The sequence below is a fragment of the Macrotis lagotis genome, chromosome 2, assembly GCF_037893015.1.
Source record: "Macrotis lagotis isolate mMagLag1 chromosome 2, bilby.v1.9.chrom.fasta, whole genome shotgun sequence".
NCBI lineage: Eukaryota > Metazoa > Chordata > Mammalia > Peramelemorphia > Peramelidae > Macrotis > Macrotis lagotis.
Genome location: NC_133659.1, coordinates 103525589 through 103597677, shown reverse-complemented (window position 1 = coordinate 103597677; position 72089 = coordinate 103525589). Strand labels below are relative to the sequence as shown.

The window sequence follows — 72089 nt, the reverse complement described above, 5'->3', positions numbered from 1 at the left end:
CATGGTGATTTCATGAGTTGTGTCTACAGCAAAATTGTTTTAATCTTCTAGGCAGGAAGGGTATTAAGGCTAGATTCATTTTTATTCCTCCATCCTGCCACAGACTAGTATCATACTGGAGTAACAAAACTAAGAGCATCTAGTGTTAGGTTTTAATTTGGACATGAACAGCAGTTGAGAATGGAAACAAAAGTCTCTAAGAGTTGAGATCTTGCAGAGATACTGGATTCTGGCTCATTTCTACCTACCTAATGTGCAGTTGGAAGTTTCCAACTCTTGCCTTCCACATAAAACACCCCCACACTTTGGGCTCCCATTTCCTTTCCCCTATTCACCCCAATGGCTAACAAACCTGGTGCTAAAATTGTATTAAGATTAATGACAACATAATAAAACTATTTCTGAAAATTTTATATAGACACCTATAGGTAAAGTCTAATGCAGCCTCCATCTCTTCTGCAGTTTTCAGGCTCTTACAAGGGATGACATCACTGTGTGAAAAGTTCTTTCATGGACAGAAACTCAATGTGGAATTTTTTAATAGAAACAAACCCCAGAACAGTTCATTTATTGTTAAACCATAAAAGACCAAAATAACACGAAAAAACATGTAGTACTATTGCTTCCCAGTGAGTGTAACTAAGAAAAAAAAAACTGCCTTCCAAATGTCTTCTAACTCCACTGACCATATACTTCTAGTTAGAGACACTTTGTAGTAGAGTAATGTTGTCTCCTTTTAGCATGATCCGGCCTGCAACAAATAAAAAAAACCCCATCAGAAGTCATGAACCTTTACCACAAACTTTCTAATCCTTAAATCAGAATTTAAAATCTATAGCATGAGGGCCTGAACATTTTTTTTTCAATAAAAATCTATTTTCTCTTCCTCTCACAAGACAAAACCTTTGTACAGAAACATGTAAAGTCAAGGAAAACAAATTCCCAAAACAATAATGTGAAAATGTGCTTCATTCTGCAGCCTGAGACCATCACCTCTCTTTTTTTAATTGATATTTTATTTTACTTTTCCAATCATGTTATGGAAAATTTTCAACATAGCCATTTGTATATTGTTTTTCTACCCCCCCCTTTCCTCAGCAGTGGGGAGTCTGTGAAAAGTCTGGTAAATCCATGGGATAGGAAGGAAAAACATGGCAAGTTTTTAAAAAAGTGAACATCATTATCTATTCAGATTCTAGACCATCACCTCTCTTACTGAGGTTTATTTCTTTCTCATAGTAAATACTCATTTGTGAGTTTTCAAGTATTTATAAACATGATAGCAATCACATGAGCAAACACATTTTTAAGAGATAATCTCGAGTAAATATTCCTTTGGAAAAACAAATGCTCAAGTTACTAACTAAATTGGATGGGTCCACCCCTATTTACTTGAAATTTTTACATTTCTAATATAAAAAATTATAGTTTTAAGTGAAATAAAATCCAAGTTCAAGGAAAACAAATATACGTAGTAAGAAACGTGGTTAAATCATTCTATTGTTTCTCAAAAACAAATCTCATATAGATTATGTTAAGAAAAATTTTAAGGAGAAGAAAATTTAAAAGCATGAATTTCAAAGTCTCCTTTTTTAGCAAAGAACCATTTGATATCTGAAATTCAGTAAGACGTGCACGATCTTACCAAGTTGTTTTCTTGACTTTGTTTTAGAATGAATCTCCTCTGCATCATCCAATACAAGATTCATATACTCATCGAAACCCTAGATAACAAAAATTGTCATTTTAAAATTTAACAGCCTATTCAAACTTGTTTTTTTTTGCAAGGCAATGGGGTTAAGTGGCTTGCCCAAGGCCACACAGCTAGGTAATTAAGTATCTGAGGCCACATTTGAACTCAGGCACTCCTGACTCCAGGGCTGGTGCTCTATCCATTGCTCGACCTAGCCCCACTCCCCAACGGTTTGATAGAATTATACTCAAATCAACCTGGGCATATTAAAATATGTTTAAGACACCCTGCTACAACTGACCAATACATTCTATGACTTACTATAAACAACCCATACTATCACTGGTTTTTAAAATGGAATGGTGAAGACCAAGAAATTTCAAAGGCTGCTCTTCAGAAGGAATCCATTTGAACCACTACTCTATCATTTAAATTAACTTACCTTCTTTTCTAATTTTTTTTGTGTGTAATAAACCTTTTTAGTCTATTACACAGATGAAGTCTATGGATGCTTCTTAGAATTAACTGAAAAATTTCACAGTAGTTTTTAAATATTTAAAATATATAGGCATGCAAAGGAAAACCAGTATATTAAAGAATTTTTTTTTTAAAGCTCATGAATCTCAAGTTAAGAACCCTTGTTCTAAGCATTATTTCCCAGTCTTTTTTTTAGACCTGTGAAAGTCTTCAGGATCACCAGGAACACAGTTTATCACCTAATTTATCTATAATCTTCCCACCTTTAAAGGAATCTATTGTGTCTACATATACTTTACAGTCTTTCTCTACTCTCAATAAAAATTGGCAAATTTGAGGTTATTAAGGACATCAGAAAACCCTGTATTTGTGGCACATCAAAGAGTGATTGTGCACTTGTAGGAAAACACTATTCAAAACTATTATCACTTAAAAAGTTTTTTTGATTTATGGCAATGGGGCTAAATGACTTGCCCAAGGTCACACAGCTAGGCAATTATTAAGTGTCTGAGGCAGCATTTGAATTCAGGCCCCCCTGACTTCAGGGTTAGCTCTGTATCCACTGAGCCACCTAGCTGCCCCTATTATCACTTTTTAAAGTACAATTCATGGTTGATATTCTCAAAGAGGCTTTCTGTTAAGTTCTGATCACATATCTAATCATTCTATATGCTGCACTTAAATATTTGTTTTCTCCCTGGACAAGCAAATATTTATTCCTCCCTATTAATACCATATTTACATGCTCAAGGAAATCAAGAATAATGATATTTTCTTTCTTGTCACTCTATTCCCCATCACCCCACCAAAAAAAGCTAATAGTGCTATATATTTGATTCAACAAACCCTAGCTCTTTTCTTGGCTTGTGAAGCTAACAAGGGTCTCAAAGACACTTTTCTATAACTTGATACCTGAATTTTCTCTCAAGTTTTCCCCCCATTATATACTACTAAAAAAAGAGCATCAATCTTAGATACTTACAATTATGCAGCCTTCTATTCGCATATTTACTTGCTCATATAGCCACACCTGAATTCGGGACCGCTGAAATAAATTGGCAAATTTTTTAAAAAACAAAGGAAAAAAAGACACCAAAATCCATTACAACCACCTACACATGTCTAGACTTGTGTGTAAATGTTTTCAGTGAAATCCAATTTCCCAAGAGTGATTTTGTAAAGTATCAGAAAATATTTCAAAAATTTAATCAACAAGATACAAGGTTAAATTATTTCCAAAGAAATTTTTCACGTGACAAATATAATATGCTGATTCCCTAGAATCTTGGGTTTTTTGAGTCATAGTAATTTTCATGCCTTTAATGTTTTAGGTAAGGCAGAACCCATTATTGTTTTTGCCTTGTAACATAACATTTTGGGAGTTCTCCAATATCTTGGGAAAAACTCAGGCACTATAGGCCTATTGAGGAGAGACCAACAGTTTGAAGCAAACAAGTTTTCCCAAACACTTATTAAATCATGCTAATTTGCTGAAACAATTGGGAATGAAATGATTTCAATTATTTTTTCTTAAAAATGCAGTAAAGGGCCCACAATGTCAGACCAAAGATATTTAGTTTAAAGAGTTATCAAAACTTCTTGAATTGATAAAAGCTTTATTATTTATTATATGCTTAATGAGTAAACAAGTCTAATAAAGTCACTACACCAGGAGTTGTTTGAATATCTTGACAAAAATATTTAATGTCTGGTTTCCTCTGCAATCCTATTTTTGCTTCCAACATTAGAAGGATCAGATATATCACCTAACAATTCTTGCTTATTGTTGTTGAGTCATTTTAACTGTGTACCATTTTGTGTGAGGCCTTTTAGCTTTTCTTAGCAAAGATACTGCAGTGGTTAGCAATTTCCTTCTCCAACTCAATTTTAATGAGGCAAACTGGGTTAAGTGACTTAGTGTCTGAATCCAGATTGAAATTCATGATGAGTCTTCCTGATTCCAAGCCTACTACTCTATCTACTGCACCACCTATTTTGAAATAAAATTTTCCATCCTTTTTTTAAGGTTTTTTGCCAGGCAAATGGGGTTAAGTGGCTTGCCCAAACCCACAAAGTTAGGTAATTAAGTGTCTGAGGCTGGATTTGAACTCTGGTACTCCTGGCTCCAGGGTTGGTGCTTATCCAGTACGACACCTAGCTGCCCCCATCCTGTTTTTTACTTTGCTTAGTGACAGACAAAAGCATTTTTTTCAACTGACACAGCTAGATCTTCCAAAGTTTTCTTAAATTCTACTCCTTTTAATGTTAGAATTTATGGACTAAATACTGATGAAGTTTTTCTCTCATTCTCAAAGAAGACCATGACATCAGGTGCCAAGTAAAATTGGGATTTGAGTGAAGGGGTGCTGTGCTAAATTACCAGCCGCAGTCTTCCCGAGTCTCCTGGGCCCAGTGACCAGATATGAATCAGGAAGACTGGAGATGGCAATCAAGTTTAAATGACTTACCAAAGGTTCACTCAGCTAATTAAGTGTCTGAGGACTGATTTGAACTTAGGCCCTCCTGAGTCACGGTGAAGTGGGTAGAGCTGAGTTCAAATCTGACCTCAGACATTTAACACTTACTAGCTGTGTGACCTTGGGCAAATCACTTAACCCTGTGATAGTTTTGCATTCAGGGCCATGTCCAGTCTTCTTGATTCATATCTGTTTACTGGACCTAGATGGATCTTGAAGACAAAGTGAGGCTGGCAATTTAACACCCTTCCCCCCATCCACCTTCTTGTCATGGCATCACCTCCCAGATGATGTTATGGTCTTCAAGAAAGAAAGACATGGGGGCAGCTAGGTGGCGCAGTGGATAGAGTACCAGTCCTGGAGTCAGGAGTACCTAAGTTCAAATCCGGCCTCAGACACTTAATAATTATCTAGCTGTGTGGCCTTGGGCAAGCCACTTAACCCCATTGCCTTGCAAAAATTAAAAAAAAAAAGAAAGACAAACATCAGCTCAGCAAGCATTAAATACAAAAATGTTGGGGGTGGCTAGGTGGCTCACTGGACAGAGCACCCGCCCTGGAGTTAGGAGGACCTGAGTTCAAATCTGTCCTCACACACTTCATCATTACCTAGTTGTGTGGCCTTGGGCAAGCCACTTAACCCCATTGCCTTGCAAAAAATGTAAAAAAAAATAGAAAAACATTGGGAAGAGACAGAATGAAGGAGCAATAGATTATTATAAATATTTCCTGCTTATTAACTGAAAAGGTGTTGTTCTAAGTATAAACTAATCTTGCTAATGCTTAAAAAGTTCCTTAATAACATCCTTTGAGGGTATATGTGTGAATTGAAGGGCGAATTTTCTGTTCCAAAATATTTACGTCTCGCACTAGGCCGCGCAAGAGTGAGCCGCGGGGACGCCACTGGGTCAGCATGCCAGCCCATGCCCCGTGCCACCCCACGCCGTTCTCGCACCGGGGCCCGAGGCTTCGGTCCGGTTCGCTACAACAACGCACTAGTGGCCTGCGTCGGCCTCCACGGCTGCTAAGCTCAAGCATCCCGAGCCCCGGGGTTTCACTTACATTTTGGAGGTATCTGAAGATGAGGTTCTGGGCGCGAGTCGTTAAGGGGAAACCTGGGCGCGTGAGGCTGCACCGGCGGGTGAGGGCCCCTGCGCCGCCCCGCTCCCGGGCTCTCCCCAGGCCCGCCTCCTCCGAGCCGCCCCCCGTCCCCCCTCGCCCGCCTCCCTCCCGGCTCCGGCCCATGCGGCTGCTCCTCAGCCCGGCTCCCCCCGCGCTCCCCGCCCTCCGGTCCGACCCCAGCCCCGGCGGAGGATACGATGGGCTGCACCATCACCTTCTGCACCTTCTGGCCCTGGCCGCGGTACGCCATGGCGGGAGCGCACAATGAGAGCGCGAGCGGAAGCGGAAACGTCGCCGCGCTGCACGCCGGGAGCTTCCCGCACTCGCGACTTCCGCCTCCGCCGCCTACGGGCCGACCTTCTGCATTTCAGGAAGCGGAAAGGGGAGGGGCGGGGAAAGGGGGAGGAGCCAAAGCGCCGAAGCGTCCTTAGATGCTAACAGCGCCCCCTATAGAGTTGGAGGAGGAGAACACAAGGTCCCCCTCCCGTCCCACCGGAAAGGCCGCCCGGCCCCTTTCTTCAGCTTCACCAATCAGAGCTCTAGCCCGCTAGCCTGGCGTATCACGTGGCGACCCTACTTCCGCCGGGTGACCTTTGCTTGCGGTTTATCACTATTGATTAGAAACATGCAAATGAAGCATCTCCGAGGTTCTACCTCGCGCCTTGCAGACGGGCCAAAACGACGGAGAAGGAAAATGGCAAGTGCTGGAGAAACGCTAAAAGGAAGTGGCGGCCCCGAGGCGCCGTGGGTGGGTCCGTGACCCGCGGCAGCCACTCTGAGCATGCGCGGGACGCGCGCCCAGGGCTGAGGCGGGGCGTCCCCGCGGGGTGGGACCCCCGGGAGAACCGGCGCCCTCGGAGCCCAGCCGGACCATTGCCCCCCTTATTTTTGTCGCCTTTTTGGGCAATATGGGGAATCTCCATTCGCGGGGGAGGGGCTGAAGAGAGGGCGAGAATGTGGAATTTAAAAAAGAATAAATGAGGAAGAGTTTTACACTCCCGGAGTATTCGGGGTGCAGCGGGCACGGGGGCACCGAAGGGAGTTGATGCCGCCAGACCCAGCGGCCCTTGCCAGAATGACCGGATGGGCCTCTCGAGAGCCGAAGCCTGCTCATGTCACCTTTATGAATCTATGAATGCACCGGCCCCGGAGTCAGGATGACCTGGGTTCAAATGCAGACACTTAATAATGACCTAGCTGTGTGGCCTTGGGCAAGCCACTTAACCCTATTGCCTTGCAAAAACCTAAAAAAAAAAATCCATGAATGATGTGCGAACAGACTTTCAAGAGAATGAACCTAACGTGAGGAAAATGATCGATGATAGATTACACGTAGATCTGTGTATATTTACATTTACATGCCTATACATGCATGTATGTGTGTACAGTTACAAATAAACACTTTGTGCATGTAATCGTATATGTGTGACTACATATACACATATAATTTCTCCCTTTCAATCAAGCAACAGAAATCATTTGCATTACCCATACATTAGTATGGCCCTTTAAGCAGAAAACATTTTTGGTCATAAGGGTCACAGAAGCCACACACCATAGGCTATGAAATAATTGTTGTGCTTATAGTTTTAAGGGGCTCTACAATAGTCCACGAGGGTGTGCCTAAGTAAACACATTACTTGATGGTATTTTGCTTTGCTTAATAAAAGGATTCCAGAACTGTGTAAAGCTGCATTTTTAGTTTAGTTTTAATTATTTTTCCTAAAATTAAGAACTTAAAAAGAACACATTCCTATACATAGAAGGGGATTATTTATGAAACTCAATCTCTGTTCCATACCTCTTGTTTTAAGAAAACACAAATATAATCAATATGTTGTAGCTAGATTTTTTTTTATCTGAAGGTGTGCCTGGGTCTTTGATAACACAAGGCAGCCTTGAGGAATTTATGATATGTAAATAGGATAGCCTGCTGAGATAACTTGGAGAAACTAGTTTAGGAAGGATGACATAGACTAGTACAGAGTCAATATAGGGAAGGTTTAGCAGTTGCAAAAGATTATTTTTTAGGTTTTTGCAAGGCAAATGGGGTTAAGTGACTTGCCCAAGGCCACACAGCTAGGTACTTATTGTCTGAGGCTGGATTTGAACTCAGGTACTCAACTCCAGGGCCTGTGTTCTATCCACTGCACTGCCTAGCCACCCCTCAAAAGATTATTTTAAGAGAATGTCTGTTTGCTAGGTACATTCCTTGCTTAGTATTTGCTGATATTAAAATATTTGCTTCAATATAGTAAAATTTTCTTTTTTTGTCTAGATTTCCCCTGCTTCAATGTTACTATTAAAACTTATTTGTGCTCCCTTCCAAACTTTCTTCAGGTACTTCTGTCAATTTTAGAAACTATTTCAATGACTATTTCTTTGACTTGTATCACTACTGCTACCCCTTTGCCCTCCCTCTTCTTCCCCTTTCTTCTACTTAAAATTGGAAAAGCAAATCCTTTTAACAAATAAAGATGATCAAGTAAAAATAAATCCATACAATGACCTGTTCTAAAAATGTAGTCTTTCTGGACTTGGGATCCATCATCTCTTTTTTAATTTTTTTTTAGTTTTTGCAAGGCAATGGGTTAAGTGGCTTGCTCAAGGCCACATGGCTAGGTAATTATTGTCTGAGGTTGGATTTGAACTCAGGTCCTCCTGACTCCAGGGCCAGTGCTCTATCCTATCCACTGTGCCACCTGGAAGCCCTCCCCACCACCACCTCTCTTTAAGGAAGTAACATTGTTTCATCTTAGGAGCTTTATAGAGGGTCGGAGATGGTTGTTTAACTTTAATTTTTTCAAAGTTGTTTTACATTATAGTGTTGTCTTTGCATCAATTGTTTTGGTTTTTCTCACTTTATACTACCTGAGTTTCATACTTTCAGATTTCTTTGAAATTCTTCCCTTATTTCTTGTGGAATATAAATTTTCTGTTATATTTACATGCCATAATTAGACAACAATTCCCTTTTTTTCTCTTCTTTAATTTCTGCCCCTTCAGAATCAAGGTATTTGTTTTTGCTTGCAACTATTCTTTCACCAGGGGCAGCTGGTCATTCAATGGAGAACACTGGATCTGAAGTAAGGATAGAATTGAAATCAGGTTCAGCCTCACATAGCCTTTCTATCTGTGTGACCCTGAGCAAATCAATTTGCCTCTGGTTGTTTGACAAAATGGATCCACTGGAGAAGGAAATAGGAAACTGCTCCAAGATCTTTGCCAAGAAATGATACACAATCAAACATGACTGAACAACAAAAATTCTTTCACTATAATTATCTTTCCTCTTAACCTATCCACTTTTCCCCACTTGCTTCTCTGTTGTGTTGATGTATTTCTACATCATTCTAAATGTGTTCAACTGTTCTATTTAGAGGAGTCTCATCTGATACTTGCTCTCCTCTCTCAAGTACCTGAAATTATGTGAAAATGAATTGTATCTCCTTTTTCACCCTGGTTTATTCCTTTTACCATTTTGCCTTTTTGAAAATCACACAGATTCCATTCCATCATCATCATCCTTTCCAATTTTGCTCAAATAAAATTTTAAGTTTCTTTTGATTGAGTTTGCATTTTGAAATTCCTACTCAGCTTTGGTTTTTTCCATTTGTAATGTTGGTGAAGTCTACTATTCCATTAAATTACAATTTCCCCTACTCCCATTATATTCACTTTTATGGAGCTATTATAGGTTGTAAGACTATTACCTTTTGGTTTATTGCATTACAAGATCTCATGTTTAAGTGTAGAAATTGGTTCCTTTCTGATTGTTTGAAATATTTTTTTTCTTTAATGTGGAAGCACTGGATTTTGGCTATAACATTGCTTGGTCTTTTTTCTTTTAGAATTTCAGGAAGTGAAAAGTAGATTCTATTTTCACTTTGTCCTTTGGTTCTAAAAGGTCTGGAAAGGTTTCATTTATGATTTTAGAAAATGTCAATTTTTTTTTTTTTGCAAGGCAATGGGGTTAAGTGGCTCACCCAAGGCCACACAGCTAGGTAATTATTGTCTGAGGTCATTGAACTCAGGTACTCCTGACTTCAGGGCTGGTGCTCTATCCACTGCACCACCTAGCTGCCCCCAAAAACATGATTTTAAGGAAGATTAGTGGTTCTAAAATGATCTCTATTTTCTAGGTCAGTTTTTTTTGAAAGCAGGTACCTTAGTCTTCTATTTTTTAAAAAATTTTGTTCTATTTCTTGCTGTCTTGTTTTTTGTTTATTCTATTTAAAATTTAACATCTATTATAAGCTATTTTCTTTCAAATTCTTTCCTTTAAAACTTGATTTTTTGAAAAAAATCTCTGGCTTCATTTCTTCTAGGTATTCAAAGTCTTTAACGTTGAATTTTGGGTTATCTTTGATCTGCAAAAAATTCTTTATAGTGACTTATCTTTTGTTTACCCAGTCTTCAGTTTTAATTCTCGAACTGCATATCCTAGGACCAAGCTGCCCATTGTTCTGCTTTTCATTAGGCTAGTCAGCCCTGATTGGTTTTGATGTGGGTGTTGATGTTGACCTCGACTCTCCCAGAATGGGAGTACTGGTTGATTTTAAGCACTGCTGGATTTTGGATAGATTCAGAGCCCTGGATCTCCTGGGCTTTCTATAGCATCTCAGTATAGAGTGCTAAGGCCCTCAAAGCCCTGGGTTTCAGGTAACCTAGTTTGAGCACTTCTCCACTGACTGGTCAATGCCTTGGCTTTATAATAGCTATCTTAAGCAAACTGCATCTTTGTGAAGTTTTAATCTATAATGGGAGCTAGTTACTTAAAAGTATCATATATACTCTTTAAAGCAAATGATTGCACCCTCCAAAATGTTTTGTAAATCCTGATTTTGTTACAATATCCTTAAAGCAAGGGCCTACATATCACATATACATCTGTATATATTACACATACAAATATATCTGTAAACACATATATTACATCTAGTATTTGTATAATGTAGGTATATAGTCAAGTTAAAGCACAAAAGGGCCTTAATGTTTGGAGCAAGAATGTTTGGAATGCTGGGAAATGTTTGGAATGTTTGGGGAAAAAACCAACAAATTTATATCAAAAGTTCTGCCTAAATTCTCTTGCAAAGAGAATAAACTTTCCTTTGCCTTGAAGTTAAATTAAGTGAACTCACTAAGCATATATTACACAATATTCTAACACAGGACTAGGGTATTATAGATTACTTTAGTATTTAACACAGAACATCCTCTTCAAAGACTTATGTTGTAATGGAGTTAAGACATGTATGTGTAAAATAGTTAAATAAAATTAATGTGATTACAAGATCCAATAATGCTAATGGAGTTCAAAACCAAGCATTTGAGAACTATCAGGTGAATTAAAGTGCTACATATGCTACCTTTTCTATTGTCTGCTACATTCTATGGCTCTTATCATTAGCTTATGCTTTTTAGGGGTCCAAATCTGTGATTTCATTGGTGTAGGGAAACGCCCATAAACTCCCCCTCTACAAATGAACATGAGCAATTGTACTAAAACTTAGAGCTTCCTATCTAAATTGAGAGGTTGATTTGGCCAGAATCACATAACCACTGTCAGGAGGGACTAGTTTTGTACCCTTGCAGAATTTCACAACTCAGTTGGATTTTAAAGATCTTAAAGTCACTCATTCAAAAAATATTGACAAAACACTTAATATATAGAAAGTCATTGTGTTAGTGCTATAGTGAATAAAAAGATGAGACCATCTTTCATTTCCAGGAGCTTATAGTAATTTTAAAATGAAGGGGTTATATTAAATGAACTCAGTTGTCAGATATCTGACAACTCTCTATATAGAGACAATTCTCTATATTAGAGAAGTTATGTATACATAACTATACTATAAATCCATATGTAAGAAACTGAAAAGTAATGAAACAGTTGGGAGGTTACTTAAAATTAAAGGTATTGGGAATACTTGAAGTAGCATTTTTAAATTGGTTAGGATTTAGATATGTGGGGATAGGGTAGATTTTCTGAGAAGTTACAAGTGTCACTGAAAATATGCTCATTCTTACCAGACATATGATCTTGGGGAAGTTATTCACCCTGTTTCAGTTTCCTCATCAGTAAAATAGAGGTAATAGCCACTTTTAACTTCCAGGATTATTGGGAAGCTAAAATGAGATATTTATGAAGTGTTTTGCAAATCTTAAATGCTTGCTACTAACTATTAAGGAATAATATTCAGTTAATACTTTTGTAAAACAAATCATCTCTTCCTTATTTAGCTGCTTTTAAAGTTGTGCTTTTTAAAAAGTGCAACATACCTACATTCATCCTAATGACCATTTCTAACATTATTATAGAAAAGCAGATGATATGGCTACTATAATGCTCAAATCCCTTTAAATAATACAGCTAAATTATTAGTTATACTTTGGATATTTAGTTATTTGCTTACATGTAATCATTAAAAGATTGTGGAGAACAAATCAGGAATTGAAAAATCAAGGTATTTATAGTTATAGAATGAGAACAATAATTTGACTGGTGGCATCTGCCATATCAGAGACACTGATAATATGTTAACAGGCTATATACAAGTCACACTGCCAAGAATTTCCTACACCAGTTTTATTTAAAACACAAATGTCTTTCTCCATAATGACTAATGGTTCAAATGATGCTGAACATGAATGATTCAGACACAGATTAATAATACAAGTGCTTTAAATAGAATACAAACAAAATCATAAAAAATGAAAATAAAATGGTTATTTACAAAAGGGATTAGAGACCTCTGTGCAGATCTCAAGAATGAAATGGGGAAGGGGGAGGAAGCAACCGGTAATGGAGTCAGAACATTCCATGCTTGGCCTTAGGAAGGGGTCCTCATACAACAAATACTTTCAATTGCAGAGGGCTGGGTGGGGATTGTTTATTTTCCTTAAATATATAAATTTCAGGAGTTAATTTTTTTGTGCATTACCATTCAGACTTAAACAAGGCCAAATGGGTAGTCCTGTGGCATTCTCCACCCTCCCATGAGATTACATGAAGTTCTCCTTTTGATGAGCCGCCTACAACAGCAGTTCCTTAGGAGCCAATATGACAGGTGGGTCAATTTTCCCTATGGGAACCAAGATACCACCTACAATGAATTATAAAAATGGACAAGTTTTCTTTCCCTTTCTTCAAAATACTATATGAACACAAATATTTACAATGCAATATATCTCCTTCTGAGAACACAAGCCTGAATAGGCTTATACTAGCACAAATCTAAAACCCTGGGGATGTGGAGAGGACGTCAAGAACAAAAAAAAAGTCAATTCAGAAGTAGGAAAAAATCATCTACAAAAATGGAAGGTACACAATACACCTCCAAAGCATCTAAACATCCCTGTTACAGTGGGGTTCAGTGTATTGCTATAGTTCACAAGAAAATCAGCAGCTGATTAGGCTTCTTTTCTAGGTGGCTAAGGGTAGTGAAATCCTGGGCAAGAGAATTTGCTGGAACTGCAGCAATACAAATTTATAAAACAAAAATATTATAACCTTTCACACAACTCCTGGTGATTCAATGCCAGTGGTAGTGGAAAAGTTTGGGGGAAGACTAGCTGGGGGGTGGGTGGGAAAAGAAACTTTCATGCTGAGAAAAGGGTTCTTCAGATCATGTCACTTCTTTTGAAGAAACCAGGGTATCCCAGCAACACAGCAGTTCTTGGGACCACCGAGGCACTTTCAAGCAAAAAAAAATTTTTTTTTTAATTACAGTAGTAATAAATAAGCTGTTGCTAGTTAGAAGCCTTCAGAGTAGCAGAAGCACCAAAACTAAAGGAATTGTCCATGTTATTCTGGTTTGCTTCCTGTAGCTGCTTAGCCCTCTCTAAAGCTATGTTTATAGTTTAAATATACATTGCAAAATGACAGACAATGTAACAAAGGCTGAGTGTATTTTGCTCAGTGGCAGCATAAAATTTGGTCCTTAAGAGTAGTAGCAGCTGTCTTCATCTTTTTCAAACTCCAATAACCATTCATGTATCCGTTCATTCACAACAAAGAAGACCCAAAGAAAAAAGCCAGAATTAACATAGACCTTAAAGCTTTAAGCTCCTTTATACCTCCCCAACCCAATCTCTATTTTCTCTTTTTTTTTTTAAATGGGAGAAGGAGGGAACAGGATGGGATGAGACAAGGAACTTTATCTCAAAGCTAAACAATAATAGACAGGATAGCTGCCCAAAGGCCTTCTCTTTAATTTGACCCACAGGAGGCCCAAACAAGTATATATATATATACTTCTGAGGTATGCTTCTGATTGGGGCAAATCCTGGCCTAGAGAAATAGTCACCTCAGGCAAATGTTAGAATAGATGAAACAAAATCCAGGTTTTTTGTGAGCTTTTTAAAGTGATCTTGTCACCACTTTCAACTATCAATCATTTCTGATAGTTCAAGCAGAAGATCATCTTCATCCTTTCCAGGATCCAGGTCAATTTCTGCTTCCAATTTGCCTCCTGAGATCTCCCAGATCAGCTTTTCAAAGTCATCCTCCACAGAAAGGGGAGGCTTCCCTGAAGAGGTAGAGCTGAGTCGGCGACTTTTTGTTGCCACTTGGGATGAAGAAGGACTAGAAACTTCTGGAGGTGGGGAATCAGAAGAAGCTTGGCTTGGAGGCAAATCAAGACTATGAGAAGGAAAAAGAATTCTTCATTACAAAACTTATCTTGCCCCACTGGTTGGCTAAAATCAGTCCCTAGGATATCACATTATCATGAGAATGTTTCTGATCTGGTAACAGTTCTTTATCATGAATTCAAACATCTTATTTGGGACACTCAATCATAGTCAGGTGCTGACTATCTTATGAATATCGTGAAAGGTAGAAAAATCAATGTATAAATACATACTGTGACATTGAACATCAATCCTGTCTTTTACATTTTCCTTGCAATATTTTAGGGACTTGCTTAGCAGTCTCATTCATAAATTTAGTTGACTTTGGAGTATCTATAAGAACTGGTTCATGGTAAGGTTCTCCAGAGATAAGAAGTAATGGGAACGCAGGTATTTACAGTGACAAAAGTTGAACTAAAAGGAATAAAGAAGAGGTTTTACCTATTTGGAGTTTTTTCTGTCTCAGACACAGTAACTGGTTTGTCCTCAGAGAGAAGTGGAACAGCAGCCTGTGAAAATACATTGTATATCAATGTCTACTTGTCTTTTCCAAGAAGAGAAGCAATTCTCTGATGCTCAACCCCTTACTCAATGCATAATTCTTAAGGAGAAGGAGATAAAACTCGCCAACTTCAGGAAGATAACTACTATTTGTGAGTGCAACCTTGTTCCTTCCATGGAACAAATGTTTGTTCTCTTCATGAAGGCAAAGAATTCATAATATAAACACCCAAAGTATTAAGAAATGGCAGGATATAGTATGAAAGTTACAGAACGGTGGAAGTAGATTTTCATCTTTTCTGACAAAAACTTCTATTTATATATTATACATATAATTTTCTTACCACAGCTGCTTTTTTGCTTGGGTTTTCCTGAAGAATGCTGCTGGAACTGAGTGGCTTTACAGCTGCAATAACAGCAGGGTGGACCTCAGCTGCCTTTCGTTTGGTGGTCAATTTAGGGGTTGAAATGACTTTAACCACAGATGGCTTGACATTAACCTTGGGCTTAGCTACAAGGTGAAGATGATAGTTGGTTACTATTGAGACTGTACAGACAGGAATTTAGTAGAATACAACTGGGATAATGGTATTGAAAAACTGAAAAAAAACCCCATGTCTAATCACATTAACTGACAAAACACATATATTCTTATTCATCCCCTTAAATGACCTGTCACATAAAATTGCTGTTCTTGTTGTTTTGGATAGGATTTTGAAATTGCTACAAACTCTATAAAAAAATATCACTTAACTTTGTAGACAACTATCACTTGCTACTCTCCAACTCCTAGTATCTCCATTATCAAGCCTATCCACTTCTAATGATTTAAGTGATAAAGAATGAAAGTGGAAAGAACACTGGAGTCAATAGAACAGGATTCAAGGACCAGCTCTACCACTATATACTATCTATGAAACTTTGGACAAGTTATTCAATTTGTATGAATCATAGTTTCCTGGACTATAAAAAGGGGACAAGCAACAATTTAAACTATTTTACTTTGATGGCTTGTGAAGATCAAAAGTGAATACTATATGTAAAATACTGTATACTAGATAAAGTGCTAGACTTGGAATTAGAAAGACCTGAATTTGAATCCTTCCTCACTTATTATTAATAATACAGAGATGACTCTGTATTATAAATGTCACTTAACCAGTGACTCTAGATGTCACTGTCCTCAAGTGAGAATCAGTATCCTCAGTTTTAAAATTATGATATCCATGTATAGATAGATATATAAAAATAAATATCTGTGTTTACAACCCTTAAAATGATTTATCAACCATAACTTATTAAATTGAAGTCCTATGTAGAACAGTAAAAATTTGATGGCAAAGAAGGGATGTTCATTTTTTTTCTTATAAGGTCAGGATTTTTGAAGGTTAAAAAAAGGGCATTAGAAGGGAATGACCACTTGGACAGATGAAGTTAAAGACTACAACTTAGTTTTTGGCTGAATATACTGAAATGTTTGACTACTGGCTAGGAATGAAATATCTTACACTAGGATGTGGAAGATCCTGGTCACCTGAGCATTAAGGACTTGGAGGGCTTAATGACTAAACAACTGATGAGGGATGGAGAAAAACATCTTAACTCTGAAACCCCCATCATATGAAGCCTCACAACAAAGAACAGCAGTAGAGGTGACACTAAGTGAGAGAAAGAACCCTGGTTCTGGATCTGAACTAGAGGACCTGGCTTCAAATCTCTGCTCTGATACTTCTTTTCCTTTGTGACTTCAGATAAATCACATAACTGGGCTTGTTTTCTCATGTATTTAAGAGTAAGATCATATGGCCTCTAATGTTCCTTCCTCTTATTCAGTCTATAATACTATGAATTTGAGATTTTTAGAGTAAGGAGGTAAATATTTCCACAGCTATCACTAGAACTTGATATAAAAGAAAAAATCCTGAACTTGGTCCCAGAGGACCCGAGTATTCTCCTCTGCTAAGAACTATCTGATTTCCTGGGTAAAGCTTTTTTCCACCATTTTCTCATCTATAAATTCAGGGGTCTGTATTAATATACTCTCTAAGGTACTTTTCCACTTTAAAACCTATGATCTCTATAGGTCACCGGTGGACTTACAGTGGATCTAGGAACACCAAGCTGTAATTCTGAAGAAAAAATTTTCTTTTCATTTTTCTCTTGAATTTTCAAAATATTTTTTCCTTTGTTTCAGCAAGGTCAGAAAACAACAAAAATGCAACCTTTCAGCTATTATTCCAAGTGAGTCAGTGATTCACTGTATAAAGAAACCCATTCTTCAGGACATTTTAAATAAAACTCTCACCTTTACCCCTTTTTTCCAAGGGCTGTGCTGCACACTTCACATTTAGTATTGAATCCCCAATTCCTGAAGTTTCCATCTCTACTGGCTGGGCTTTTATTGGCATGCGCTTTGTCAGCTGGCGGGTGATTCCTGGCATAGTATTCAGTTCTGATTTCTCTGTCACTTGGATGTTACTAGGTGCTGCTTCTTCTTGAAGGGGTATCAAAACTGCTTTCTCCTTCTGTAGTGTTTCAACCTCTTGCTGTTTCTGCATGCGCTTCTCTCTCATGATATCCTCAAATTTCTTGACTTGAACTTTGGAAATACCATCTCCTATGGTCTCATCTGAAGGCTGTGAAGAAACCTAGAAAAGACCAACTGAATTTAATTCTAGCATCTTAAAATAAAAGATCAGGTCCAAAAGAAATAGCAAAGTAAGAAAATTCTCACAGTACTGCTTCCAAAAAGTATGGAAAGCAAAGAGAACTCTGTAATAATGAGCATGGAATGCATAATGTTTATCTTTCTTCCACAGTCTAATTGATCTTTATTGCTTAAAAGCTAGTGTTATCTTCTAAAAAAGAATAAATCCCAGGTTACCCAGATGAAAAAAGCGTCCCTTTAAAAAATGGAAGAGTAAGAGAGAAAATTGTTTACTTCTAATCATCAACAAGGGACAGAACCTTAGGGAATTAGTTACAATATAAGAAGAAAAAGGCATACTTGGAAAGTATTTGAAAACCATTTTGATAATGTTCTCACCTCAACAGCCTCTGTTCGGGTAACACCAATACGAGATGTAGTTTCAACCGCTTCACCAAGCTTCTTCTCTTCTTTTAAACCTATATTTAAATCAAACTCCCTTTAAATTCAAGTCAGTGTGTGTGTGTGTGTGTGTGTGTGTGTGTGTGTGTGTGTGTGTGTGTGGTGTGTGTGTGTAGGTTTTTGCAAGGAAATGGGGTTAAGTGGCTTGCCCAAGGCCACACAGCTACGTAATTATTAAGTGTCTGAGATCAGATTTGAACCCAGGTACTCCTGACTCCAGGGCTGGTGCTTTATCCACTGCGCCACCTAGCCGCCCCTTAAGTCAGTTTATATTGAATTAAATCTTAGACTGAAAGATGATTTGATGTTATAAATCAAAGATTAATTTGTAAACAAAATAATTTTGCTACCTGTTCTTTTGGTGATGCGGAGCAGTCTCCTTATGATTGGAGTAGTCTCAGTCTGTGGCTGGGAGCTGGTGCTATTCTCAGCACTCTGTTGTACCCTCAATGCCTTCTCCTGCTTGATCTCCTCCAAGGTTTTTATGTATACTTCCTGCATAGGCTTTGCTTTACTTGTGGGCTCCTCAAGTTGCCCTTTGTTGACAGTGGTGGTGGGAGGCAAGATTACTGGTTTCTTAGATTCATTCTCTATTCTGAGCTTAACAGAAGGGTTTTCCTTCTCAGCTTTCTGTCTCTCTTCTTCCTGCTGCCGGTGTTTCTTTTCAGCCAGGACCTCAGAAAACGTTTTGATTCGGATGGCAGAAGAGCTTCTCATCCCTAAATTGGAATCTTCAGTCTTATGGGGTCCTTCATTCTTGATTTTGGTTGGCAAGTCTCCTCGTTTTTGGCTTGCTCTCTCAAGACGTATTTCTTCAAGTGTCTTCACGTGGATCTCTCCACCTTTAGCAGATCGTTCTGCTAACACAAGAAAAATAGCTTTTGATATACTTTTGTGCCACTTGAAAGCTGTTTTCTAAATGGTACACTAGCATAGCTATCTACCTCAGAATCTATAGATTAGCGACGTTTTTTGAAATAAATTTCTGCTCAGACTAAAGAACAACCATTTTGGGTAAAAATACACAGAAAAGAGAGAAGTGAAAAGTGTCTAACAAAATGAAAATGACTGGAAATGGGAGAGTGGGGAAACAGAGAAAACTGAAGGGAAAGGACAAGTAAGTTATTTATGAGGGAATAAGGATGACTATTGTTGAAAAGTTTAATCTTTAATCTGATTTGAATGACCAAATTAGAGAAAACATTTGTTATGGGAGGTAGGAAATATGGGAATCAGTTTTAGGAGTTATTACCAATTGTCTCCATACTGTTTAGATCAGCTGGCATTCCTAATCTCTCCTTCAGAGACTTAGAAACTTGAACTGAAAAATGAAAAGAATAAAACAATAAAGACACGATAAAGACAAATCTGCTTGCACGAGTACACAGAATCATTAAACTAAGAATTCTCTTTGGAATTTAATTAAATTTCATGTGTTTCTTTTCAATTTCCATAATGAAGCTGACACTTTTCTCTTACTGACAGTATTCTTTAATGTCCCTTGTGCTCTGCCTTTTCCATTTATACATCTACATCTTTTTTCTCAAAATCTTTCCTTTTGGTCTTTGACCCCAACAACTTGATTCTGACAAAATGATTTCCATATCAATCACATACCTCTAGAGTATTTTGGAAAATAAATTTGAAAAATTATTTCTGTACAACTGGCAAAGCAAATAAAATGATAGATTGGGAACCAGAGAGCCTTAACTGCCAACAAAGCAAGTGGCAAATGTAAAAGATGTGTAGTAATTTTAAAAATTTATGAAACAAGTACCTTTCTTTGGTGTTTTGTCAGTATTCATTTCTGGAGACTCAATTTTCTTCCCAAGCCTCTGAGCAAGGCTTCGTTTTAGTGGAGGGTCATTGTCAACACCTTTTAGATCAAAGGAAAAATATGAATTTAGTTGAAACAACTTTTTTTCAAAAGAAAAAACACGAAGAGGAAAAAGCAAACAAATCTTGACATTAGTGGTTTTTTTTGATTTATATGATAAATAATAAAAGTTTCTTTGAAACTTGACAACACTCCACCTCAGAAAAGGTAAGGAAATTTTCAGAGTAAGATGACAGGACAGGGAATGAAAAAGAAATGAATAACCTTCAATATGGGACTCATTATAAACTAAAGTCAAAACTAAGAATGTGCAAAAAATTCTAACTGACTAACAGATGAATTCCAGTAACCAAAGTAACATAACAAACAAACCAAGAAGCTTATAGAATTTCAAAACTGAAAGGAACTTTAGAGATCACTGAATATAAATCATCTCCTTTTATAACTAAGGAAGATGAGGCTCAGAGAAATAATGTTTAAATAATTGAGAGGAGAAAGTCAGAAACAAAGTGTAGGCCTTCTGATTCCTACGCAGGAGCTCTTTTCAGTTTACTATTTTGTCTGGTATAAGCTAGTTAAATATAATGATTTCTAATAGTTAAATTGTTTTCCAGGTTTTCAAAGACCAATTTTCCTAAATATATGCTTGTAAGACTTTAAAATTAGTAAAAGACATTGTAGGTACTCTGAATCCCCAAGAGCTTATTATACAGTTTCCTTTCTCTAGCTCTAGGAAGTATTTAGGTTGCAAAAACAATTTTATAAACAGTTTTATATTTCTAATAGCAAAACCTTCACTAAAATGACAATTATCTTTTCTTATCCTTTGGAATCCTAGCAGCTAAATATATAATTTAAAATGGTAAAGGAGTTTTAAAGATTTGTCCATAAAAATACTACTACTATTGTCCACATAGGCACTATTAAATTGCTTTGTCAACAGTATTTAAAATGGTGTGAATGGAAATTCTGAAACCAGGAGGTTTTTCCAACCTAGGGAATAAGTACATCACGGAAAGGTAGTTATAGAAAATATATTAATGTTCTTTTTTAAAAAGACAGGAAAAATCAGAGAAATGCTTTAATTCTATTCTTTAAATAGGAAACACATGGCTAAGAAAGTGAGTATACTTATTAATAAATAGGAAGCTTCAGCTAACTGAAATCTCCACATAAAAAATTTATTAAGTCTAAATTTTGTCTTTGTTCTAAAAAAACTTGCTTAAAATTTTCTTTTTACAACAAAAAAGAAGAGAGGAGAACTATTCATGGTTTTGGTGGCTCAAAGTCTGCTAAAGAACAATTAAGAATAAAACCTGAATTTTAATGCATATAACTGTTGAAAAGATGAAGTATATATATACAGAACAAAAAAAGAATTGGGAGAAATAAATTTGGTGATAATGTCCATAAGACCTGTCTATAGGACTGGTGGTGCAACATCAAAAGCTTATTTTTGAGGGAAGTTCTGAGGAAGCTTTACTACTTGAGCTATTTCTAATATACCACAGCTTGTTACAAACACAAACAAAAGAATGTTTGCACAATATATCCTTACCTGAGAGCTTCCGTTTTCCTAGTCTTTCGGTAAGACTCAGTCGTACCAAGGGCTCTTCTCCTAAAATGTCAAACAATAAATAGCTTAAAGTTTACTATCCTTAACAACCATTAGTGCTTGGTGAATGCAGGACACTTGGCAATAACCCAAAAAATACTAAGAACAGTGGCCTCAAAATGATAACAAAAACTGACATTTGTGTGGAACTTGAAGGTTTTATGAAGTGCCAACATACAGTCTCTCATTTGATCTGCTCAAATCTGAGTTAGGTATTTCAATTTTTATTAGATGAGAAAAATAGAAGCTCAAGTTACATAAATAATTATGGTCACTCAGCTAATAAGTGTGAAAAGGATTCACACTCAAATCTTTCCTCATTCTAAGTCTAGTTTTGCAAAACAGTTTGTCTTTTTTTATGTCACCTAGATTTTCCCCTAGATCTCTTCACACACCATTTCCTATAGTTTATCTTTTGTAACAAAAGAATTTTAAAAAGAAAGGAAAAAAACAGAAACTCCATAAACATATAGAAGAAAAAAAATCTAACATTACATGCAATGTTATTCCTCCTTTTGTGTCTCCCATTTCTGTAAAGGGATGGGGATAGGACTGTTTTTCTGGCCATCTCAAATAAATAAAAACAATTCAGCATATTAAATAATGTGGCAATTCTTAGCAGTCATCGAAGTGAAAAACATGAATAAATATTGAAGAATATTTAACAAAATACAACATGAGTCAATTAATCCAGCATGTAATCATTCATGTTCTTTCCTCCATAGCAATCAGCTTATATCTTGAATTTAACAAATATTTGTGGACAGAATTCCTTATTAGGCACTGGAAGAGACAGAAAATTTAGAAAAGGCCTCAAGCTTGGTCCTAATGAAAAGATGAGAATACATATCTCCTTAACTTCTTTGTAGAGGTGAAGGACTATGTGCTCATATATTGCAACATTGTACATACTACTATATTTAGCTAATATGTTGCCTTGTGAACAGATTCAACTAGAATTACTGTAAGATTATAACCTGTATCAAATATCAAATTACTTGCTTTCTCAATGGGGAGGGGGGGTGTGGGATAGGAGGGTCTCCTTTGAAACTTAAAAGTTTTAAAAACAAATGCTAAGAATTGTTTTTATATGTAATGGGGGGGACACAAAATACTAAATTAAAAAAATTGGAGGAATAGGTGGGGTAAGAATTATTGGAAGAGAAGAAGCAGGAATTGAATAAAAAGGAAAAATATGCTTATAATCCTGTCTAGAGTAGTGTCAATGGGAACAGAAACAGTTAAGAGATGCCACAGATATCGAATCAAAAGTTCCACATGAGTACCAATGTACCTACTCATTATCACCACCCCCCCCAAAAAAAAGCTAGAGGAAGGCTATCCAGTAAGCAACTCCCCTTAAGATGATTTATGGACGAACATGTATACAAATCACACAGGATGAGGTACTCTGTACATCAATGAAGGGAAAAGTCATAATGAATTCACCAAAGTATCAAAACACCAGTCAGACTTAATAGTGAACTGAAGAGGAAAGGTGAGGGGGAAAAAAAGATTTGAGAAAGCACTACATTTTCAACTATAGTACACCATATAAATTCATAAGCTTTAAGAAACTACTGAGGTCAAGGAAACAAAGAAAAAAGAAGTCCTGATAAAGATAGGAAAACCAGGATAATATGATGTACAGTATCAACTTATCTTCCAGTGTTGTGTCTCAAGGATTTCTGCTTGACCCTGTGATATCTACCAATTTTATGAATGACTTGAATCAAGATTTAAATGACAATCAAATTTGCAAATGACAAAACTGGAAGAAATAACTAGAAATCTAAAAGCCAGTCACAGTCCAAAAAGATTTCAAGAAATTAGAACTTTATACTGAATGAAGATTCGATTTCAAAAGATGAATTTGAAGGAAAATAAAGTTTTTAATGTTAGTTTCCAAAGAAGAAAAACCAAACCAGGGGTGGCTAGGTGGCGTAGTGGATAAGGGGCAGCTAGGTGGCATAGTGGATAAAGCACTGGCCCTGGAGTCAGGAGTACCTGGGTTCAAATCCGGTCTCAGACACTTAATAATTACCTAGCTGTGTGGCCTTGGGCAAGCCACTTACCCCATTTGCCTTGCAAAAACCTAAAAAAAACAAAACAAAACAAAACAAAAAAACAGTTTCACAAGTACAAAATGCAAAATGGACAGAATTTTGAAGAGATGGGGGTTTTATTAGGCTACAAACTTAATATGAATCAATAGTGTGGTATGGAAGCTAAAAAAACTAATGTGATCTCAGGGTACATTGAGTCAGAATTTGGAACTGGGTGGAAAAGCTGGGGAAGTGGGGGAAAGAATAGAGAGGAAGAGAGAGAGTGGACTGAGTTATTGTACTATTTTTGTCAAGACACCCTAGAATGCTGTGTTCCATTCTGGGTGCCACATTTTAGAAAGGACATTGATAAAATGGAAGAGTTCAGATAATAGTAAATCAGGATAATGTAAATGGCCTTGAGTGTATGCCAAATGAGAACTGGCTAAAAGAAATGAGTATTTTAAGCATGGAAAAGAGAAGATTTAGTGGAATGGGGGAGGGGAGAAGGGAAAGTAGTTTCCAAGTATTTGAAGGGTTGTCACATGAAGACATACTATATTACAATAGTTTTCACAGGGGATTGAGCTAGAAGCACTGGGATAGAAGCTACAAAGAGGTAGATTTCAATAAGGAAAAACTTTCCAACACTTAGTTATCCAAGAGTAGAATATGCTACATAATATCCCTCAGTTACAAAGGTATCTCATTAATGTAATTGTTTTATATTTATTTGTTTATATTTGGCATTTACTTATGTGGGCATATTTGTTTCCTTGGAAACTCCTTGAAGGCATTAATGGTTTCATTTCTATTTTTGGTATTTTTCAGTGTCTAAAAGAGAGCCCAGCACATAGAAGACCCTTAACAATGACTCTTGATTGATTCATGTTTCTCATATTCATCCCTTCAACTTAAATACCACCATCCCAGATTCTTATTGCCTCCTGCCTGGACTACTGGTCCATACTGGTCTCCCTTTCATTAGACTGTCTTCTCTCTTATTCATCTTTCATACCACTGCCAAACTGTATAGGTACAATCGTGTCATTCCTCCCTACAACCAGCTGCTAATCTACCTTTATAGTCATAATCCATGTTACTAACTTTGACCTCATTTCTGGGCACTCTCTTTTTGGCATTTTACCCACTGTACTTTGCTAGAAATGCGATCCAAAGTTCTATCATGGGCTCTCTTCTCTTTTCCATCTATAGTATCATTAATCTCTCTGCAGATTGAATCCCCAATCTCTATATATAATCTTCATCTTCCTTCTGAATTTCAGTCACATTATAAACTGTATGGTTTGCTGATACCTCAAAAGATCTGGAAAAGAATTTGCTATCTTTACTACAAATCCTTCTCTTCTCAATTTCTGGGGAGGGCACTATAGTCCTCTTAGTCACCCAAGCTTGAAATATTGAGATCATCATCAATTCCTTATTTTCATTCACCACCACCCCCATCAAACCCATTGCCAAAACTTATTATTATTTCTACCTTTACAATACCTCTCATAAAAAATCTCCTTTTTCATTCACATAGCTACTACCCTAGTATAAACCCTCAACATCTTTTGAATGGATTATTACAATAACTTTTTAATTAATATCCCCCTTCTACTTTCACCTTACTTTAATCCTCCTACACTTAGCTGCCAAGCAATTTTCCTAAAGCACAAGTCTGACTATATTACTCCCTTACTCAGAGTCTAACTCCAGGATCAAACATAAATTGCTGGTCCTTCCGTCTCTTCACAATGTGACCCTTCCTCTCTTTCTAGTCTTCTTACAATTTACTTTTCTCCTTATACTCAGCAATTCCATTATATTGCTGCAACTACTATTTTCCAGTCCTGGAGATTTTTTCCCTTTTCTGTGTCCTATGGTGAAAATGTGCTCCATCCTCACCTCTTGGTTCCCTGGCTTTCATCAAGATTCAGCTCAAATCTCCTCACCTGCAAGAAGCCTTGTCTATCCCTCCCCATCTACACTGGCCTTTTCCTATAGCCACCCTCCACTGATTCTATGTGCCATATATATTTAGTGATGAGTATGTCTCTCCATTAAAGGCAATCTCTCCTTGAGGGCAGAGATGGTTGTTGCCCTTTTTTGTGTCATTTGAAGTTAGCACATGGTATATTGCTTCATAAATAATCACTGATTGATTCCAGGAAACATTCTCATCAAACAAGAATTCCTAAGGTTTCCAGGCAGGTTTGAGTTGCCCTAGGATCCAGGCCATCAAGTAGATCCTCAGACAGCTGAAGGACTAGGAAGAAAAAAGCTTCTCCATGGATGTCATCACTGGCCTGGTCCACACATGGCCTCTTCTGTGATTGGAGGTATTTTTATCATGCAGCCTTCCAGGTCACCATTATTCTTACCCTCTTATTACTATACTCAAGGAAATGAGTTTTCACTACCCTTATCAAAAAAGGAGGTGCCTGGATTTAATTATCTCCACTATCCTTGATGGTAAAAACAAAAACAAAAACAAAAATCTGGTTTTTTTCTTCTGAAGGTAAAAAAGCAATCAAATGATTGCTAAGGCATTTTCTGGTATTTTTTGGTATTCTTGTAGCAATTATTTTCCTTTGATTTAACTTCTGAATGAAATTAAAATATTTCAAGGTTAAATCATAATTGTATACTATATTTTTCTTATTGTTCTTTTCTTATTATAAGTCCTGATTTTGGTTAGTTTTGAAGTGATGATCTGACTATGCAGACAGATGATTCAGCAATAATTCTCAAGTGAATAAATCTTTTCCTATCTGTTAAAATATGATTAATTTCATTCTCTGTGGTGTAATTTGATAACTGTCTAATACTGACCAATTATTTTTTCCTGAAGAAAGTATTAATGATATTGTGGCATAAGGTTTCTGGGTAATCAAGACTTTGACCTCTCATCTCTTTTCTTCTGAACCATATTTTCCTGTGTATTTCTCCTTATCTTCACTTTTCCCCATTATTGTACTGAATAGCTAAGTATCAGAGTTACACACTGATATAATATGGAGAGACTCAATAAGTTTTGTTGAATTTTTCTACCACTTTATCCTCAAGAATCAATTTTCATGGTGATCTTTTGCAAATATTTATCCTAAGTGCTCCTACACATAATGGCAAATATTCCATGAAATAATGTTTTTTGATGACCTTTGAGCATACTATAAAACTCTCGTCTGTACCTACTATTTATACATTTACTTGCAATTTTTGTCTTCTGGTTTTGTTTATTTCACTAATGTTAAGAGTGATATGATTCAGGGCAGCTAGATGGCGCAGTAGATAAAGCACCAATCCTGGTGTCAGGTGGACCTGAGTTCAAATCCTGCCTCAGACAGTTCGTAATTACCTAGCTATGTGACCTTGGGCAAGTCATTTAACCCCCATTGCCTTACAAAAACAAAACAAAACAAGACTGACATGACTCAGTAATTTTAGCAATGTGCCCACTCAGTCTTTGCACAGGGAGCTAAAGGACAGAAGTCAAACTAAAATCTGTTGACAGTCTAAAAATGATGTGGTTCTTAGCAGTCTCCTTTTTTTCTGCTACTTTGACACCATCACTATAGAAGTAAAAGAGGGTTATAGGAAGAATTGAGGTCCATTTTATTTTTATTTCATAGATTTCCATGGACAAATTTAATTACTAAGGTAGCTTACCTACTGATAGTGTGCATTTGCATGCCAACTTTCATAAATCATAAAGTATCATAAAGTAATTTTCCTAAGAAAAAGGAGCACCATTTCACTCCCTTGCTTCAAAACATTTGGTACTTCTCACTGCCTCCAGAAATAATATAAACTCTGGCTCTAACCTGTGTCCTTCAGTCTCATTTCACATTACTCTTTACATTCTACTACATTGTACAATTTGTTGTTCCTTCAAAACAACAATGTATCCTCTGCTTTGATGCACTTGCATAAGTCATCTGTTATCCCTGGCCAAATGCTCCTCTCCTTTCAGAATCCTTCAAGTTTAGTGACTATAACACCTCCTCCATGAAGCTTGGCTTGATTCCCCCACCTCACTCCCGCTTGTTAATACTCTCTCTATACTCATGTGTTCCTAGTTTCTGAACTCCTTTAGCTCTCCTCACTTTCCCTGTTTATATAATATTTATGTCCTTATTGTACACCCCAAGCACAATTTAAGCTCCTTGGAAACAGGTCTCTTTCATTTTTGTAGTTGTATTCCCAGTGCTTTAAACTTAGTAGCCAAATTTATATTCTTACTATCTTAATAAACAGTTACTACCTATTGAATCTCTCCTCTTTAATGTTTCTTCTTCAAAGCCCAGTTGAGGTGCTTCCTGCTTTAATAAACAGGAGATCTCCAATTCTCCCAGATAAAAGTGATTTCCCTTTCCTTGACTTTTTTTTTTTTAAGGTTTTTGCAAGGCAAATGGGGTTAAGTGGCTTGCCCAAGGCCACACAGCTAGGTAATTATTAAGTGTCTGAGATTGGATTTGAACCCAGGTACTCCTGACTCCAGGGCCAGTGCTTTATCCACTGCCTCACCTAGCCGCCCCTCCTTGACTTTCTCAAACTGTTCTATTTAATTTTTCTAATTTAAATTTGCATTTTTTAAAATATATTATTTTTTTTCTAGCATTTGTGCATCTCTCACTCCTCCTCTTAGACCTAAAGTCCTCGAGGGAAAGAACTGGTTTTTTTTTTAATTTTTTTTTTTTGCAAGGCAATGAGGTTAAGTGGCTTGCCCAAGGCGACATAAGCTAGGTAATTATTAAGTGTCAGAGGCTTCATTTGACCTCAGATTCTGACTCCAGGGCTGGTGCTTTATTCACTGCATCACCTAGCCAGCCCAGGAACTGTTTTTTTCAAACTTTGTATCTCTAATGCCTAGTAGCTATTTAATTGTTTACTTAATCAAATTACAACTTCTAAGTGGATCTAACTTCCTGAAAGATAAGTTATGCCATGGTCAAGATCTTCTTTTTGCCAAAAATGAACTCTCTCATCTTCCAGTCCTATGAGGCCCAAATCAAACACTATTCTTCCACAAAATCTTCCCTAACAAGCCCAATAAAAATTGATTTCTCTTTCTTATAAACCAATCATTTGTTTTTGCCTCTTTTTATAGTAATTTGTGTACAGATCTTAACTCCTCCCATTAGATTTTAAAACTCTTTGTGGGCATAGACCATTCTATATACCCCACAGTGCACATAGTAGGCACATAATAGGCAATCAAATATTTGAATGAAGAAATAAATGCATACATGTAAGCATGAAAAGTTCAAAAATAAAATACTAACATATTCAAAATCATCAACATCATTCTATCTGCAGATACTTCAACAAAAACAAAGGTGGCAAATATCCATTTTTTTGCTCTGCCAGTTGTATAATCAAGGCAGTGACAAATCCAAACCCTACTTATATCTTACCTTGTTTGTTGGACAGAGTCACTGTCCTCACCACAGTTCTGACATTCTCTTTCTCAGGACCTGGAATGGGTTGAGGTTGAAGTAAGTGACCAGATGTTCCTGAGGGTCCTTCTGAATAAAGCAAAAAACAAAAACCATTTAAGGAAAACAGTAAAACTATTTTTAAGACTTAAGACAAAGTATCTCCCAGTAGATCTTTAATAACTCAGTAATATACTTCTGATTTCCAAAATTTTATGTCTACAGAACCAGGAAAGTTACTTAGTAACATATAGTAAAGGCAAAACTGTGAAGGTTTGGAATCAGAAGATCTGGATTTGAGTTCTGTCTCATAACTTAGTAGCTATGTTATTCTGAGCAACTCATTTAAACTTTCAGGACTTCAGTTATCTTATCTGCAAAATGAGAAAGTTGAACTAGATATGTATAAGATCCCTTTTAGTGCTAAATCTACATTCCTACAATCATACCAAAAAGTGTTATTGTTGCTAGCAAAGACCAACTTTAAGTTGGTGGTTATTTTCCTAATTTTTATATAACTCTAAATGTTGGCTGGTAATTGCTTACACAGAAGAACCAACACTGGACTAAGATTTAAAGTTATGGATTTTATTCCATGTCTGGCTGGCATCAATCTATTCTGTATTCATGGGCAAATTAATTCTCTTTCTATACCACAAAATTCCCTACTCAGTCAAATGAAGATAATTATCCTAGCTTTCCTTTTCCTAGGGATGCTGTGAAAATAATTCTTCAAAGTGTCACTCTAAAACTGATTCACTTATAGAAACAGCAAGAGGACCAAGTCTAAAGCCACTTCAATTTAAGCTGCCTTTACTTCTCTGACAGTAATTATAATAATTACTCTACAAGAAACCTATTTTTCTTTGTTACCATACTCATTTCTATCTAGCTGAGTCTTACTTCTTCCTCATCTTTATGTGTGCCAAATACACTTTTTAGACCTGAATTCTTCACGTAAGTAGACCCATAAAGCTGTTCATCATGTAGGATATGCTTGATAAGAGTGTCCAAGAAAGCAACTGCTTATATACAAACTTGGCATTTTAAAATTTAGTAGAGTTCAAATCTTTGACACTATCTGTATAGACCTGGGCGAGTCACTTCCTTAGCTTTAAAACAAAACTGATTTTTCCAGAAAAAAAGAAGCTATAAAAACAATTTATTAATTTTATTTCTTATATTTGCAAAAAATATTATTCCCAATTTCAAGAAAACTTCATCAAAAAATTCTCAAAAACGTTACCTCCTTGCTTCTTAGATTTTTCCTTCATTTTCTTTGACTTGATTTCTTCAAGAGTTTTTATTCCAAAATTCAAGCTATCACCTACAAAGCCAAAGGGATTAATAATGAGGAAATGAAACAGTAAAGAGGCAGGGTATAATATCATAGGAACTTTACAAAAAAGGTCAGGAATTAGTGAATGTTTCTGTAAGACATAGCTAAGAACAGAAGTTCATGACTAAAGGCCCAAGACTTTGATATACTTATTTTCTTTAGTAATCCTATATATTTTATGTTATGATTTTTGAGACATTAGTTTGACATGGGATCCACAGAACAAAAAAGATTAAGAACCTCTGGGGTAAAGGAATGGCATTTAACACCTATTCTTACCTTGCTTTAGACTGACTCCAGGTTTACGGGCACCAGCTATGCGTAATCCATTATGAACTTCAGGAGTTGGTTGCAGAATAGGTGTTTTAGTTTCATCTCCTTCCTCTGAAAACTGATCTAGATAACAAAGTCAAACAAAATTTAAAATGATGAAGACTTACAGTTTCTTTGATGGTTCTGCCTCTTATTCACTGGGTAACTTTCAGTTGAATTCTACTGTTTCTGAATCTCCAAAATGAAGTTGATACTTACCATCATCATCTTCATCATCATCTGCAGCATTGATTACAACTGGAGGATGTGTGGGACTGGGAACATTTTCCGAACTTTCTACTTTCATTACACCACGAAGCTGTGGGGAGGGGTTGGACTGGACAGACAGCTTGTTCTGTTGCATTGAGAGCTGACTAGCTTTCACCTCTTCATCTGGTGACTCAGGCACAATGGGTAAAATAGCTAAAAGTGAAAAGTGAAAAATTAAAAAATTAGAACTCCAAATGACTTTTGCTACATATACTAGATTCAATAGTTTTCATAAAATTTTCTTATGTCCCTTTTAGATTCTAGTTAGAATGTATGCCCTTCAGATGAATTAATCATCTTCTATTTTGTAATTTCTCATATTCTATAAGAGGAATTACAAATATGCAACTGTATTCAAGACATATAAACATCTCAAAAATTTTACTAACTTCTAATAATCTTATGAGTTCTAAAAATCAGAACATTTGTTAAGCAAAGAAATAGTAGCAAAAAAATAGTAGATAACCTTCAAAATCTATATTAATTTAACTGTTCAGCAACAGATTCTTATTTACTTAATCTTTATTAAATAAATGTTGAAAAATTCAAATCAATAAATGTTTAATAAATACTTGCTATTTAGTTAGTACAATGCAATGGTAAGTGCTAAGAGAAATACATAACTTAGATAAAACATCAAAACCTTGCAAAAAAAAAGATTAGCAGAAACTACCATTGTATATAGTTGGAAGAGGAAATAAAAAAAATGTTATGCCAAGCTGGCACAGAGAAGGGAGAAAAGAGACACAGAATGAAGAAAATCAGTTTCATGCATGACATAGTAGTATCTGATTGAAGTAAATGTTGAGTGGATGAAAGGGAAGGACATTTCAAGAACAGGGAACAGCACAAGCAAAAGCTTGGAGATAGTAAAGCATAGAGAGAGTGTACAGTCCAATTATGACTCTAGTATCATAAAGACAGAAAGAACAACACTATGAGAAAAGGGGAAATATAGGGTTGTTCCAGATCATAGAAAGTCTTGAAAATCAAGTTAAGGACTCTGCCTTTATTTAATAGGCAATAGGAACAATTAAAGGGGTTTGAGGAGAGAAGTGATCTGACCAGATACATGTACAAAGAAGATAAATCTGACCATGAGATAAAAGAAGGATTGGATGAAGGAGAAAGTGGAAATGAGGTCTATTATGAGTCCAGGAGGGTGGCAACAAGGCCTTTAATTAAGAGTTGTGGCAGTACAAATGAAGAGGAGAGAAATCCTCCAGATATCTCAAACCTGATGACCAACTTGTTGGTTGACTGATTCTGGTGGTATCATTTGTAAAGAAGCATTTATTAAATATCTACCATATGTCAGGTACTGTGCTAGATATTAGGGATAAATCCCTTGATCTAAAGAAATTTTTATGTTATTAGGAGACAAAATTTGTATGCATATAATTACATATAAAACAAATCAAGATGATTTGGGGGAGGAGGCAATAAGCAGCTGGGGAGATCTGAAAATCTCACGTAGAAGGTGACATTTAAGCTGAACTTTGAAGAAAAACTCTACGGAAATCCAAAGCAGGAAGTATTGTAATTATTGCTGAAGAATGAAGATGGGGCTTCAGAAGAGAAAGACCAATATTGGAACGAAAAAGCTAATTAAGAAGGCAGCGATTAAGAAGACAATTTGGATTTGAAAACATAGCTTAAAATAAAGGAATGATAAATACTTAGCCATAAATGGAATATACTGTGTGAGGATGGATAAAAATATTTTTGCTTAAGAGTTTTCTAAATCTCACCAAAAGGATTTTATTTTTTGGCAGTGGGGTTAAGTGACTTGTCCAAGGTCACAGAGTAGGCAATTATTAAGTGTCTGAGGCCCAATTTGAACTCAAGTCCTCCTGACTCCAGGGCTGGTGTTCTATCCACTGCACTACCTAGTTGTCCCAACCAAAAGGATTTTAAATGGAAAAGAGAGAAGGGAGAAAAAAGCCTACATGTGTCTGTTGAATCACGAGTAAGTAAACAAGCAAAGTAAACAACAAAACAAAAAAACAGGTTTCAGACCCTAAAAAAGATGGGCACTGGAGTAAACTAAAGCAAGGAAACAAGTAACTTCAATGGTATCACTGGTGGGACAGGATCCATGACTGAAATATGAATAGGGAAGGTTAAATCTATTAAGAGAGAAAACTGTGTGTGTGTGTGTGTGTGTGTGTGTGTGTGTGTGTGAGAGAGAGAGAGAGAGAACTGCACTTGTAGAGTAAGAAGTTATATTTTACAAAAAGAAATGTTTCATACACATCAAAGTTTTATAGTCACAAACAAAAATGGCCATCAGTTGGGGAATGACTAGACAAACTGTGGTGCACAAATGTAACAGTAGATTATTGGACTGTAAGAAACAAGGAGAATAATGAATCTGCTAGAGACAAGCAAGGAAAAACTTATGTGAACTGATGAAAAATGAAATAAACAATAAGAAAAACAATTTCTACAATGATGTAAACAATGGAAATGAAAGAACAATCATGACTGAATATTTCTAAATTATAAACCCAAGCATGGCCCTAAGGTATAAAAAGATATCCCACATTCATCTTTTGAAGAGGGGGATTATCAATGGGTGTGGTACATTATAATATCAGCTTTCCCCCCCATATAATTATTTTCACTTTTAAAAGAATTCTTTTGATCTATATGGATGTCTTTTGTAGAAAGGGGAAATTATAGTGCTATCAAAACAAAGATTATATATAAATTTCATTTTTAAATAAAATTCATAAACTGGATAAGGAAGCATAGCTGAGAGCCTATGTATGAAGATCAATTGATGGAGAAGATAGAAATGATACTGGCGTTGCTGTACTACAGATCTCCTGCAAAGAAGAAAAAGAAAAGAGCAAAGATATGTTAGATAAGGAAGGACTTCAATTATCTTGACATTTAGAGTTCTTTTCACTCAAAGCAGAGAAACTGATACATTTTTTGTTTCCTTCATTATGAATTATTTTTCAAGAGACTGAAGGAAGAGAGGAGGGATAAGAGCAGTATAACTCAGGTATGCGATTAACAAAAGGACTATTAATAAAATTCTATTTTTAAAGAGATGGGGGGGGGACTTTCAGAATGGAGCCAAGATGGTGGCGCAAGTTAGCATGCTTCTGAAGCTTTTCCCTAAACAATACTAAATGAATCTTCTACACAGACATAAAGATACAGATCCCCCCCCCCCCAAAGGCTGAAATATGTTTTCAACTGTTGACTTTGTGGAGGATCTTCAACAAAGGTCTTTCTCTTCAGGGGTGGTAGGGAGGGGAAAGAGGAGGTAAGGCCACTAGGTGGGAAAGTGGGAAAACCAGTGGGAGGCTTTTAGCCACAGTGCAATCTAGGTCCCTGAAGCTAGATAGCAAGTCAGCAGGGAGGGTGCCAACCCCAAACAAAATCTGAAGCCTGGGAACACTGGGGTAAAAGACAGGACTCGGTTGGGGGAAAAAAACCACTGCATAGGCAGAGCCTGGACATAAAGGAGGAAACAAGTCTCTGCATAAGCAATGCCTGGCATAGGCAACTTCTTGGCCAATGATAAGTCCAGAATCAGATACCAACCCCAGCACAAAAAGCATGGATCTACAGTTCCTAATTCCCCAGGAGCAGAGTTCAAACAATAAAAACGAGCAAAAAAAAAACTAACAATAGAAAGCCATTATAAAGATAGAGATGATAAAAATGACATGTCACAAGAAGAAAACAGTGACAAATTTCCTAAATAAGAAGTCTCAAAGGATTCTAAGAATTGGACTCAAATTCAAAACCTTATAGAATAGCTTAAAAAAATAAGAAAAAGAGAAAAAAGAAATGAGAGCAGGAAAATTATGAAAAACTGACCAAAGAAATCAACTCATTTAAAAGTTAAAAATAACCAACTGGGCAAAAAGTAACTTTTCAAAAAAATAAAACTGACCAATTGGAAAAGGAATGCAACATCCAAAATTCAAATCGACCAACCTGGAAAGGGAAATACAACTTGGCAAAAGGTAAAATTGACTAACTGGAAAAGGAAGCACAAAAGCTAACTGAAGAAAATAAAATCCTAAAACTTGGAATTGGACAAATAGAAACTAATGAATCTATAAGACATCAAGATTCCAACAAACAAAGTCAAAAGACTGAAAAAACTGAAGAAAAACACAAAATATCTTTTTAGGAAAAGCAAACAACGTGGAAAATAAACACAGGAGAGATAATTTATGTATTATTGGTCTACCTGAAAGCCTTTATTAAAAAAAAAAAAGAACTTGGAAAATATCTTTCAGGAAATTATCAGAGAAATTATCAGAGAAAATTGTCCAAATATCCAACTGTCTAAATATCCAAATATTGAAGACAAAATAGCTCTTGAAAGAATACACAGAATTCTTCCAGAAAGAGCCCCCAGGATAAAAACTCCAAGGACTATCATAGTCAAATTTCAGAATTCTTAAATAAAGGAGAAAATACTGCAAGCAGTCAAAAAGAAGTAATTTAAATACAAAGAAAGCACAACCAGAATTACACAGGACTTATTAGCTTCCTCATTTAAGGATCAGAGGGCAAAGGACCTTGGATTATAACTAAGAACTTACTACCCCGAAAAATTCAGCATATTCTGTCAGAGGAAAAGATGAATGTTCATTAAAATAGAGGACTTCCAAAATTTCCTGATAAAAAGTCCAGAACTGAACAGAGAATTCAGTCTTCAAACACAAGACTCAAGTAAATGCATAAAAGGATAAATGGAAAGGGAAAAAAAAAAAAGACCAGTGTTAGTCAAGAACATTAAATTGTATATGCCCCGACAAGGGAAGATAACACTTGTAACTCTTAGGAATTGTATTTCTTTTAGGATTGTTAAAGGGTTGAAAATAGTTGAAGAGATTGTACTTAGAGGATATGGCATGACTGGTTCTAGTCCTTAGTTATCCAAGACCACCAAAATGACATCACTATGTTTGAGACAAATTACAGTGCCTCCAAGTGTAAAAGTGGCTAATCAGACCAAACCGAGCTCAGAATGTTCTACCAAGGGCACAAATAGTCCATGTGAACACCCGAGGTGTTTACTCTAAACATACATATCTTGAGTTTTCTTTCACTTACTTTAATTCTGTTGTGCTCAGAGATCTCAGTACCTTCTCTGATAGGGGTAACCTATGCTGGATGGTCCTGTGTCAGTGTCTCCCATGCCTTATAATCAATGCTAAAGTTCTTAAGAGAGACCTATAGCATCTCCCAGTACTTGGAATACTTAAGAGGTTCATTACATAATTAAATAAGAAGTGACTTGACTTTACTAGATACTTGGAGGTTTATAGTACTATAGGAACAAAGGGTAGGATTGTACTTAGAAGGGTTGGACATAAAGAGATTAGGAAGCAATTTTATATTTATATATTTATATCATTTAGTTAAAGAGGGTTTCAGCCATGGTTGGGGTGCTAAAGGAACAGTGGGAGAGACTGTACCTGATACTTTGGTTTGGAAAGGACTACAGGACTATTGGAGCACCACAGAGATGGAGAGAGAGAGAATATATTTAGAGGGATTGGACGTGAAAACACCATGAAGCGATATATTTTGCTTTAAGTTTTGGTGACAATTGGAGGAAAAATGCTGGGGGGTGGGGTACAAATAGTTCATGAAATGACTTTGGTTTTGCATGATTTGGCTCATGAGGATTGTATGCTCATGCAGGGTACTTGAAAAAGGGCTATGGTATAATGTAATTATAATTTGATGTGATTCAAGTGTATTTCTAATGAGACAGAAGAGGAAAGGAAGTGAATATGCAGCACTGCCACATCAATCAACCAACCAACCTTTGTTTTATTGTACTTTAATAGTACTTTTATCAGGTCAGATAAAAGGAGAATATTTTGACAAGACAGGGTTAAAACAATAAAAAAAATAAAAAGATAATTAACACCAGATGAAGAGGCACAAAGACCTATTAGAGTAGAGGGAAAGAAGGGAGGGTGTAAACACTGAATAAATCCTACTCAACAGATTTGGTGCAGAGTGGGAATAACATAGATTCCTAATTGGGTTTATAAATAATCTATTCCCCTAAAAGGAAGTAAGTGGGGGGGGGGGGGGGAGGAAGGGAAGGGAAGGGAAAGAAGGGAAGGTATAAATGAAAGTAAACTTAAAATTTAAATTTAAAAGAAAAGTTAAAGGGGAAAGGGAATAAAACAGTGGCGAGAAGGAATAAGAGGAAAGAGAAAAGTATGATCGGGGAAAGATAACATAGAAGGAAATAAAGATTTAGATTTAACTGTGAATGTTAATGGGATGAACTCTCCCAAAAAATGGAAGTGAATAGCAGAATGGATTTAAAAACTATAATCATATGATATGTTGTTTACAGGAAAATCATTTGAAGCAGAAAGATACACATAGGTTAAAGGTAAGAAACCATGAATGATTGGACTCTGAGACATATGGAAAGAATTACAGAAATTGGTGCTGAGTGAAGGGAGCAGAACCAAGAGAACATTTTACATGTTAACAATAATTCTATGAGTTGATCAACTCTGAAGGATGTAGCTCCTTTCAGCAGTTCAGAGAGCTAGGACAATGCAGTTATGGACAATGCTATCTACACGCAGAGGAAGAAAATAAACAAAAAACCTACAGAATCTGAATGAACACTAATGCTCACTAATATTCACTTTCCTATGCCATGTTTTCTTTCTTTTCACTTAGAACTAATTCCTTATATAGAAAATGACTAATATATAAACATGTTAAACACAAATGTACATGTACAATGTTCACCAGATTGTTCACTGCTGAAGGGAGGGTAGAAGGAAATTATGTACTTATACATATGCATGTGGATGAATGTTGAAAAACTTTTATAATATGTAACTGGGAAAATAAAAAAAAGGCAGAGGAAACAATAAGAATTGTTATATTGATTTTAATTCTTCTCCTTTTCTCCTTGATAAGGGAAGGGATTTCTGTGTGTTCCCAACACCAGGCATAGGGACTTACCTATAGATCATCTTTAAGAAGTGTTTATTGGCTTGGATTGGATTTAGTTTAGAGCTGATAAATTCAAGCTTGTTTTGAAAGTCTTTGTGGGTATGATAAAAAAATCAAGAACAGAAAACATAAGAATGATAAAAAAATGTGTGAAATTATTTAAAATAAAAACAGAATTTACTTTTGCTTGGAGGTAGGAAAAGGCCTTCAACATAGCGTCCCCTGTTGTGATGAAATGCACAATTTAATTTTTGACATCCCATAGGTTGATTTTCCCAGTAGCATGGAATCTCACTCCGCTTTTTCTGCAGAGAAAAAAAAAATCAAATTTGAAATGAAGCAGAAAGATACACACAGGTTAAAGGTATGGAGTACTACTGTTCTATAAGAAACCATGAATGATTGGACTCTGAGATGTATGGAAAGAATTACAGGAACTGGTGCTGAGTGAAAGGACAACCAAGACCTGATATAGCCTCTAACCTGAAGACCTCCAAGGAAGAGGAACTTAACACCTTTCAAGGCAGTTAACTGCACTGTCAGGAAGCTTTAATTATTCATCTTCTGACATGCAGTCTAAAATGATCTTTGCACAACATGTACCAATTTCTCCTGGTCTCTCCCCAGGGGCCAAACACAGCAAAACTAATTCTTTCTCTACACAACTTCTCTTAAAATACTTGAAGCCAAGAGATATGTTGCCCTGCATTTTCTTTTTTCCAGGTCAAACATCCCCACTTTCTTCAAATGATCTGCCTACAACATGGAGGTAGGGGCCTTAACCCTTCTGGTTACTATCCATTCTCCAGATTATCGATTTTTTCCTTAACCCGACACAACAGTCCAGATTAAGTCTGATAAGCACAGTGTACAGAGAGGACTCTCATTACCCTATTTCTGGAAGCTATACTGCTCTTGATGCAACTCAAGATCACATTAACTTTTTTAAACTGTCACATTAGACTGCTGATTTTAGTAGTCTTGCAATCTACTAAAACCACCAGATTTTTTCAGAACTACCACCTAACTATCCTCCCTCATTTTATATTTAAGTTGATTTTTTTGGTATAAAAGATAATTCATTTATATTTAGCCCAATGATCTAGCATGACAAAGATCTTTTTTGGATCTTAACTATCTTCCAGGATGTCAATTACCTCCCCTCCCAGCTTTGTGTCATTTATAAATTTGATGAGAATACTACCTATATAGTTTTATCCATTTACACATAGTATTCCTTGAATACTCCCTCTGGATACTTCTGCAATGTTAACATTGAACCATTTACAAATATTCTCAGTTTGGTCATCTAATTCCATCTGACTGGATTATTTTTTAATTCATAACACTCCATCTTCTCCCCAAATATATCCTCAATATTCTCCATTTCTAACCTTCCTACCTATGAGTCAAGGAAGGCAGCATAGGACATGTGAAAAATAATAAGACCTATATAGACAATGAGCAAATATTCTTTTGAAATTTGTAAATGAATATTATAAACATTGCTATTTTATAGATGATGATGATGATGATAATAATAGAAATTATTTACTTGCTTCTTGCTTGAAGGCAGCAGAAATTCAGTGTCCCAATTCATGATCTGATATAAATTTTCCTCGCTACTGAGGGCTTTGGTTTAAGAGACTTAACCTTCATAAATTTTAACAACGCAGATTGATCTACTACAGCAAATCCTCCTCTGTTTTCTACAATCATATGAGATTTAAGCTATTCAACCTTTTAGGTTAGGGTTAGGGTTAGGGTTAGGTAAGTTCAAAAAGTTTACAAGCTCATAAAAAAAGCATGCTACTTTGTCCTGTTCCTCTCCTAAACATCAAACTACATAAAGCAAAGAGATTAAAGTTTTTAATTGTCCCATCAACCAGTATTTCTTATCTCAGGTTACTGATGATCAAATGTCACTAAACTTTGACTGAACACTTACATCAATTTCCATGTGTCGGAACCTGCAGACCTGTCGAAAACAGCGCCCTTCCTGCCACAGTGTGCAAACAGTCTCATTTCCTAGGGCAGCTTCACAGTGCCGAAATGGACAGCTATCTCCCTAAAATGAATGGGAAAAAAAGTTAAAAAAATTATAAACTGAAAGATTCACATACATCTATAAACATAAAATTTTGTTGCTCAGTGATAAGTTCTTAATAGGGAGGGTCATAAGTCAGTAAAAATTCAAGGAAAGTAGGACTAATCTAAGGGAAATAGATTCCACTTTGCAAAGATTTTTTAAAGTTATTTCTTTTTTTTAAAAATTTATTTCTAAAGCAATGGGGTTAAGCGACATGCCCAAGGTCAGACAGTTAAGTGTCTGAGGCCAGATTTGGGTGCTCTACCTCCTGCACCACCTAGCTGCCCCTCTTTACAGGTATTTCTTGCAGTTGTTACTATTTTATTTCATCTGACCTAAGTTATAGATTCAGAGTCCAACAACAACAAAAAAAGTAGCAAGTAAAACCTGAAAAAGATATAAACAGTAGCTTAATTTCAACCTGACCTAAATATCCTGAGTACTATAAGAAAAGCTAATTCAAGATATAAAATAAAAATATTACACACTAGACCAGGAGGTAGGTATGTTCTATAACATGTGGAGCACATATTATTAATATTTTGAAATCAAGCACCATTTTGGAGCAATAAAATTATATTCTTAGAATCAATAAAACAGTCAGGGTTTTGCTCAAAACAGAACCACACACTTATTTGGGCATTCTAATCATGATATCACTAAAGAAACTCAGAGAAAAGTTTTTCATATGAAGACATAGATGTATAAATTATGAAAGAAACAAATAATATAAACATCAAAATGAAGGGGTTTGGAAAAGCAGAGAGAGCATGAGAAAGAACACTTGTGCATGCTCATGCGTGCGCATGCACGTGTGTGTGTGTGTGTTTATCTTTAGTGTTATCAGCAGAAATTTTGGAAAAGGAAAAAATTAAAATACAAATTTTAATTTATACATTCTCATGGAAATTTGACAACTATATACACATAATAATACATACATTTCATAAAATCAAAGTTGACAGCCTACAGTCAGTGGCCTTCATTATTTTAGGGATGTTGAGGGGAAAACAATATGGTATACACTATTCAGAATGACAACTTTGTCATGGGTCTTGAACTTTTTTCAATGATAACTTTAAGCAACTTTAAACATTAACTGCTAAGCCTCTAAATTCTCTTCCAAATGCTAATGTTCATGTAGATATTTTTATATAATTGAAATCAGAGTATATAGACTATTTTTTTAAACTTAGTGTTATTTTATATCCTATACCTTTTAAAAGCTCACTATGGCAAAATGTAAAAAAATACAATTACAACTACAAAACTTACAGAAAAAGAAAAAGATTATAAAGAATGAACAAATTCCCCTCTTGAACACTATTCTTATAGAGGGAGAGTATGAAAGACCAAATAAAACTTAAGCAGTGAATCATAAATATTAAAATGATTAGAGTTTTAGGAAGATCTCATCCAATGTAGGAAATCAATTATGGGAAAGAACTTCTAAGTTTTACCTTTGTACATGTAGAATAGAAAAAAAAGTAGCAGTCTTCTCCTTGATTAGACATGTTGGCCAGATCCTTAAATCAAATGTTGGGGCTTGAAAACAAGACACTACTTCTCTAGAAGAGTACCAGGTTCTAATTCTTTCTCAAATGGTCTCAATCTTCCACAGGCAATTCAACCACTGAAATCTTCTTTAAAATGTTACCTTAGAAGAGAATATAAATCAAAATATTTGAGGAACATTTCTTATTCTCTAACTTCTAACCCTAAATGACTCTGATCAGCTATGAGATAACAATACAAAATCTGTGTTGGTATCATATTCCTCCATTAGAATGATCTTGAGAATAGGAATGGTACCACACCTTATATCTCGGCTAGTATCTAGTCCAGTGCTTTGGGGATATCAGGATTTCCATAAATATTTGTTGCATTATTTCTCTATTTGTATTGGATTAATGATTTCATTAGCATAGGGAACTCCCTCTGATCCATACTAATACCTTCATTTCAGTCTTATGAATCTCTGGTGCCACCATAAAGTTAAAGTGATTTGTCTAATCACAAAGTCAATAAGCACTGGGGTGGAACACGAACCCAGGTTTAAAGCTTGCTCTCTTTCATTCAAGTAAACCCCACTGCTTCTCTATTCTAGCTTTATCCTAATAGCAAAGGATTTTAATCGATACTTCCATTTATGTTGTTTGCAAGCATAATCTTGTATAGTCTTCATGCTAGACTTGGCCAAGGCAGAAATAATCTACATTTATTTCCACTTAAAACTGCTATATAAGGAGTTCAAATATATTTTAAACTCAAATTGCTCTGGTTGTGAACTAAAAGGGAGAACTGTTCTCACTGAGTGCCTTCTGGAGATCTTTGGATTCTTAAAGAAAGCAAATTTTTTTTTTCCTGCTTTACTGACTGATGAGAGAAATATACATTGATAGTCTGAAAAGCAAAGACAGTTTTGTCTAGTCAAAATTTTACTTATTGCTTCTTTAGAGAAAATTAAGATAGCTAAAATTTATTTACATGGTACTTTAAGATCTGCAAAATACTTTATATATTCATATTTGTCTTCTGTTATATCACACTTTTATTATTATTTAACTATTTTGTATTATTTGTATTTATTCACTTTATACACATGCTGTAAGTTTTATGTGTATTTGTCTCCACTATTAGAATGTAAGCTTCTTGAAAGGAAATATTTTTTTTTCTAATTGTAGCCCCAGTAACTGATAAAAGTCAGGATATAGATTATACACTAAAGTCAGTAATGATTATTTGGTCTTTTCAATAATCCTGAGAGGTAGTTACTACATGTTTTATTACTCCATATTATAGATAAGAAACATGGAGTTTAAGAATCTCTTGTGTCCTCTACATTTTTCTCAACAATAACCCTTTTATCTGAAACACAAGAAAGAACACAGTTATATGCATTTTCACATGTAGGGAGCATGATTTAAGGCATATATATAGATTGTGTGGTAAACTACATATTGGAGTATTTTGTGTCATTTAAAAATATTTCTAAAAGTACTTTCAGCACACGTAAACTTTTTGAATTTAGTTGAAATCTAAGATAAGTAGAAATACAAAGAATGAGGAGGGTATTTAGCTTTTCATACCCAAACCAGGTCCAGAAATTCAGTTATTTATATTTATATATAACACAAAAGCCACAGTGAATAAAGCAAGGGCTTCTTTCTAGTATCTATGGAAATGCTTCCCATAAGGTTAGCAAGCCTTTAGGATATCCTTTTTTTACTTCACCATGCTGAATTCAGACTTGTTTCACTTTATATCAGACAGCCTGTGTTCCTACCATTCAAACCCAACAAGAGGCAATTTATAGATTATAAAAAATGAAAATTTCACTTCATACATTCTTTGGCTTCAATATTTAAGTGAAAGATAAAATAAGAATCTTCTTATTAATTAAGTGCTCACAAAGTGTTGAACTGGTCCCCCTTGACCCATTCCAGTTTTCAGTGATTCCTTTCTTTTCACTTTTTGGCATCATTAGCATTCCTCAAGTGATAGTTGAGGTACCACATCTGATTCACCTGATATCTCTCTCTCTCTCTCTCTCTCTCTCTCTCTCTCTATCTATCTATCTAGTATCCCTTCAGCCTAACTTGGTAAGACTGTAAAATTTTTGTCCTTCATTTTCTTCCTTTTTTTTTGCAAGGCAATGTGGTTAAGTGACTTGCCCAAGGTCACACAGCTAGGTAATTGTTGAGTGTCTGGGGTCATATTTGAACTTGGGTCCTCCTGATTCCAGAGCTGGTGCTCTATCCACTGCACCACCTAGCTGCTCCTTGTCTTTCATTTTCAAAGAAGACTATAACATCAGGGAGATGATGCCATGACTAGCGTATGAATAGGATTTGAGAGAGGGAGGGCTGTGCTAAGTCTTTTTCTTCTCCAGAGCCATCTGGGTCCTGTGGCTAGATATGAATCAGGACAACTGGACATGACCCTGGATGTGAGGCAATCAGGGTTAGGTGACTTGCACAAGGTCACACAGCTAGTAAGAATCAAGTGTCAGGCTGGATTTCAAATCCTGTCCTCCTGACTCCAAGGCCAGTGCTCTACCCACTGTACCACCTAAGGACTATTTTATTTTTGTCTTTATAACTCTCCTACTTCTAGAACTTCGCACATAATAGGGACTGTATAAACTGTTTACTTCTGAAAGGTGCTATCACAAAAATAGTTCAAGTTTTTGCTCACTTGGGAGAGGCATGTACTTACATATTTCCACAGGAAAGCTTTATTTGAAATAGCATAATTACTAATATTTAAAAAAATTCACTTCTTTAGTCATTAGTTAAAAATAAAGTTATATTTCAGTGATATTGCTAAGTAGTCTGCTATGAAGGTGCTGTTTGGGAAAATTATTATTCTAAAATATAATCAAAAGAATCAAGACAATCTGGGCAATTCTTTTATAAAAACTTCATTTTAAAATAACATTTTAGAATAATAAATAAAAATTAAACTGAAGTTCAAATTCAATTAGCCAGTCTAATTTAAGGCCTAGAAAAATTGTTTAAAAAATTAATTAAAAATTCAGCTCTTACAGATGACTTATTGTAAAAAGATGCTCATTTTTTCTAAAAAGCATAAACTGTTTGACTTGTGCTTCTGAAAATTATGTAAATAACCTTAGCATTCTAGATAATTATTATCTGAATTATAGAACTATCTTTTTAAAAAAAGCAAATGATATATCTCCATACTTACATTAGCTGGGTGACCTCAACAGAACCGTCTGTCTTCAATGAATTTCAATTTATTACTCCTGTAGGTCGAACCAACACTCAATCCGTGAATTAATAATAAAGGGGCAGAAAGAATTTTCCTCCTCACATTGCCAAGGAAACACCTCTCAGCCACAATTCAAACACAGGCTGTGCTTTTTAAACATCTCCCAACTACTGGAAGAATAAGTCCATTCGAATAACCTCTGTCAGACTGGAGACAGCCAGGGTTAGCTATCTCTTCCAAAAAAAAAATAGTTCATTTAAAGATGAACTTGAAATTCAAAGGGCTACAAAAAAGATCCATCTTCCACAGCCGGACAATTTATTTTTTTTAAAAAAACAAAAACAAAAAATTGAACAATATCCAATTCTGGTCTTCAAGATTTCTTCACCTATTAAGAAAAAACAGAAACCTTCCCCCATCTTTATTATCTGTATACTGAAAATACATGTATATGTAAAGGTATAGGTATGTGTGTATCTATGTATATAAGTATATACATATATACAAATTGGCTTATACACACAAACACATATACACAAATGTGCAAAACCAAAGCATTTGAGTGATTTTTCATCTTTAAAATATATAATAAAAATCTTTAGGTTTGACTGTATTTTTAAAAATTTTAAAAATGACAAAAACTCAGAATCAAGATATCTTTTTGAAATGGCTGAAATCTTGTACCAACCCACAAATGTTGTTGAAATATCCTTACACATATTAATGTGTATAGTATGGATGCATGTATAACACTGTTTCCACTTAATCTTTAACCAAAATAAATGGAAATGATCAGAGTAGTGACAATTAAATGGTACAGCAAACTATAGAGGGCAGAGAAGCAGAAAAGCCACCCTGAACAAATTTAAAACATAAGAAGCTTAATATTTGAGAAAAGACATTTTCTTTAAATCAGTACCAAGGTATTAAATATTAGCTATGAAAGATTTGCTTGAGCAGCTCACTTTCAAATTTTTTAAATTATTAACTGCCAAAGAGGAATTTATAATTATCTGTCTATTCAGGTCAGTGCAAAGCTCAAACTCTTAATTTTGCAATGATATTTGACTTGTTATAAAAATATTTTTAAGCTTAAAGTTTACTTTAGATTTTTAAACCAGCTCCCAAAACTTAAAAGGAATTTTGATTCTTATAAAAGCTGCACATACTCTCTAGGTTAAATCTTGTCAAATTCTACCCAAGATAAAACAAAAATTAAATATTACTCAGAATTTGAAAATAAAATGTGGACACCTTTTACTCACACTTAACACTAGTCAATTTTCCAGGACTTTTTGAGCAGGGAACAATTCCCAAACCTGAAAGGAAAAAAAAAATCAGTTCTTGTATTACTTAGTAATAAACTTGAATAAAAGTGGGTTTAAAAAAACTTTTATTAAGGAAAATTCCAAATCTTTCCCTTTTTTTTTTAATGATTACACATCTAGTCCTACTTAATGGGACTAAATTACATCTTAATATAAAAACTTGTACATGGTGAGGACTACCCAGTATAAATACATTTTACAGATTAATATTTCAAAAAGTAGACTTTTTTATTCTTAGTCAAGATTAGGATGTCCAAAGCAATTTTTTGACCAGCCAAGGAACCAGTTTCATGGGATACCCAGTTACTTTAAGGTTTTGATTTTTTTTAAGAGACTAATAAAAAGTCTAACAAAGCATAAACTCTTTGGAAAATGAAAACCATCTTACCCAAAATTGTTTCTATGTGTCTTTCACTCCTATCTTTTGAACAAATTTTTAATCATAACTTTCCAAATTGTAAGAATGTATTTTGCCGCTTTTAGTGCTATTTACTCCCTTCTATCTAAAGGTATCTATCATAAACATTTTAATTTCACTGCCCAGTTAACTTGGGTTTCTACTTGCTATACAAATTCCCAAGGGATCAAAACAAAGTAAAAAGTTTTCAATTATTTTAAATCAACCTTTTCATCAAATAATTTAGAAACATATCTTTTAATTAAAAATGAGGAGTTATTGAATTCAATAAGTATAATTTAAAATCGACCAGAATTTTGAAAGTGATTAAGTTTTTGAAATGTTAACAATTAAGAAGACTGAGTTTTGCCCAACTGTTGTGGGTTATCAACATTTTTAAAATGGACTCTGCATGTTTTTACTCTCTTTCATGACCTCATATATCCAGACAAAAAGAAAAACAAACACAATAGACAAAAAATACGATAAGGCCCCAAATTAGTTCATTTGATCACACAATGTTATCGCTATTTTTTTTTTTAGATTTTTGCAAGGCAAAGGGGTTAAGTGGCTTGCCCAAGGCCATACAGCTGGGTAATTATTAAGTGTCTGAGGCCGGATTTGAACTCAGGTACTCCTGAGACTCCAGGGCCGGTGCTCTGTCCACTGCACCACCTAGCTGCCCTAGAATTTTTTTCAAACACTATTCAGATTATCACTTATAAAATAGTGAAGCTTCCACTTCTATTTAGGATTTCCTAGAAAAGTATTGTTGATGAGATGTTTCAACCCTTTCAATCCCCACCACAGTTTAAAAGCAAATTGAAGTTTTCATACACACACTATAATGTGCTATCTTGTGAACTCTTCAGCATGCTAAATCATGCCGTTTGTATATAATACTCCAGCTAGAAGCCAATGAGGAATAATTAGTTTAAAATTTAAGTTTATTTTCAGGAACCTCAATTGTTTAATATTTTCAAAATGTTGACCTATTCACTTTGAAATAGACAAGTTTATAGACATTCAGATTGTAGACTACGGATGGAGCAGTTTAGGTACTGAATAGCAATTTGGGTTCAAGTTAGCCTTAAATCTCGTATTAAACAAAAATAACAGGGGATCTTTTCTTACTGTAATTTTGAACAATTTTCACTCCAAATATTCTTCAAATTCTACTGTAGCAGCAGGTGAGATAAAAAAAGCTTTTACTTGTCATTGAAATACTATCTGTTGCTGAGTTATCAATGGAGCCTAAACATAAGTAGACTCCCTTTCTGGACAAACTATAAATTTGCTAAGTCGAGAAGCTTCTAAAGTGACCACTTGACAGTTCTCTGCTAAAGGGTCCAAATAATTACAAACATCTCCCACAAGTATCTGCTTATGTTTCTAAATCCTTACTCAGAAAACCTAAATTTTCTTTAACAAAGTAGATAAGATGCAAAGCTTCAATTGAAATAAGGCATTCAATAGGGATGCCAATTTTTAGGTGTTATTTTATTTTGAAAAGTACGTTTTGTTGATGCCTTTTAATCTTTACATCAATGTTCCCCAGTTGCATCCCCACCCACACACTTTTCCTTGTGACAAAAACCAAAACATTAAATTTGCTGCTTGGTCTGCTTGCCCCAAGTCTTTTCCCAATCCAGCCCATTTTCACTCTATCAAGTTGATTTTCTAAAAGTATAAGCCTGACTTGTCACTGGCCCTCCCCCTTACTTAATAAACTCCAGTGATTGCTTTTCACCTCAAGCACCAAATCTTCTGCTTGAATTTTTAAAGCTCTTTATAACCTAGCCCTTTCCTTCTACTTACATCTTAATGCTCCTCCAGACTACAGCTCTAAGACAATGGCCTTCTTACCCTTTCCTCAGTGAAGACACTACATCTCTCAAGTTTGAGCATTTTCAATGGCTAGCCTCCACTACTAGAACTGTTTTCCTCCTCATCTCTTGCTCTTGGCTTCTACAAGCAGACATTTTCCAGTCCCCTAAGGGTTAAGGATTAGGATCTCAAGACCTTCCATCTAAGATTTGCCGTGTGTGTGTACACACACACACACACACACACACACACACATATCTTGTATGCATATTGTTTCTTCCATTAGACTCTGAGTTTCTTGAAAGCAGGGCTGTTAGTGCTTAATGAATGCTTATTGTTTTGACTACAATATATTTGACAATTTCGTCCTAGTAGTATTCCACCTTTCTGCTAGGAAAGAGGAAGGTTCTTTCATTATCTATCCTTTTGGTCTTCATTATTCCCTTTTCTATTACTCTGAATTTAACATCTTTTAAGTGACATTTTCAGATATAGTGGTGTGTTTATATGTTACTCTTTGTCCTGATTATTTTTGTTCTTTTGTATTTCTCATCTCACCACACACCTTAATATTCTGAATCCCTAACTTGGGAGGTAGAACTGAAGTAAGGATTGTTAGGTCCTGAAATATTAATTCATATCTGCCTGTAATTTTTTTTTCAGTTGGTCATTTTCATTTTTGAAATTGGTCATTTTTCTGAGCCAGAAAAAAAATTCACAGCACCCAATCCTATGGAGAAGCCCTCGACTTCTAACACATTTCCAGCGGCACCATGACACTGGCAGTGGGTGGTATGTTTAAGTGTAGTTTTCTGAAGTGGTGTCTGGTTAGCCCATCTAAATCTCTTTACAAATCCCACCAAGTATACAAGTGTCAAAGCAGAAATTCCAAACTGCAGATATCTTAGGCTTTGTTTCAGGCATTTAGATATGGTACTACTTTTAATGAAGAAAGTCACTTGGACAAGAACATGTGATTCCATGATTTTTAAAGACCTGCTAGAAGCTACAATAGAGCTAAAATGTTTAACAAATTCTTTAAATAATCAAAATTTAACTGAAGAAGCATAACTCTATCTTTTAATCCTTAATTTTCTTTTTTACTGCAAGACTTATGATTGATCTAGTTTCCATCCTATCAATACTAAAGTAAAAAAAAAAAATGGAGACACATTAAAAGATCCCACTTCTGTTCAGACTGATACATTTACTTTCAAATGTAATGGGAGCTAAATATATGGAAGGTATAATTTTCCTCCCCTTCCACTGGCCAGTCCTACTTTATTAGAATTGCCTTAGGAGACTGAAAGCTTTGTCTAACTTATAGCTTAAGTGTTGAGGTGCCCAGGTGGATGTCTCCTTTTGCACCAATTGACACTTGTTTTAAAGCTGCTACAAATCATCCAACAGATTTATCATGGGCGAATGTAGAAAAATCGCATCACAAAAGAGGTTTTGAAGCAAGATTTGTTTAACTGTATAGCACGCAACTAAACAAGTTCTTCATCCTGCTTGAGAGAACTGGTGTACAATAAATGTATCAGTAGTAACTGTGGCATCTGAGATCCTCCACTGAGCCTATCTTTAATGATTTTGGGGAAACTGACAAGTTCTTGATGAGATCCGGTTTTCCTTTTTTGTGTCGTTGGGAAACAATTGTTTCAACATTCATCTCTTTTGCAATTATTTTCCCCTTTCTAGGAGAAGGCCGAAGAGTTCTTAACCTGGAATCTGTGGATTTTTATTTTAAAATATTTTGGTAACTCTTATGTAACGTAAATGATTTTCTTTGCACTCTTAGTAATTTTACGTAGCGCAGTTAAAAACATTCTGAGAAGGGGCCCTTAGGTAGGCTGCCAACCCAATTGGTTCAGGATATGAAAAATTAAATTCCTGCCTTTTCCACCTGTATTAACGCGAGGACTCGCGAATTCCAACATCAATAAAAATACTGTGAATGCTGCCAGGAGAAACTGAAAATACCAGCGACACTAAAAAAGCCTATTTCCTGTGGCCAAAGTTTACCAAGAATCTCGTAAAGGGGTCTATTACTGTGGTAATACAGCTTGCTCCTCCCCACTTGAATCATCTTTTCTTTCACTTCCAGTCCCCTTGGGATTATCGTCCGACTTGGGTGAGAACACGGACAAGAGAAAGGAAACTATCTCCAAACTTGTTTTTAAGTCGGACGGGGTGGGGGAAGGGAGGGCCCCCTCATCCTAGAGATCCGGACCCACAGCGCAACCACCCGCCAGGAACTTTGCAAGCCCCCCGATTTCTGCGTCGGAATGTTGAAGTTGGGGGTCTATTTGTGGGCAGTTCCATTTCCTACATAACGGAAGTGCAGGCTGATTCCGGGTCCTCGCGGCGGGCCAAGGCCGCACGGCCGGATCGCACCGCCCCCTCCCCACGCGAAGCCCCCGGCTGGGTGTCGGCGGGGGGCGGCCTCCTTTGTGGCGGCGGCCAGGCCCGCCTCGGGGGGCCCAGCGCCGGGGCCCCGGGCACGAGCCGCGCCATCCGGGGCTTCCCCGCGGGCCGGGGCCCGAGGGGGCCGCGCGCGCGCGGGCGGGGGGCGGAGTCCGCTCTCGGCGGGTCGCCCCGGGGCCGCGGAAATGCGGGCCTCGCCGGGAGCCATCCTGCCGACGGGGCGGGCCGAGGGGGCCCGGCCGGGGCTGCCCCGAACCCCGACCCCGCTCCGCGTTACCTGAGAGCGCCGCTCCGCCGGCCGCAGTCGCTCCTCGCCGCTCCCGCCGCGGCCCCGGCTCTCTCCTTCATCCGCTGCCGGGGGCTGTCGCCGCGGCGGCCGCCGCTGCTCGTCGTTCCTCGGGCGGCAGCCGCGGACCTTCCGGGCTGCCAGCCTCAAAGATGGCGCCTGGCCGACTGACCCTGCTCCGAGGCCCGGCCAGCAACCAAGATGGCCCCCGCCCCGCGCCGCGCCGGCGCTGCGGCCGTGACGCGCGGAATTCTGGGAGCTGTAGTTTCCGCGCGGAGGCCATGTGCAAGATGGCTCGGCTAGAGCGGGAGTTCACGAGTTCAAATCCGGCCTGTGTGGCCTTGGGCAAGCCTTGCAAAAAAACCTAAAAAAAAAAGAAGGTGCCCTCCTAAATGTCTTGGGGGAGAGGGCAAGACAGGCATTTGAGGGTGGGAAGGAAAAGCAGTTTGTACAGGTCCCTCCCAAGTCTTTTCTGCTATTTTCTTCAATGATCACTTAGTTTTGAGCCAAGAAAAATAGCACAGGGATTGGAGTTCACACAACTGAGAGTTATAAATGATACAAATAAAATATGGTAAATGGTTTCAGCCCAAATTATGCTTCACAAATTCAAATAATGCCAACATTTCTCATTAGCGCTAATTGGGATCTCGCTGCATTCTGGGTGGAATCTGAAGTGAATGTTGCAAAATCACAAAGCAAAACAAAAGAAAAGACTAAAAGGAAATAGAAGACAGACCACTTCACACCTTTGTGAAGGTGAGAAGTCTACAGTGGGTAGCTGTGCATTTCACATGTTTTAAGACGTCTTCCAAGAATTCATGAGTTTTGCTGAGTTTTTTCTTCAAATAAATATTCAATATTATATATGAGAATATATATGGGAAGGCATTGTGCAAAGAAGAGGGGAAAATTCTGGTGATGTAAAACATATTAATAAAGTCTCATTTTTTTCAGGGTTTTTTTGCAAAGCAAATGGGGTTAAGTGGCTTGCCCAAGGCCACATAGCTAGCTAATTATTTAAGTGTCTGAGACTAGATTTGAACCCAGGTACTCCTGACTCCAGGGCCAGTGCTCTATCCACCGGACCACCTAGCGGCTCCTAAAGTCTTATTTTCAAAAACAGCTTGGGGGTATTTCAAGGACCTAAGTCTTTCATCTCAAATGGAATTGTGGAAATCTTACTGGACTTGCAATCAGGAAGATCTGTGTTTAAATCCAACCTATGGCACATAGTAACTGTTAACTTCTCTGAGATTTACTACCTTCATCTGATAATAAGGATAATAATTAGGCTCTCCTGAAGCTCAATGCTTTTATTATATATGGTAGAAGGAGATATTGGTCAGGAAGGCAATTGATAGTTACTGATAGTTAACGTCATGTAAAGTAAGGACAGATAACAATCATAATAGTTAATATTTATGCCAAAACTTTAAGATTTTAAGTTTTACATATTTTTTATTTATACTTGTTGTTATGCCATTTATAAAATATAGAGAATGCTTTAATCAGGTTTCAAGGATTTAGAACACCTTGCCACTGACTGTCAAGAGGACTTTGAAAGGGTTGTTTGCCAAAGTCTACAGGAGAACCCAGCTCTAAGTAGAGGAATGAGCTTTGCCTTTCAACTTGCAACTCAACCCTGAACTGGAACAACTTGCCCAGTAAGTTGGTGGAGATAGCTCTGAGGAGTTTATTTTTACACATTTTTTTAATATTAATATTTTATTTGTTTTCCAATTATATACAACAGTAGTTTCCACCAAACTTTGCAAAGTTTTGAATTTTGCAATTTCCCCCCTTTCTTCCCTCCCCCCAACAGAAGGCAATCTGATAAGCTTTATGTTTGTTTCCATGATATGCAAAGAACAAAACTAAATGCTTTGAGATAAAAACATATCCTTAAGGAAGAAAGGAAATATTAAAAACAGCAAAATTATGCAATATATAAGATGACTTTTTAAAAATTGAAGGTAATAATCTTTGTTCTTCCTTTAAAGTCCACAGTTCCTTCTCTGGTTACAGATGATATTCTCCATCACAGATCCCCTAAAATTGTCCCTGATTATTGCACTAATGGAGCGAACAAGTTCAACAAGGTTGATCATCATCCCATATTGTCATTAGGGTGTACAATGTTCTTTTTGTTCTGCTCATCTCACTCAGCATCAATTTATACAAGGTTTTCCAAACTTCTCTGAAATCCCATCCCTCCTGATTTCTTTTTTTTGCAAGTTAACTTTAATTTATTATTACTGTTATAATAATTTTGTTATAAGAGTAAACATAACCCCACCCCCAAGAAGATGAGAAACCTCAAGAATAGTGAGAGAGAGAAAAAAAAAATGTACTTCAGTCTGTGTTCAGATTTCAATGGCTCTGTCTCTGGGGTGAGTTGCTTTCTTTATCATAAGTCCACCAGAGAAGTTGCTTCTATATTTTCCCCACAATTGCTGTCACTAGCTGTACCTCCACTCTATTCCTCCCCACTCTCATTTATTCAATTCTCTCTCTCCTTTCATCCTGGCCCTGTCCAAAAGTGTGTTGTATCTGAGTACTCTCTCCCTCACTCTTCCCTCTCTTCTATCACCTATTCCCCCCCTTCCCTCCCCCTAATCCCCCTTATCCCATCCCTTTCTTCTCATTTTTCTCTAGGGTAAGATGGATTTCCTCACCCTATTAAGTGTGTATGTTGTTTCCTCTATGAGCCATTTCTTATATGAATGAAGACTCACTCATTCCCCCTTGCCTTCCCCCTTTCCACTCCATTGAAAAAGCTTTTTCCTGACTCTTATGTGAAATTTCTTAGCTTCTTCTTCCTCTCCTTTCCCTTCCTCCCAGTACTTTCCTTTATCACCCATTGACTCCATCTTTTTACCATACCATACCATTATATTCCGCTCCTTCATATGTCCTGTCTATATATGCTCCTTCTAACAGCTCTTATAAATGAGAAAGTTCATATGAGTTATTATGTCTTCTTCCCATGCAGAAATACAAACAGTTCAATATCATTAAGCTCCTCATAGTTAGTACTTCTCTTCCACTCCCTCTATGGTTCACCAGAGTCCTGTACTTGGAGATCAAACTTTCTGTTCAGCTTTGGTTGTTTCAAAAGGAAAGTTTGAAAGTCCCCTGTTTCATTGAAAGTTCATCTTTTCTCCTGAAAGAGGATGTTCAGTTTTGCTGGGTAGTTGATTCTCGGTTGTAAACTAAGATCTTTTGCCTTCCAGAATATCATATTCCAATTCCTATGAGCCCTTAATGTAGATGCTGCCAGATCCTATGTAATCCTGACTATGGAGCCTCAGTAGTTGAATTGTTTGTTTCTGGCAGCTTTTAGAATCTTCTCTTTGATTTGGGAATTTTGGGATTTGGCTATAATATTCCTGGAAGTTTTTCTTTTGGGATCTCTTTCAGGAGGTGACCAGTGAATTCTCTCGACTTCTATTTTACCCTCTGCTTCTAGGATCTCAGGGCAATTTTACTGTATTATTTCTTGAAAAATGAAGTCTAGGCTCTTCTCCTGATTGTAGCTTTCAGATATCCCAATAAACTTTAAATTATCTCTTCTGGATCTGTTTTCAAGGTCAGTTGTTTTTCCCAATGAGATATTTCACATTTTCTTCTATTCCTGGAAGTTTTTCTTTTGGTATTTCATTCAGAAGGTGATTGGTGCATTCCCTCAATTTCTATTTTACCCTCTGCTTCTAGGATCTCAGAGCAATTTTACTGTATTCTTGAAAAATGAAGTCTAGGCTCTTTTTCTGGTCATGACTTTCAGGTAGCCCAATAATTTTTAAACTATTTCTTCTGGATCTGTTTTCGAGGTTGGTTGTTTTTCCAATGAGATATTTCCCATTTGCTTCTAATTTTTGGCTTTTTTGGGAAAAGTGTTATTTTTTCCTGATTTCTCACAAACTCATCAGCTTCCTTTAGTTCCATTCTGCAATTGAAGGAGTTATTTTCTTCAGAGAGCTTTTTTTTATCTCCTTTTCCAGCTGGCCAATTCTGCTTTTTTAAAGCATTCTTCTCCTCATTTGCCTTTTGTTTTGCTTTTTTCCATTAGGCCTAAACTGGTTTTTTAACATATTATTTTCTTCAGTATTTTTTTATATTTCTTTCACCAAGCTGTTGATTTGGTTTTCATGATTTTTCTGCATTACTCTCATTTCTCCTCCCAATTTTTCATCCACCTCCCTTAATTGCTTTTCAAAGTCTTTTTGAGCTCATCCATAGTCTGAGTCCATTTTCTATTTTTCTTGGAGGATTTGGATCTGGAAACTTCAATTTTATCATCATCTGAGTATGTGTTTTGATCTTCCATAAGTAATTCTCTATGGTCAGATTTTTCTTTTTTTGTTGTTTACTCATTTCCTCTGCCCAAGACTAATTTACAGCACTTCTAAGGCTTTGGGGTTTTTTGGGGGACACTCCACTGGGATCTTTATTCCTCCAAGGTCTTATGCTCTCTCGCCTTGCTTTGTTATATGGATGACCACAGCACTAACCTCTGCCCTGGAGCTGTAAGAAGGAGCCCTGCTAGGCTATCTTAGTATGGAAGCCCAAACTTGTAACCTGGATCTGAGTGTGGGCAAACAGCAGAGTCCTGCCCCCAGGGAGAGCAGAAATATTTCTGCCTTCTCCCATGTCCCCCTTACTGTCTGTGTCAAAAGTCCTTTCAAAGATTAAGATACTCAAAACTATATTTCTGGTAAAAGATTGACTTCTGTAGAGAGTACTCCACCTTAATATCAGTCACTTAGTAAGAAATTAAGATTCCTAGGGATCTTACCCTGTGTTCATTACAAACTTAGGAGAAAAATGATCAGGATACTGGGAGCTGTGCCCTTCCAGGAAGAGACAATAGATCAGATAGCATTACATAAGGATGACAGTCTATGTGGGGCAGTTTGGGGCAGAGATAATGTGCAACCTTCATTGTCAGGTCACCCAAAGGAGATTGATAAGTTTTCCTTTTCTCTGTTTTCACATAAAAAGTCAACTTTTTCCCAATTGAAGGGTGGTCATTTTTCATAAAGACCTTCACCTTAAAGTTTAGTTGGTAAATCCCAGAGAATAAAACTTCATGTCCAATCTAGATTTTTGTCAATTTTATTTTAACCCTATATTCTTTAAGGGTTTTTGGCAATTTTAGGGTTCAACATACATAGCAGAAACTGTAGGTAACCTCAGATTCAAGCATTTCTAAAATTGAGGAAACCTTACCTAGACAACTAGGCTGTATAGTAAATATATAAAAAAAATATTGTGTCAAAGATCTAAAATCAAATTCAGCCTCAAACATTTATGAAATGTCTTCCCAAGGCAATTCTCTTAACCCCTGTCTGCCTCAGTTTCCTCAACTATTAAATGGAGATGATATGCTGCTAGTTAAATTCTCCTCTACATGAAACAAATTTTCACATTTTAAAAACTGATATTTTTTTTTGACCCTCAGCTATATTGACTGCTCCCTTTCTTTCTAACCCTTCACAGGTTTTGGGTCTATTACTCCTAAACTGTGATTATTTTCTTACCTTACCTATCTGCTCAGGACTGTTGTGAAGATCAAATGAGATAATATTTATAAAGCACTTACCACAGTGCCCAGCACATCATAGGTTCTTTTTTCCCCCAAATTCAAGAAATCTTTTGTTGGTTATTTTTTAAGTCATTTATGCCATGAATTCATAGGGGATTGGTTCCAACAGATCAGGTTCCTTGCCATTCGTTCTCACAAAGTGTGCCTTCTCCGGGTGGAGCAGGCTGATGTTTTCGTTGAACCCAAGTGCCTTTTTCTTTGGCTTCTTTCTTCTGATCATTTTCCTTTACCCGCTTCAGGAAGCTATCTCTGCTCTTAGAATGCTTAATATGCTCAATATGCACATTAATTCTCTTGGCTAGAATCTTGCCCTTAACCTATTTGTTTACAACAATGCCTATAGCATGCTGTGTAACATTATAGACTCGTCCAGTCTTGCCATGGTGACATTTGTGGGGCATTCCTTGCTGAACTGTGCCCATACCCTTGATATCTACAATATCACCTTTCTTGTATATGCGCATATATGTAGCCAGAGGGACAACACCATGTTTTCTAAAGGGCCTAGAAAACATGTATCGAGTCCCTCTCCTCTTTCTTTTTGTGTTCGTCATTTTGGCAACTACATCATAGGTTCTTAATAAATGCTTATTTCCTTGTATTGCCCTATCTTTTTTCACCTGTGAGATTTTTTAGAATGTTTTTGCAACATATATCTATGCAGGGTTTAGGTACCCTGACTCTTCTTATCTAGTGAAATGTTAACAGAGCTGAACTGAGGCAGAATGCAGGAATTTCTCAAGGCACCATGACAAAGAGGGAGAAAAAAATCTTTATTAACTAATCAAACATCTGCAAGTTGGTCACTTCCCCATTTTCCCTACTGAAAAAAGTTATCCTACAACCCCTGAGACCTATATTTTCTTACACTGTTTAAGATTATTTAAAACCACGTAAAGATGAATGCATGCTATTTTTAAGGAGCACAGCAAGCAAGGAGTAAAGGGGAAAGAACCACTCAGGTTGGCATCTTCTCCAGCAGACTAAGCTAGAGGCATAGAAAAGAGTCATAATAGCCATAAAACCTAGAGAAGAGCATCAAAGAGCATCCTTAGGCTTATAAGTGGAAAAATAATCAGGTTCTGGAGTACAAATTATGGACAGAGGAGGTATGATTTTAGAAGGAAACATCTCTTTCATTTTGAACTATGTATGGTTCTTCCCTATTCCTGTTCAGTCTCTACTTTAGGGATAAACCAAAGGCTTTGCTCATTATGATACTGAAATAAAAAACACAACTTTAAACATTGAATTAGAAAAAAGGATTATTCAAAAGCAGCCTCTAAAACAGCTCAACTAAGCTGTTTCAAATCCTGATTCTTTTATTTATTTATTTATTTATTTTGAATTTTACAATTTTTCCCCTAATTTCCCCCCCCCCCCCCCATGGAAGGCAGTCTGTTAGTCTTTACATTGTTTCCATGGTATACATTGATCTAAGTTGAATGTGATGAGAGAGAAATCATATCCTTAAGGGAAAAAAAGTATAAGTGATAGCAAAATTACATAATAAGATAACAGTTTTTTTTTTAATTAAAGGTAATAGTCTGTTCAAACTCCACAACTCTTTCTCTGGATACAGATGGTATTCTCCATCACAGATATCCCAAAATTGTGCCTGATTGTTGCACTGATGGAATGAGCAAGTCCATTAAGGTTGATCATCACCCCCATGTTGCTGTTAGGGTGTACAACATTCTTCTGCTTCTGCTTATCTCACACCTGATTCTTTTTTTTAAAGTTTTATTTTACATTACTATCTTGCTTTTAACTTCACCTTTTTTCACTTCATATCTTTTCTCTACCTCCTAAGAAGTTATCTCTTATAACAAAGATTTAAAAAATAAAAGTTCAAAAGCAACTCAGAAACACCAATCATCATGTCAACCAGATCTGACAGTAGACATGCAATACTCTACACCCATAATTCCCCAATTCTACAAAAGAAGGTATGGAAGTACAGGGTAATTTTTTTCAACTCTTTTCTAGGAACTAGTTAGAGTTATTACTATTTATTACAATATCTTTATAGTTAGATATTATATTTATCTAAAGTTAGATAGATAAAACATTCAGTTTTGGGGTGGCTAGGTGGCGCAGTGAATAAAGCACCAGCCCTGGAGTCAGGAGTACCTGGGTTCAAATCCGGTCTCAGACACTTAATAATTGCCTAGCTGTGTGGCCTTGGGCAAGCCACTTAACCATGTTTTACCTTGCAAAAACCTATAAAAAACAAACATTCAGTTTTGTGGTTTATATTGTTGCTATTATTCTTTCCATTTACATTGTTACAATCATTGCATATATGCCATGTGTTTACTATGAGATACCTTATATTTTCTTTTATTGTTTAGATTTTTAAAAAAAAATTTCTATTTGCTTTATTTCTATTTCCATTTACTTAATTCTCCTTTGAGACAAACTTCTGTGACACATTTTTTTCTTAGGTTTTTGCAAGGCAAACAGGGTTAAGTGGCTTGCCCAAGGCCACACGGCTAGGTAATTATTAAGTGTCTGAGACCGGATTTGAACCCAGGTACTCCTGACTCCAGGGCTGGTGCTTTATTCACTGCGCCACCTAGCCGCCCCGTGACATATTGTTAATACAGTCCTTTCAAAGTCCCAATTACTCCTCAGAAAACTTTTTCAAAATGTCTCTAGATTTTTATTGGTTTAGTCATTGTTCTCGTATTAGTTTTAGCTGTTTGAACAAATTTGAATTTTATCTATTTATTTATTTTTTTTAGGTTTTTGCAAGGCAAACGGGGTTAAGTGGCTTGCCCAAGATCACACAGCTAGGCAATTATTAAGTGTCTGAGACCAGATTTGAACCCAGGTACTCCTGACTCCAGGGCTGGTGCTTTATCCACTGCGCCACCTAGCCGCCCCTTGAATTTTATTTTCAAATGAAAGATTATCCCTTTTGCCAGACCTTGAAATGTGTTTGGTTATGGGTTTCTAGTTTTTAATTTTTTAGTTTGTTTTTGTTCTACATATATGAAACTAATTGGGACTTTCAGTTTATTTTAGAAGCTAGACAATTTTTTTCCTCATAATCCTAATGTTGTACTGCAGATGTCTTCTTTGGGCAAGGAAATAGTCTGTCAGACTGAGATAGGTTGGGATCTATCATGTATTTCTTATTTTCCTCAGAAATTAAGGGTGAAAAGAAAGAAAAGAAATTATTACTTAATTCTTTGGATTTCTTTAATTCTTATTTAAAAATGTTTTGTTGATACCCTTTGCTATTTATATATCAATATATCTCATATATTTATATCTCAATATATTTTATATATCAATTATTTCTACTTGTATTTCCTTCTTCCCAGAATTGCACATTCACCTGTAACAAACAGCTAAGGAAAAACAACTGGTAATGGTGACATCTGATATTTGCAACATGCTTCCCTCATAGACTTCCTCTGCTTGTTAGCTTTTCTCAGAAATTCAAAAATTCGTATGGATGTAGGATTCTTATCTTTTTCTAATGGCTTTCTACATCAGTTACTGAATTTGATCCTTATCCCATTTCTATAGTAGATAAAGCAAGAACTAACCTCTCCTTATAGATGAACTAAGATGCAGAGAGGTTAAATAATTTGTCAAAAGTGACCTAAAATGATGAATAAAAATCAGAGAGAGGAGAGAGGGAGGGAAAAAAAGAGATGGAAAGAGAGAAAAAGAAAAACAAAGGAAAATCTATATATTTTCTCTCTCCTTTTTCTATTCTCTTCTTTTCCTCATGCTTCTCTAAATTTGCAAACACAAACATATTTTCCTATTTTCTTTCCTTCTTTAATTCAATTCAACAAGTATTATTAAAGATCTACTATTAGGTATAACCAAGATGTGACATAGCAGCAAGAAGTACCATAAGCTCTTTTGTCCCCTGCAAAGAAAAATTCTTCTAAACAAATTGAGAAAATATACCAGAATGAATACTGATTGGGAAATACAAGAAAAAAATAAGAATGATTGTTTTTTTTCATTTCAAGTTGGCAAAGGGAAACAGTCAAAGAACTAGATGAGAGTCCAGTCATAGGCATGCCTTGCAGAGCATTGCAACTCAGGGGGATGCTGTGTACTAGGAGAAGATAATGTTTCAGGTCCAGGAGAAAGGTCAAATTTGTGTTAGTGCAGGAGCAGGTATCAAATGGCAGCTCTGGAACTTACTCCTCTCCCCCAGGTCACAAATCCCTGAGAAGGATAACTTGTCCCTAGGTAGAGGATTCCAGAGGGCAGAACATTTATGGGTTCTAGGCTGCATGGAGTATAGTGGCAAGAGCAAGTTAAAAAGCAAGTAGCACCTTCATGGAGCAATGTGGTCTCAGTTCCAATCTGAAGCCTGTAGTCCAGTCTGAAGTCTGTAGAGCAGTAACCAGGGTAGGATTCCTATACCAAAGATCAGCATGCAGTTCTGTCACTCTGAACCAAGAGAACGTTCCAACTAGTTGGTAGTAGCTGAGTCTAGCAGTAATCTACTGAACCAAAAGTATATAGCTCAAATTCAAAACCAGATCAGGAATTTTTCAAAGCTGAGACCAGTAGTACAATAATTGCATTTTGCCCTGGATAACACAATGTTGGGAACACTGAAAGCTTGTATTTATTCAAACAGAACTATTCCTGGGAAACCCAAGAAAGCAATATCAGGACCAGCCCAACATTTCCTGCAGAAATATATAGAGCTTGGCCCTGGAGTTAAGAAGTTGGCTGGAAGGGGGAGGGGAAGAATACTACCATTAAAAAAACCTATTTTGGTGACAGGAATAGTTAAGACACAATTTCAGAAAAAGAGCATGATTCCAAAGTATCTACATATGAAGCCCTAAAGAAAAGCTGAACTTGGGCTCAAATTTAATTAGAATTCATGGGAAAGATGGAGCAAAAAATGTTTTAATGGTTTAAAAAGCTTATATGTAAACAAAATAACACTAGAGGAAAACAATTTGGAAAAGAATCAAGAACTGTGAAATGAAGAATTGGAAAGGAAATGAATAAATACTTGACCAAGTATCAAACTTCTCGACAATTAGAATAGACAAAATAGAAATGAATGACTCCATTAGACAAATTTTTTTTAAATCTAAACAAAAGAAAATATAAGATATCTCATAGTAAACACAATGAATATTGAAAATAGATTGAGGAGAAAAAAAACTCAAGAATCATAGAACTATTTAAAAGTCACTCATCCCCCCAGAGAGCCTAGATTTAATATTACAAGAAATATTGAAAGAAATCTTTCCAGAGGGTAAAATGGAAATTGAATCTACTGGTTACCTGAAAGAAACTTCCCAAATAGAAATCCTCAAGAATATTATGTTTAAAATACAGTTTCTGTGACAAAGAAAAATATTGTAAACAGCCAGAAAGAAAAAAATAGTACCAAGAAGCCAAAGTCAGAATCACTCAAAATTCAGCAAACATGATTAAAGAGAAGTGGAGAGCCTGGAATTCAGTATAACAGATGGCAAAGAATATAGTAACTAACAATAAATTTCCAGCAAACCTGAGTATAATCCTATAGGGAACTGTGCTTTGTCCTTTCATGAAATAGATTCCCAAGTATTCTTGGTGATAGAACCAGGGTTACATAGAAACTTTGACGTGTAAACAGAAGAGTAAAGAAAAACATAAAAATTGTAAATTGAATAAACAAGGATAAATCACTTACATTCTAATGTGGGGAGATGAATTATGTCCTCTGAACCTTTCTTAATTTTTTTTTATTCAACAAAAATCCACCTGATCTCTCTTATGTTCCCTTCTTTAATTGAAAAAAGAAAAAGCAAATCCCTTCTACATTATAATTTTGTCTTCATGAGTGGTCATAGAAGGAGTCTAAGTACAAGGTCTGGAAGTGGTTATTTCCTGATAATCTTAAAAGAAGAATGAAAAAGGAGGGAAAGAGAAATACATTAGGGGAGGAAGGGAGAGGAAAGGGGAAATTATTTTACATAATCAAGGTATGTAAGTAGAAGTCTACACAAGCAAAGAGGATGAGATTGGAGAATGACTGACACTTGAACTTGACTATCATCTGAATTGGTCAAAGGAGGAAAGAATACACATAACACAGCAGAGGGCATACAAAATACATTTTACTTACAACAGGGAAATAGAGGAGAAGGAAGAATTTAAAGGAAGGTACATTAAAAGAGGGATTAGTGCTAAGCAAAATAAAAATATTTATAACTCTTTTTGTGGTAGCAAAGATTAGAAAGCAAGGAATGACTGAACAAGGCTTGGTACAGGTGTATTTTGGAGACATTGCAGGTTCAATTCTAGACCACCACAATAAAGTGAATATTGCAATAAAACAAATCACATAAATTTTTTGGTTTCCCAGTACATATAAAAGTAAAGTTTACACTATAATTGGTTTTTTTTTATTTTTATTTTTTGCAAGGCACACAGCTAGGTAAGCTTATACTGTATTGTAATCTAAGTGTGTATTATAACTAAAACTGTAAATATCTTAATTAAAAATACTTTATTGCTAAAAAAAACACTGGTAACCATCGTTTGAACCTTCAGTGAGTCATAAATTTTATTCAGTGAATCATTTTTCCTGGTAGATGGTTTCGCCTTAAGGTTGATGACTGCTATCTGATCAGAGTGAGGATTTCTGAAGTTCAAGGTAGCTGTGTGACAATTTCTTTTTCTTTTCTTTTCCTTTTTTTGAGAGTGCATTCACTTTATTATAGTCGCAGGGCTAATTCATATGCATAGGACATAGATTTCATGCATATGACTTATGTCTGAGACATTGGCAAAAGCCTTTATATCAATTACATTTGGGTTTCTTTAGTTCCTGAACAATTCAATAGCACTGTTAATTTTATTTCAATCCAGTACCATGTACTGGAAATAAATAATAAACTAAGACAAAAATGAATTTTGCCATTTGTCCACTTCGAGATAATAATTATTAACTGACCTAATTTCAATATTGTTGTGTCTCAGAATAGGGAGTCCAGAAGGGGGGGGAGACCTAGGAGCCACTGTTCAAGTAGAGCAGTCAGAGTATACACAACATTTATCTATTAAGTTCCTCATCTTATGTGGTCATGATTTGTGGTAGCCCCAAATAATTTTAATAGTAATAGCAAAGATCATTGATCATAGATCACAACAAATACAATAGTAAAGAAAATGTTTGAAATATTGTAAGAATTACTAAAATGTGACAGAGACATGAGGTGATCAAATTCTATTGGGAAAATGGTGCAGATAGACTTTCTTGATACAGGGTTGCTACAAACCTTCAATTTGTAAAGACAAACAAAAATAAATTAACAAAAACCCATCATAATATATGCAAAATGTAACAGAGAAGAATTATTGTGCATATACATTTGAATACGTAAGAATACTAAGATTCTTCTCTTTTATTCTTTTGACCAGGCAATGGAGTTAAGTGACTTGCCCAAGGTCACACAGGTAATTATTAAGTGACCAAGGCCAGTGCTCTATCCACTGCACCACCCAGCTTCCCCTACTATGATTCTTTTCAATGTAATGATCAGTTGTGCTAATTTTTTCCTCTTTTGTTGTTTTTTTAAAAATGCCATTTGCTATTTGGAATGGCTCTCTGTGAGGGAAGAGGAGGGAAACTGCGAGAAACTATAAGGATATAAAAAACAAAACACATTAATAAAAACTAAATAAAAAAGAATACTATAAGAAACTCGGGAAAGTTTGTGTGAGCTGATGCAGAGTAAAAGAGCAGAACGAGAAGAATGATTTATACAATTACAACAATATTGTAAAGACAAACAGATTTCAAAATAGGAACTCTGATCAGAATAGTGGATAACCACAGGAAACACTCAGAATATAGAATGAGGAATAATTGTTTTTACTTTATGTATTTGTAATAGGATTCTTCTCTTTCTTTTTTTCAAAAGACAGGGGAAATAAAAAGAAGATTGAAAAACAACTAATAATTAAAAATCTACTATGTTCCAAGCACTGAATTTGATTCTGGGGAAAGAATAAGAAAAATAAATGTGTTTCTGATTTCAAAGAGCAGGAGTCATCCTCTAATCTTCATGTTTGCTCACCCATATCCAGTCAGGTGTCAGGTGTTAATCAATTTTACCTCTTAACATTCATTCATTTGGTCTTTTCACTCCTTTCACACCTCCAACCACACTACTTAAACTCTTATCACTTTTTCTCTGGATTATTTAATAGCCTCCTAACTGGTATGTTTCCAATCTCTCCTCTCTCCAATCCATCCTCTACACAGCTACCAAAATGATATACAAAAAATACAGGTAAATCTTGGACACTCTTATGTTCAAGAAACTTTACTGGTTCCCCATTTCCTCTATTATAATTAGTTTACACTCTATCTTCAGTCCATCTTTCCAGGATAATTATGGAACTTTTTTTTAGGGTTTTACAAGGCAATGGGGTTAAGTGGCTTGCCCAAGGCCACACAGCTATGTAATTATTAAGTGTCTGAGGCCAGATTTGAACTCAGGTACTCCTGACTCCAGGGCCGGTGCTCTATCCACTGAACCACCTAGCCCCCCCCCCCCAACCACCCAGGATAATTATAAATAAATCCTATTCACACATTCTATGCCAAAAGGTTAAATGGCTTGCTTGTTTTTTCCCATATATAGCATTACTTTTCTAACCTCCAGGACTTTGTAAGTAATTCCATGTCTGGAATATTTTGTCTCCTCACCTTAGCCTTTTGGAACTCCTGGCTTCTTTCAAGGTTCAGGATGAGTGCTACTTCCTGCAAGACCTAATTTCTCAGTTCTAATTTCTTCACTCCTCTCCTCATCACTGTATATTTCAATTGTGTATAGCCTGTATTTACTTATTTCTGAACATATTGTAATCCTTTTATATTAGAATATAATTAGGATATTAGAATATAAGATTTAAAAATTTCTTTTTTTAATTTTTGCAAGGCAGTGGGGTTAAGGGGCTTGCCCAAGGCCACACAGCTAGGTAATTATTAAGTGTCTGAGGCTGGATTTGAACTCAGGTACTCCTGACTCCAGGGCTGGTGCTATATCCACTGAGCCACATAGCTGCCCTATCTGGGGATTTTTGATCAGTTCCACAAGGGTTACATTTCCCAGATGTCTTTGGAGGCAAGGAGCACATAAATCCTGAAAGTAATGGGTTTGGGGACTAAAGTGAGGAGGATAGATTGGTGCTTAGGTCATCACTGAGCTCATGGACTTTTTGAGACAAGACTGAGGGATGGAGAAGGGAAAAAGTCACAACACAGGGCCAATTTTGTTTTTTAGACCCAAAAAAGGGCAACAAATGTTCAGTTGTGATGCTGACCACATGTGAAACAGGCTCTGTATGAGCAGCAGTAGTCGCACTTCAGCAAGCACATTTCTGTCTAATTTAGCTGAAGAATAGATCATGTAGAAAAACATTAGAAATAAAGTTACATGTGTATGGAACTCCATTTATGTAGTTAGATATACCATGCTATGCCATGATATGACTGTCATGGGTGACTAACACCATCCCTTTCTAAATTTAGTGGATATATAGTTTTTCATTAAACACATACACTTTTACTCTGCAGAAGCCAGTAAGACTGATGTTACACTCTATAGAAATGCAAGTGGGGAGTGTGAAATATTCAACTTTTGATATTCACTTTAACTTGCTAACTTTTATTATACCTCTATCTGTCTAATTTATTTAAACTGCTTAGTAAGATTGTGACTTTTGTATGGAGATTTTTATTGACAAGTATGCTGGGAAGAAACAAAAGGGAAGTGATACAAGGGCATGAGACCTTAATTAAATGAGTTTGCTCCTATATAAAAAGGATCTAAAGATTATGGAGGAATCTGGGATGGTGATGACATCCATCCATGTCCAGGGTTCTTTCTACTCTAAAGCCACATACAAAATATTGGTACAATACTTTCTATAAAGCAATAATATTTCCTTCTTTTTCTGGTATACTTTCTCCCTCCTCGGTACTCTCTGTTTTGGCTGCAGAAATACCACTCTCCTCATTCCTTCCTTACATTTTTGACCATTCATACTCTGTCTCTTTTGCTTGCTCCTCTTCCTGATTCCTTAATGTGTTATCCTGCCCTTCTGTTTTTATCTTTACCATCTCTCTCTGGGTAACTTCATTGACAGTCATTGACAGTCAGGTTTGTGTTTGTGAGGGTGATTAAGAGAATGATGCAAAAGATATTAACAATTACAATGCAATTAGGGTGTATGGGTGAGTAGTGTGTAGCACCCAGTCTGGAGCTGGGAGGATCAAAGTTCAACTGTGGCCTCAGACACGTTCTAATTGTGTCATCTTGAGACTGTCAATGCAATTTCATTCATTCATTCTAAGGTTTCTACTATCTTTTTAGTAGAACTACTTCATGTACTATAGTTGATCTTCAATTACTTCTATTTAGATGATTTGTAGGGACAGACATGATTGATCAAGAAATCTGTTTCCAGTCTTGAATTTTTTTCTGCACAAAAGATTCACATTTCCCATTGCCTGTAACTTCTCTGACTGGGTAGTCTCTTAGAACCACAAAACAGAATCATTGCAAGATCTTCCAATACCTAGGAGCTATACAGTTGTGCTGAGGTAGGGATGTGGAAATTGCTGATGAATGATCACTCCTGTGATTAATTACAATAAACTAGAGATAAAGATCACAGGAATTGGGAGAGGTTGAAGAAATGACAAGTCAGGGTAATCAGAAGGGTAGGAGTTGAAGTGGAGAAGAAGGCTGTAAGCCAGGTCCAGGACTTATTTGGGCATAAGGAGAGTGGTATGGAAATCCAAAGATGATAATAACAAGGATCTAAACAGGATGAGTGAACTTTATGGGTGGACAAGGAGTTACTAAATAATGGCAGCAAAGGGAGGGTCTGAAAATAGTAGAGAGGAACCAGCATTATAGCCACCTCCTCCAAGCCCTGTGTACCAAAACAGAAGGAATAGTAGACCTGTGTGAGGGTGGCAACTGGGAGATGTGGTAACTTCAGGAGAAAGAGAGATTTCAATAACCATACCACCCTCCTCCCACCAAAAAAAAGGAAAGGAAGAGATCTAATATAAAGGGAAATATGCCACTATAAGAAGGTTCCAGAAGGAAGACTAGATAAGTATTGGTAGAAGATAGGAACTGGCTAGGATTAGGGCTGAGTTTACTATTGCATTTAAAAGGAGATTTAAAGGAGGTTTCAGAAATAACCCAGTAAGCCTGCACATTTTAAACTAAAACATAAGGAAACTTAAGGGAATGGGAACAAGAGGGGAGACAAGGGAAGAATAAAGTCAAGCTAGCTCATTGATGCCTTCAAACCAGGGCCAGGGAATAGATTCAACTAGCATTGTTCAGTGACACTGGTGAAGGCCATGGCTTTTATAGGAAATGGGAGAAGACAGATGCCTGTTTCCGAGCTTGGCACAGTTTATTGGCACACCCTAGGCACTTGAGAAATACTTGTTGATTAATTGATTATATTAGGTATGTCTGAATGTTTTTTTATCTCTGATTTCACAGACCCGAGAGTCAGCAGGCTTTACCAGTTGAAGGCCCAGCTGTGTATTGAGGAGGTATGAAAAATTTCAGAAAAAAATTCATGTATCTGAGGAAGGATTATTAGATAGAAAGAGGGGACTCTATTAGACCCTAGGCTAAACTAGTCTTCCCTCTTCCCTCATTCCAGGTTTTTTTTTTGGAATACCACAGGAAGTGCACATAAAAGGTCTGGCTAATTTTCAATTGAGCTAATCCTTCCACAAACTTTGAGAATGGATTAGCCTTCTGCTCTACTCTGGGAGTCATCTTTACATAATTTCCATGGATTTATAATTTTTCCTTCCCAGATTCTTAGAGATAATTATTAAGTTCCCTTTTGAATTTAAATCTCATATTTGATATATATGTTTGCATGTATGTATATGACAAGACCTTAAAGTCTGGTGCAAACATGAGCCCCAATTTAGTTTGGCAAAACTCTAGTAGTCTTAAAACTGGTTTGTGTTTGTGAGGGTGATTAAGAGAATGATGCAAAAGATATTAACAATTACAATACAATTAGGGTGTAGGAGTGAGTAGTGTGTAGCACCCACTCTGGAGCTGGGAGGATCAGAGTTCAACTGTGGTCTCAGACACGTTCTAATTGTGTCATCTTGAGACTGCCAATTAATCCTATTTTCCTCAGTTTCCTCATCTGCAAAATGCTCCCCAAATTGGTCTAGTAAAGAGGAACATTAGTTTGAAGTTGGGATAATTGTAAGTTGCAAAGCAAATTTAGGCTTGATGGAAAGAGAAAAAAAACTTCCTAATTATTAAAGCTACCTAAGGTGGAATCTACTGTCTGTTGATAGAGTTAGTGTATTTTCTCTCATTAGAGGTCTTCAAGTAAAGACTAGATGATCACTTTTTAGCATTTTTAAATACTTTTTTTTCAGATTTGAATTGGACAATATAGCCACTGAATTCCCCTTCAACTCTGAAATCCTGGTTTTGTGATTTGGGGACCCCAAGCAAGCTTAAAATTATGTATGACCTTTAGGGATACTTGTTGAAGTAGGGGTAGGGTGGAATGGAGCTAACTATATAAAAATAATGACAGCAAAGGGAGGGTCTGAAAGTAGTAGAGAGGAACCAGCAAAATACACACAGCTGGATAGTGTCTAAGTCTGATACTCTTTAATTCTATATTTCTGATAAAAAATTGGTTTCTTAGCCTCTGACTAATAGTTATAAATCTGAATGTTGTCTCAGTGTGTAAAAATGTCAGTCTGCTATGTCATAGTCTGTCTCCTGCATCTGAAATGTTGACTTGGCTTGGTCAGCTTACCTGATCGGCTCAGTGATAGCACCAATAAATTTCTTTACCTCAATCAACAAACCATCAGATAAGAGACATCTTGGATGAGGAGAGAACAGTCCTATGGCTATTTGTAAACACTCCATCTCTAGCCTAAGTGGCAGTCTTATCAATAGGAACTTGAAACAAATGTGAGTTATGAGAACAGCATATTGTAGAACTATGTCATCTATATGAAATCTCATAGTTTACCTGACTCAGTTTTATGATTTTTTTGTCTTTTCTGTATAAAATACTCCCAAATTTTGTATCAGGGTTGGCATTTGTAAGGATGCCATTCACCCATGGATTATTATAAGATCCTAGAGAATAAAACTTCATTTATAATACTAACTTTGCTATTTTATTTTTAGCCTAAGAAAATTATACTTAGCGATAGATAGATAGATAGATAGATAGATAGATAGATAGATAGATAAAAAGAACTATTCTAGGTACAAGGGCTTCAGAGACAAGAACCATCCCCTATCTCAAGGAACTTACATGTTACTGGGAGTGGAGACTAAAAGATAAGTAAAAGCATGATGATTGGGACTTGTAACTCCAAGGGAAGATGGAGGAATGTTTCTTCTGAGTTAAGCTCAGTATGTAATGACTCTCACTTTGAGCTTTTTGGGGTGATCAAAACTAGAAAGAATACTCAGTAAATATTTCTTATATTGAACCTCTTCCAAAAGCTTGTCCTCATTCGTGTCTTTTAGGTTGAAGGTTCCCCCAAATCTGAGTCATTATCACTTTCATGTAGGGACTAGAACTAAGTCATGTCCTGAAATCCTGGGGTCCAGGACCTGAAAGCAATGGGGGTCAGGAGAACAATAAGCACCACAAAGAGGTTATAGGGGAGTGATCAATCTCAATATAGCAAAAAGGAAAATGAAGCCATTATATTCAAACATTGAGATGGAATCTACTATATGAAGGGGACTGAGCTAAAGTCTAGTGATAAATAGAAGCCAGATACCTGCCCTCAAGGAGTTTACAGTTGTCTTAATTTAATTAATTTAATGTCCTTAATCCTATATTTTTGATCAAACATTGATTTCTCAGACACTAATTAGTTTTTTGTAAGCCTGAATGTTGACCCCTGCCCTCCTTGATGCCTTTGTTTTTACAGCTATATATATATATATATATATATATATATATGTATAGACAAGTTCTGTCTGTTTCACACAACCCTTTCCCCCTAATTACACATGCAAGTTTGCAATATTAGTTTTCATGGCTGTATAGACAATCAGCTATAAAGACCATCTGAGGAAGCAGGAAGTAGTCTGGCTATCCCAGGATAGGAGTCAATAGTCCTCCTATCTTACAAGAGAGCAGACCTTCTGAACAGGTTAGAGAAATCATATGTGTCTTTCTCTTTTCTGTATAAATAACCCCCCCCCCCCAACTTTATATAATTGTTGAAATATTTAATGATGTCATCCACCCTATAGGTTTTGGTAAAATTCTAGAGAATAAAATTTCATGAATAAACTAATTTTTTGTTATTTCATTTTAGTCTAAGAAAATTATGGGTAACATAGTTTAATTGAGAAGACAGAAAATACACATAAAAGATAAGTGATAAAATAGGTTAGAGTTAGTTAAATGTCACAAGACCTATTCAGAAAATAAGAGTTGAGAGGATTGTTGGGATCATTTTGGACTAGGACAGCTGGGAAAGGCTTTGCAGAAGAGTTGGCTTCTTTGAGTTTTAAGGTAGGAAAAAGTTCTAAATGAGTAGAAAGGAAGGAAGAAGGCATCCTAGGCAGGGGGGATAGCAAGAGTGATGACACAGATATTGGAATGCCCCAGGACTATTTGTATAAACAATGACTGAACCAGTTTGGCTGGAGCTGAGTATAGTAGGAAGCAGAAGGATACGAAGTCAAAAAGCTAAGTTAACAGCAAGTGAAAGTGACTACTGAATGTCAGAATAAATACTTTGAACTTTATTCACTATGTAAAGGGGAACCATTAAGGATTTTGTAAAATGTGAGGTCACATACAAAGTGGTATTTTCAGAAGATTGATTTATAGGAGCAGAGGTATACAAAATAGAGAGAAAATAAGTTACAATCAGGGAAACCACTAAAAAGATTATTATAATAAGCTTTAAAGCTAATATTTAGAAAAGGGACAGACTCTAGAAGGAATCAAGAAGGAATCTTTTGAAGGAAGACTAATGGAACTTGATTATTGATTGAATAAGAAGGGAGAAAAAGTCAAGAAATCCAAGGTTTGAATCTGATTAATGATGAGCATGGTGGTTCCATTCACACCTATAGGAAAATCTGGAAGGATAGCTGATTTGGAGGGAAAGACAATAAAGTTAAAGAAAACAGAAGGCAAATAGTCATGGAAGAAAGAAGGGACGTCCTATCTTTCAAATTCATACATCCACAAAATTTTGAATGGGGAAAGAACCTTCAGTACTAAATGTCCTGAGGTAGAAGAACATAAGGAGCTTGATCTATGTCATATGACTGGTAAGTAGCAGAGCATGAACTCCAACAGAGAATTCTTCATTCCCAGTTCAGCACTCTATCTGCTATGAAAAGCTTTGTCTATGCAAGTACTCTTTTTTTTAAAAAAGTTAAAAAAATGCCTCAATGGGTATTCAAATGCCATTAGCCCTCTCTCTGGGGATGGATAATCTTATTTATCAAGTCTTTTGGGGCAGCTA

The 72089-nt window shown here is 36.3% G+C and overlaps 2 protein-coding genes and 1 pseudogene across 6 annotated transcripts; all 3 read right to left on the bottom strand.

Annotated features, from left to right (window-relative positions):
• Nucleotides 1–396: 396 nt before the first annotated feature.
• SNRPE (small nuclear ribonucleoprotein polypeptide E) lies at nucleotides 397–6110 on the bottom strand. The gene is made up of 5 exons (XM_074222427.1): nucleotides 5965–6110; nucleotides 5709–5735; nucleotides 3153–3215; nucleotides 1646–1724; nucleotides 397–751 (listed from the first exon to the last, which is right to left on the bottom strand). Exons 1-5 carry the CDS (start codon nucleotides 6016–6018, stop codon nucleotides 696–698), a joined length of 279 nt encoding a protein of 92 aa, XP_074078528.1. The 5' UTR covers nucleotides 6019–6110; the 3' UTR covers nucleotides 397–695.
• A 6107-nt stretch (nucleotides 6111–12217) lies between these two features.
• On the bottom strand, nucleotides 12218–51112 carry ZC3H11A (zinc finger CCCH-type containing 11A). 5 transcript variants are annotated; one of them, XM_074222425.1, is made up of 19 exons: nucleotides 50932–51112; nucleotides 45930–45994; nucleotides 44652–44709; nucleotides 41402–41598; nucleotides 39801–39920; nucleotides 38034–38157; nucleotides 30824–31027; nucleotides 30572–30688; nucleotides 30200–30280; nucleotides 28933–29043; nucleotides 21408–21467; nucleotides 19790–19888; nucleotides 19265–19333; nucleotides 18363–18872; nucleotides 17950–18029; nucleotides 17209–17551; nucleotides 15248–15414; nucleotides 14844–14911; nucleotides 12218–14412 (listed from the first exon to the last, which is right to left on the bottom strand). In XM_074222425.1, exons 4-19 carry the CDS (start codon nucleotides 41453–41455, stop codon nucleotides 14154–14156), a joined length of 2466 nt encoding a protein of 821 aa, XP_074078526.1. In that variant the 5' UTR covers nucleotides 41456–41598; nucleotides 44652–44709; nucleotides 45930–45994; nucleotides 50932–51112; the 3' UTR covers nucleotides 12218–14153. The 5 variants fall into 5 exon arrangements, with proteins under 5 accessions (XP_074078526.1, XP_074078524.1, XP_074078525.1 ...); XM_074222423.1 differs by having other exon boundaries at nucleotides 44652–45063; nucleotides 45941–45994; XM_074222424.1 differs by having other exon boundaries at nucleotides 45941–45994.
• A 5509-nt stretch (nucleotides 51113–56621) lies between these two features.
• Nucleotides 56622–57102, bottom strand: LOC141511129 (large ribosomal subunit protein eL21-like; annotated as a pseudogene).
• Nucleotides 57103–72089: the final 14987 nt, after the last annotated feature.

Coding starts and splice junctions, on each gene's coding strand:
- SNRPE (XM_074222427.1), bottom strand. CDS start 6,018: ATGGCGTACCGCGGCCAGGGCCAGAAGGTGCAGAAGGTGATGGTGCAG. Junction 3,216..5,708: donor TCTTCAGATACCTCCAAAAT/GTAAGTGAAACC, acceptor AATTTATTTCAG/CGGTCCCGAATTCAGGTGTG. Junction 752..1,645: donor AAAGTCAAGAAAACAACTTG/GTAAGATCGTGC, acceptor TATTTGTTGCAG/GCCGGATCATGCTAAAAGGA.
- ZC3H11A (XM_074222425.1), bottom strand. CDS start 41,455: ATGTCTAATCAAGGAGAAGACTGCTACTTTTTTTTCTATTCTACATGT. Junction 18,873..19,264: donor AAACAGTATGGAGACAATTG/GTAATAACTCCT, acceptor TTCTTGTGTTAG/CAGAACGATCTGCTAAAGGT. Junction 18,030..18,362: donor CCGCATCACCAAAAGAACAG/GTAGCAAAATTA, acceptor ATTTAAATATAG/GTTTAAAAGAAGAGAAGAAG.